The 69,615-nt window shown below is 50.8% G+C and overlaps 3 protein-coding genes across 5 annotated transcripts in view; all 3 read left to right on the forward strand.

Annotated features, from left to right (window-relative positions):
- Positions 1-824: 824 nt before the first annotated feature.
- Positions 825-23,392, forward strand: Polr1b (RNA polymerase I subunit B). The gene is made up of 15 exons (XM_048352358.1): positions 825-1,037; positions 2,040-2,207; positions 2,655-2,801; positions 3,884-4,016; positions 5,067-5,203; positions 6,397-6,620; positions 7,357-7,528; positions 10,848-11,019; positions 11,839-12,120; positions 14,070-14,203; positions 15,098-15,268; positions 15,804-15,960; positions 19,536-19,732; positions 20,132-20,385; positions 22,365-23,392. The coding sequence occupies exons 1-15, from the start codon at positions 861-863 to the stop codon at positions 23,245-23,247; spliced, it is 3,408 nt and encodes a 1,135-aa protein (XP_048208315.1). The 5' UTR covers positions 825-860; the 3' UTR covers positions 23,248-23,392.
- Positions 23,393-24,499: 1,107 nt separating this feature from the next.
- On the forward strand, positions 24,500-27,134 carry Chchd5 (coiled-coil-helix-coiled-coil-helix domain containing 5). Of its 2 annotated transcripts, none has more exons than XM_048352360.1 (4): positions 24,500-24,688; positions 25,335-25,475; positions 25,559-25,724; positions 26,806-27,134. In XM_048352360.1, coding segments are annotated over exons 1-4 (333 nt in total). In that variant the 5' UTR covers positions 24,500-24,686; the 3' UTR covers positions 26,830-27,134. The 2 variants fall into 2 exon arrangements, with proteins under 2 accessions (XP_048208317.1, XP_048208318.1); XM_048352361.1 differs by having other exon boundaries at positions 25,339-25,475.
- A 39,700-nt stretch (positions 27,135-66,834) lies between these two features.
- Slc20a1 (solute carrier family 20 member 1) overlaps positions 66,835-69,615 on the forward strand; it is a 15,301-nt gene continuing 12,520 nt past the window's right edge. Inside the window, exons 1-4 of one of the 2 annotated variants that reach the window (XM_048352363.1) lie at positions 66,927-67,061; positions 67,288-67,497; positions 67,664-67,804; positions 67,995-68,080. In XM_048352363.1, the coding sequence (XP_048208320.1) occupies positions 67,467-67,497; positions 67,664-67,804; positions 67,995-68,080 (258 nt within the window). In that variant the 5' untranslated portion in view covers positions 66,927-67,061; positions 67,288-67,466. Of the gene's footprint in view, positions 67,498-67,663; positions 67,805-67,994; positions 68,081-69,615 lie in introns of both variants that reach the window. The other variant, XM_048352362.1, reaches the window with a different exon arrangement.

Genomic DNA, 69,615 nt, shown 5'->3' on the forward strand with positions numbered 1-69,615 from the left:
AAACAGATTCTTAGAAATCTCACATACCTTAGACACTTAATCTCAGGATAGAAAGGGCTTCATTCATGGGAAACTGCTATTCACTAGAAACTTCTTGTGCTATGAGACTGCATGCTGTGAGCTCTTTTCCTGTCTATACCTGGTCCGCTTTTGGGGTTCTCCACCGAAACATTAGGAGTGGAGCTGTGGGGTAGTATAGCAATGGTCCTGAGTAAAAAAGTGCTCGGGGATACACCAGGCTCTGAGTTGAAGCCACGCTCGGGGAAGGAGAACAAGGTTTCTGGGCTCACCCTGGGGATTCTGGGCCCCTGGCATATATTAGGGTTACAGGGAGTTTGTGGGGTGGTGCAGGGGTAGGGGTGGGAGGCCAGGCCCCAGGGTTGTGTGGGAAGCTTCTGGTGAGAAGACTATCTGCAGAAGCATCGGCAGTTGGTTATCTTGAGTTCAGGCCACAGTTAGTGGGTCCCCATGGTTAGGGGCCTGCTGACCTGGGCCTGTTTGGAGTAATTTTTCCTGCACCACCAATAATAATAATAATGATGATGATGATGTTGATGGTAGTAACAGCAATTTCGGAGAGAAGATGGGGAGCAGGCTGGCCCGACCCCGCTGGCTCACTCCTTCACCACCCCTGAGAAGCCCAGGGAAGAAGCCCCGCCCCGTTCGGCTGTGTCAGCCGGCCCACTTCCGCCGCGGTTCCGGTTCCCAGCCGACCGGAGGACGCGGGAGCACGGGGGAGGGGCGGGGCCAAGCAAGAGGAAACTACAGTTCCCGGCAGGCCCCGGGGCCGGGGGACTCCCGCCGGCCGCCGCCGCTCGCGCGTGCCGGTGCCGCGGGGGCCGCGGGGCGCGCGGGCTGCCATGGACTCCGGAGGCCGGTGGGCGCACCTGCCCCGCGGGCCCAGCCTGAAGCACCTGACGGCGCCCTCTTACCGGGTCCCGCCGGAGCGGCAGAAGGCGGCGCTGCAGGACCTGACGCGCGCGCACGTGGACTCGTTCAACTACGCGGCGCTGGAGGGGCTCGGCCACGCGGTGCGGGTGAGCGCGCGGGGCGCGGGGCGCGGGGCGGGCGGGGGCGCGGGCCCCCCCACCCCCCGAGCCCCCCACCCCCACCCGAGGAAGACCGGGCGGGAATACGGCCTCCCCACGCGCGGTTCCCCCCGGGGTGGGTGTGCCCGGCACGCGCGCCTTGCTGCCGCCGAGTCCGTCCTTCCGGAAACGATCCCCACGTGGCCCGGCGGTGCGGTGCTCGCCTCGCACGCACGCGTGCGTGCATGCGTGCCTGCGGCCCCGGGTTCGAGTCCTCCGCGCCGCCGCCGGGAAAGCCGGAAGTGGCGCTGTGGCTCCAGAGGGTCCGGTGGACCCGCAGAAAAGGGAACAGAAACCAAGCAGCGCAGAGAGGGCTGGCTAGCGAGATCAGAGCCCCGAGTTCAGCCCCTACCACTGCCCCCCAATGTTTTATTTTTATTTTTTATTTATTATTATTATTTTTAAAACCAAGCCCTGGACCTGGGCATTGGTGGCTCACACCTAAATCCTAGCCACTCGCGAGGATGAGAGCTGAGAATCGAGGTCCAAGCCAGGAGTGAAAAAGCCAAACAAGAATACAAGACCTTGAGCTCAAGTCCACACACACACACACACACACACACACACACACGCATGCACACGCACACGCACGCACACGCGCGCGCTTTAGCCTGTTCCTAAGTCAGAAGGGAAGTTTCCCAGTCCTTTCTGTGGTAGCAGCAGTTCATTTGCTTTGCTCTGCAAAGGTCAGTACTTGGCCTAGAGATGCCACTTCTTTACAGCTTAACACAGACTCTGGCATGTAGAGCATGGTCAGATAGCCAGTACGTTTTAGTATTTAGGTGCTTGCTGAAGTTATGAGGGGACTGGGTGTCGCTTTAACTGTCCATTTTCGACGCACACACCACCAGCCCAGTGCCTAGTGCTGTATAACACGTGGGATTTGTTAGAGCCTTAGAAAAACAGTGCCTTGGCCACCCAAGCAGTTAGCTAATGGGAATTGCTTTGCAGGCGATCCCTCCCTTTGAATTTGCTTTCAAAGATGAACGGATCTCCCTCACTATTGTGGATGCTGTCATCACTCCACCCACCGTTCCAAAAGGTGCCATCTGCAAAGAGCTCAACATCTATCCAGCGGAGTGCCGAGGCCGGAGGAGCACCTACCGCGGGAAGCTGACCGTGAGTACCGGCGACGGTCCCTGGCTCTCTCTGCACACTTTGGACGCTAGGCCTCATAAGGTTTATAGGAGAATTCTGCTTTCTTCATGCTGTCATCTAAGAGATCCCACCTTTTACATTTCTGCTGTTCCTCATTTTAAAGTACTCACAGTCCTAGCTGTTTGGGAAGCAAGAGATCAGGAGGACTATGGTTTGAGGCCAGCCCAGGTCATCCATCCACAGCGTCTAGTCACCTCAGCTGGGTGTGGTGGCACATCCTGTCATCTCAGCTGTGCAGAAGGCTTAAATGGTGGTACCGCTCACGGGGTAGAGCACCTGCCTGGCAGCCCTGAATTCAAACCCCAGTAATGCCGACAGTCCGTCAACATTTAAAAATAAGTGAAATACTCATTTGTTCTTGCAGGTTCAGATGCTTCAAATAATTTTTGTCTTTTTCCTTTTATTTAGGCTGATATCAGCTGGGCGGTGAATGGAATCACAAAAGGAGTCATTAAGCAGTTTCTTGGCTACGTCCCCATCATGGTGAAGTCCAAGCTTTGCAACTTACACGGCCTTTCTCCGCAAGCCCTGATCGAGCATCACGAGGAGGCAGAGGTAAGGCAGAGGCGGGGGCCGAGGAACGGTCTTGGGGGCCTGGTGGGAACGAGAACGCAGAAGCGCTTCCGCCGTCTCTGCTGCTGTTTCTGCAGAGGTTCCATGGGGTTCACGTCTTGTCCGCACACCGCGTATGGATGAGGCAGCAAAACGGAAGAGTGGCTGTAGGTTTCTAGAGGATATTGTTTTTGAGAAAGAACTGGTAGAGTCTCCTCTTCGTTTCTTTCCTCCTCCTGGGGATTGAGGATGTTGAGAGTGACCATTTGACCGAGCTCCGCCCAAAGCTCTTAATTTTCCAAGTTGTAAAATAAAGAGACATAGGTCTAGGGGGGAAATAGTTTTGTGTGGGTTTTTTAAAACATCTTCAGAACTGTCGTGAGAGCGCATGTGTGGCGGGTGCACGAGGTGAGCGGCTTCCCTCCTTGCTGCTCTCAGCCTCGGGGGATTAGGAAGGTGGAGTTGAAGCAGCTTCGGCGGGGTGTTCCGCCTCGTGTGTCACAGGGAGACTGTGAGGCCTTGGGGAGAGGGTGTGGTGTTAGGAACGGACGGAGCCCCCGGCCTTCGAGCCTCAGCCTCCTCTGCTCAAAACAGGCCTCACTGGTGTCCTCATGCGTACAGGATTCTTACAAGGATTCGCTGCTGTGACAGGCAGTTAATAAGGAGTAACTCCTCTTATTAAAGAAATGTGACGGGCCAGAAACTGTGGGAAATGTTTTTCTTTAGTGAACCTAAAATTTCTGGTTTGCAAAGCTTTCATACAGTCCAGTGTTTTTGTTTTTTTTTAAACTTGTTTGAGAAACCATATAGGAATAACATGGTTATCATTTTCATCTTGGAGTAAGTCCTTCTTTTTGATGTCACTGGAAGTTGGGCATCACTTTGGTGGGGGGCAGGGACAGGCTAATCGGAGCCCTCTGGTAGGGGGAGGTGCCCTTCAGTGAGCGCTTCCCTCCCGCGACCTAGCTTTTGTGTTTGAGAAAGCTGCGGTTCACACACCTCTGTGCTCGTCACCCGGTGTGCAGCTACTCAAATGCCTTTGTGTAACGCAGGTGCGTGTAACGTGGTGTGCATCTCTTTGGCAGGAAATGGGAGGCTATTTCATTATCAATGGCATTGAGAAAGTCATCCGCATGCTGATCATGCCTCGGAGGAATTTCCCCATTGCCATGGTGAGACCGAAATGGAAAAGCCGAGGCCCGGGCTATACACACTTTGGTGAGTCTTGGTGACCATTGCAGCCTTCTTGTAGAAAAATTTACAGCCTTTGTTTTTCTTAAAGGAAATGGTATCTGTAGAGAATCTTTCACGTTTCTCTCTTAAATAATTTTTGTGTTCTATTAGCATTTTTGTTTATAAGATTTTGAGTAGAAGTAGGGGAAGAAATAAAGAGATGTTGGGAGCAGGATCCACATTTCCAGTTGCAGGATGAGTGTGTTCAGTGCTAGTGTACAGTGTTGTCACATTGGTAATAAAACTATTCTTTATTCAAACTGTATTAAGAGTAGATTTTAAAAGTGTCCTGACCTCACACGTGGACTTGCACAGGTTTTGCTCTACTAAACCCATAGTGAGTTGAAAGTACCTTATGTCGAAGATGCCTTAGAAGTTGGGAACATAGCTTATTGGCACAGTCCTTGCTTAGCGTGCACAAGCCGTGGGCTCAAGTCCTGGCACCACAGAACAAAACGCATGTAGGTACATCAGATCTACCAAATATCAAAGCCAGCCTGGCCCGGCCTACCCTACTCAGTCACTTGTGTCAAACTCAGTCACGTGCATTAGTCCACAGTTGGTTTGCTGAGGTCTGATTTATAACACAGCGTCTGTCATCTCGTGTGTGCACAGCTGGGATTTTTGTAGATAGGGTTGGATCCTCAAACAGAACCACTGGCAGCACCGTATGTTGTATGCTAGCAGTTGTTCACCTTGCTGACTGGGAGTGGTGTGGGTTTTGAACCATCACAACCTTAAAGAACCACGAGTTGACTCCTCATTAAGTTGCGCTCTGTGTGTGTGTGTGTGTGTGTGTGTGTGTGTGTGTAAAATTATCACTTCAATATTTGTAGTCTACCAATTAAATATTTTTTAGAGGAAATGGGGAAGCTTGGCTGAATTGATATTGTCAGTCGTTTTGTATTCGTTTGACGACGGGAGAAGGGGATTTGGTGTGATGCTGAGACTTTGGGTTGCCGCCGTGGCTGCCCCTACTGGTTTGCAGTGTGTTGAGGAGAGTGAACTGCTGGTCGTTTCTGTTGGTTTGGGCAGGAGTCTCCATGCACTGTGTGAGGGAGGAGCACTCTGCTGTCAATATGAACCTTCACTATGTGGAGAACGGCACCGTTACCTTGAACTTCATTTACCAGAAGGAACTGTTTTTTCTTCCTTTGGGATTTGCACTTAAGGTATGACTTGTGATTTTTTTTATGCTATGAAGAGATTGATTAATTGAAGGCAGTATCTCTGCAGATCGGATGGGTTCTCTTTGTTCTGGCCAGTCCTGGGGCTTGAACTCAGGGCCTGAACACTGTCCCTGGCTTCTTTTGCTCAAGGCTAGCACTCTATCACTTGAGCCACAGCTCTACTTCTAGCTCTTTCCATATATTTGGTGCTGAGGAATCGAACCCAAGGCTTCATGTATGCAAGGCAAGCACTCTACCACTAGGTCCTATTCCCAGCCACAGGTTCTCTTTCTTTAATGCATGCTGTGTAGCCTGTGGTACTCATTCCTGTAACTCCAGCTACTCAGGCTGAGGCTGGAGGATAGTGAATTTTGAGGCCAGCCTGGGTAATTGGTATAGAAATGACCTGGCTTGAATAAACAAATAATTGAAACTATCCATTCTAATTGCCTTGAAAGTCACTGGCTTAAAATACCGATGAACCTTGCTCACAGTTTCTGTGGGTGATTAATTGGGGAGTGACTTGACTTTAGACCTGTGGCGTGGGCTTTCAGAAGGTCACAGTGAGGACTGAAGACTTGACGAGAGGTCACCTGACTGGTGGGTGACTCCGTGCTGGGTTTTGGTAGGAGGTCTTTGTTCCTTTCAGCCATCTGTTGCCAGGAGTTGGCCAGCAATCAAGGTGGAAGCCACCGGGCCCTTGATCACACAGACTTGAGAATTTCACATTACCTTTTCCATTCTATTTTTGGGTCTCAGGCCATCCATAACTTAGTGTGAGAAAAGACTATCCAAATTGCCTATCAGGAGGGTGCTAGTGTCTGGCTGAATGCTTTTACTTTGGAGAGTTCAAGTCAGCAGTAGTGGAAGCTAATTGGTGGGGTTAAAAATCATTAGAGCAGAGGGGCTGGGAATGTGGCTTAGCGGTAGAGTGCTTGCCTAGCATGCATGAAGTCCTGGGTTCGATTCCTCAGCACCATATACACAGAAAAGGCCCGAAGTGGTGCTGAGGCTCAAGTGGCAGAGTGCTAGCCTTGAGCAAAGAGAAGCCAGGGACAGTGCTCAGGCCTGGAATTTAAGCCCCAGGACTCGGGGGAAAAATCATTAGAGGAGAGAATGGTAACTAAGTGAATGATATATTTATGATTATTTGCAGGCAATTTAACAGAAAGCTTTTTTTTCTCTCTCTCTCCTAGGCACTTGTCAACTTTTCTGACTATCAGATTTTCCAGGAGCTCATCAAAGGAAAAGAGGACGACTCTTTCTTTCGGAACTCTGTTTCCCAGATGTTGAGGATGGTGATGGAGGAGGGTTGTTCCACACAGAAGCAGGTCCTTAACTATCTGGGAGAATGCTTCCGAGTAAAACTCAACCTTCCCGACTGGTACCCTAATGAGCAAGCTGCCGAGTTTCTGTTTAAGTATGTGTGCGGGGCCTGCGGGTTGAGGGGTGTCCGCGGTCGTGCGGGTTGAGGGGTGTCCGCGGTCCTTTGCGTGGAGGGCAGTTGTGCTGAGAATCATCTAGAACTCAGAGTGCCTGGGATAGCGCCAGGAACTCTGCTGGCAGGGGCTGGGTTTTTTTTCTCTGTGGCTATCCTTACCCTTCTCATTATGCTGGTTCATTTCATTTTGCTTCTTTTATTTTGAAATAATTTTAGACTTCAGAACAACGTCCAAATAGGGGATTGAATTTAAGAGTCACTAATGTTCTCTCTTATTACATTTGCTTGATTCCTTTGTGTTGCTGGGTTCTTTCTGTATTGTTTGAAATGGCAGGCATCGTGTCACTTTATTTCCCTGAATCCAGGACTTTGCCATGCACAATCACTGTATAAAAAACGAGTGAAGGAGCCCTGCTGCAGAACAGCCCTGTCCAGCGTCCGGCTGTAGCCACGCGCTGGGCATTTGAGATACGGCCAGTGCGACCGAGAAACTCAGTTCCTCACTTTACTTCATTTTAGTAAGAAAGGGCTACCTACCGTGGCTACTTGCTTACCTATTCCAACACAGCTCTAGGCTTTGTGATGTTATTTTGGTAACACTGCCGGGAAAAATGAAAAGTGAACACGAATTTGAGACTCTGGTCATTAAGAAGACTCTGGGCTCGACGGCTCATCGACGGCTCCCGTTGTTTAAAGGTCTTTCTTGTGCTTGCAGCCAGTGCATCTGCATCCACTTGAACACCAGTACCGAAAAGTTTTACCAGCTCTGTTTCATGACCCGAAAGCTCTTTGCTTTAGCCAGAGGAGAGTGCATGGAGGACAATCCTGACAGTTTAGTGAATCAAGAAGTCCTCACGCCTGGCCAGCTCTTCCTCAGGTTTCTCAAGGTACGCTGCTTCGCTCTGGGCCTCCCTGTCACCCGGGCCGTGCGGTATTGTCCGAGTGGTAAATCATTTCTAGTTTGGGCAGTTTTCAGTCTTTCTCGTGTGATAAGGGGCTTACAAAGAAAAAAAATCTAGCTTAAAGGCTGGTGCCATTTGCTCGTGCCTGTCATCCTAGCTACTTAGGAGGCTGACATCTAAGAATCGTGGCTCGAAGCCAGTTCAGGCAGGAAAGTCCGTGAGACTCTTATCCTCAGTTAACTAGCAAAATTCACCGTGGAGCTGTGGCTCAGGTGGTAGAGTATTGGCATTGAATCAAAAGCTCTGAGGCCCCGAGTTCGAGCCCCAGGACTGGCACTCACACGTGTGCACACGCCCACATATGCACGCCCGCATGCCTGAACCAAGGTTCAGAATTTTCTTTTCAACAAGGTCTCCTGTAGCCCAGGCTCTCCTCCTACCTCAGCCTCCCATGTGCTGAGATTGCAGGCGAGTACCACCGAACCGTGCTTTGTTTTGCAGTCTCAGTCGTAACTTTTTTGTTGTTGGTCGTGGGGCTTGAACCCTGGGCCTGGGTGCTGTCCCTGAGCTCTTCAGCTCAAGCTAGTGCTCTAGCACTTAGGCCACAGCGCGTCTTCCTTGGTCATATCGTTGATGTGAAAGTGCACACAGCTTACATGTGGACCGCAGTGACTCCTCCCGGTATGTGTTCCGAGTTGCTCACTGGAGTCACCTGTGAGGCCGTCGTCAATCCCCAGTGCTTTCTCTGCTCACGGACGTGGCAGAGAGGCCTGTGTCCCCACGGAGGATGGGCAAGGCAACGCTCTACGACAGTGCCCGGGTTCTGAGTTCAAGCTCAACTGGCAAGGAAAAAAATAATTTAGAATTTCCATAATAAACGCCAAAACCTAGTAGGAGCTTGTTATCTGTAGCCTCTCAAGCCAAGGCTTTGCGTTTGAGCGCCCCGTCCCTGCGTCCTCGCCACGCACTGACGCGCGGCGCTCACCTGACTCCCTGTCCGCCGCGCGTCATCAGAGGCGCGCCGTGGCTGACGTCACCTGTGTCAGCACTGTGGGCAGTGAAGTGCAAATTGGATTGTTTTTTCAGATAATCTATTGTTTAAGAGATCTGGTTTCACCCGCTGTGTTTCGCCTTGTAAACCTGTGATTTTGAGACTTGAAAAGCCCTCGGGAAGGTACACGACAGAAACAGATGCGTCCTCGGAGCCTGCCCTGTGCCTGCTCAGCAGACAGCGAGGCTTTCCACGCGACTCGCGCGGTCCACGCTGCGGGACGGCTGGATGGGGCCGCCTGTCACCCCCGCTGCTCAGGAGGCAGAGGTGGACAGAATCTTGGTTTGAGGCCAGCCTGGACAAAAAAAATGAGTGCCACCCCCCTCTCAGCACCTGTGGTCTCATATGTGGGAAACAGTAGATGGAGGATCCAGGTCTGAGACCGGCGGTGGGCAAATTTGAAGATCTTGTCCGAAAAGTAAATAAAGCACCAGGCTCAAGTGGTAGAGTGCCTGCCTGCCTAGAAAGCATAAGGTCCTGAGTTCGAGCCCTGGTACTGCCAAGAAAAGGGGAAAGAGGAGACCGTGCGAGGCATTGACAAGCTACCCCTTCTGCCTTTCTGTGTAGACAAGGCAGGTGTGGCTTGTCGTTGCCCGTCTTGTCTGCCTTTTGTTCAAAGGCTGCTGTACACCACGGAAGGCATTTTAGAAGTTCCTGCTCTTGCTGCTTGTACTAAGGTGTGTGATCAGCACAAACAAGTCCCATTCCATATCTGCTATCCCAGCACCAGAAGAATCCTAGAACCCAAAAAAGCCAGTTGGCAGTAAAACCGGACCTGATCCTACAGGAGCATATAGCTCTCTTCCTTTTATTATTTGGCATTGTACTGTAGAAGTGTGTTTGATGACCCCTCAGTCTGTGCCTCTGTTAACAGCCCCGTGGCTGTTGGGTAATGTAAGCTCTCCCAACGGGAGGGCTCCGTGCAGATGTTTAAGTCTGTACCCAGTACCTGCGTTACCTAGGTAACTGGCACACCTGGAGGCAGTTACCTCCCCCTCTCTGAGGCCACGTCCAGCCCACCTGGCCACATCCCCCACCTTTCCCAGTATAATCCAGCACAACACAAGTCCCCTTGCTCTTTCCTTTCCTCTCTTACTCTCTCTTTCCTTTCCTCTTTTACTCTCTTTTTCTATCCTTTCCCTCTTTTTCTCTTCTTCGTTCTGCTCTGTCTCCCCATGCCTCCTCTTGTGTGGGCTGGCAGTTTGCTCTGTCCCGCAATAAATCATGTGGTGGGTTTCCTTTCTGGCGAACCTTACAGATAACTCATAGTTTATGCACTGTGCTTTCTTTCATCTTTTGGCTAGTCCTAAGGCTTGAACTCAGGGCCTGGGCACTGTCCCTGAGCTGCATTTGCTCAAAGCTAGCACCCTAGCACTTGAGCCACAGTGCCAGTTCCAGCTTTTTCTGTGTATGTGGTACTGAGGAATTGAACCCAGGGCTTCATGCATGTCAGGCAAGCACTCTACCACTAAGCCACATTTCCCAACCTCACTTTGTTGCTGTTGAAGGCCTGAAGAATTCTCAAACTGAAATATATTCATCCAAGACTGTGGTCCTGTCACACACTGCTTGTGGACTAGAGGTTGAGGAGAGGTTGAAGAAACATGGAGAGGGTCTGTTTCTAGTGTGTGCTCTGGGAATAGGTCCTTGTCTTAGCAAGTTAGCTAGAAAGAGAATGCTATTTACCTGGATCTGGTTATTGCACTGCATATTTGGGTAGAAACACTTGGTGTGCTCCAGAATTTGTACTTTTTTTTTTTTTTCCAGTCGTGGGGCTTGAACTCAGAGCCTGGGCACTTTCCCTGAGCTTCTTTTGCCCAAGGCTCGTGCCACTTCTGGCTTTTTCTGCTGGAAAATATATGTGGTATATATGTGCTCATGCTTGTAATCCTAACTACTTGGGAAGCTAAGATCTGAGGATCAGGGTTTGAAACTGGTTCAGGTAGGAAAGGCTCTTATTTCCAATTGACCTGCAAAAAGCCCGAAGTGGCTCAAGCGGTATGGAGGCAGTCTTGAGCAAAAAACTGAGAGACAGCATCCAGGTCCTGAGGGCAAGCCTCAACACTGACACATGTGCACATACATGCATACACGCTCACGCACATGTATGTATATACACACAGAGCTATTGCTTCAGGTTTGTGGTGGAAGTGTTTTCACATCATATGTATAAACTAGTGGCTTTATGTGTGAGTGAATGAAATTTGTGACAATTAAGACATACTGTTTCAAATTTAAATTTTTTTCTTTTAGGAAAAAATGGAAACTTGGTTAGTGTCTATTAAAATAGCTTTAGATAAAAGGGCTCAGAAAACCAACGTGTCCATAAACAGTGAAAATTTGATGAAGATTTTTAGCATGGGAGCAGACCTCACAAGACCATTTGAATATCTCCTTGCTACTGGGAATCTGCGTTCGAAAACAGGTGAAATTAAATTTTACTTTGTTTTTCATTTTACTTTTCTTTACTTTTACTTTCATTTTCATTTACTTTGTTTTTCAAATTATTCGCGTAATTTATGTATCGGATTTAAAAGCAAAGACAAATTTCATGTTCAGTGTCTGTCTTTTGAAGGGTTTTAGACAGAGTGTTTGTTCTCATACCTTGGAATCCAATTCTCATGTAAATAATGTTCCACTGACTTTGTAGAAAACTTAAAGACCATTGGGTTATGAAAGGAGACCCCCCCCCCTGCTTGGAAGCCTGTGAAATGTGAAAGTCCTTTCCCAAACAGCTTGTTTCAGAATGAATTGGGAATCTGACTCTGTGATTGAGGTCCAAAAACCTGTTTTGTTTATTTTTTTTAACTTAGTTGTTACTGATGCAGAATTTTTTGTTAGCATGTTAACAAGTGCATGTGCATCGATTTCTCTCAGATGAATTTATTTTTTTAGTTTTTGCCAGTGTTGTGGCTTGAACTCAGGGCCTGAACTGTCCCTGAGTGTTTTTTTGGGGTTTCTTTTTGCTAGAGTTCTACCACTTTGAGCCACAGCACTACTTCTGGCTTTTTCTATTTATGTAGTGCTGAGGAATTGAACCCAGGACTTCATGCATGCTAGGCAAGCGCTCTACCACTAAGCCACACTCCCACCCCTAAAAACACATTTTTTGTTTATTTGCACTCATCAGAACTAGTACAGAGCGCATTTCAGTAAAGTGGTCTGGGCTTTTGGCATCTCAAGTCGTTTTGTGTTTTGTGTTCTACGTTGGGCCTGTTTTTGAGTGAGTTTTTATTTCATTAAGGTCTTGGCTTCCTGCAAGATTCTGGCCTGTGCGTCGTGGCTGACAAGCTGAACTTCATACGCTATCTCTCCCATTTCCGCTGTGTGCACAGAGGAGCCGCTTTCGCCAAGATGAGGACCACCACCGTCCGCAGGCTGCTGCCCGAGTCCTGGGGCTTCCTTTGTCCTGTGCACACCCCGGACGGGGAGCCCTGCGGGCTGATGAACCACCTAACTGCCATATGCGAGGTCGTCACCCAGTCTGTGTACACAACGTCCATTCCCGCCTTGCTCTGCAGCCTGGGTACGTGCTCACAGCCTTCAGCCACCGCATTGGGGCCGACGGCTCGGAACCCGTGCAAGCCATTAAGTTACACATCTTTTGGTCATGCAGCCAGATGTCTTGAAAGGATTCTTCCTTACTCTTCCATGCAGGAGTTAGGCTACTTTCTTGGCTTCTCATCTGAAATAGGAGGAAATGTTGGCATTTCCTTCTCTTCCTTAAAACAAAAATGTTACAACATGAAGCAGACTAGCAGTTTGAATTTGTGTCTCTGTGGGAGTCTCTCTAGCAGCATGTGGTGGACCCCTGCAGTTCTAAGTAGGAGACAGTGTTGGTCTACAGGAAGAGTTAAGAACCAGCTTTTTCACTGTGCGCTCTGCTATCATCAGGGAAGTTAGTAGCCTTTGCTGCAGCTGGCCTCGAAGCTGCTGGCTCCGCTTAGCTAGAAGCTCTCCTCTCAGGCTTGATACTTGGTTCCATTTACCTTCCAGTTGAAGATATCGGCCTTTTCTAGTCCTGGTGGCGGGGCGGGGTGGGGGTGGGGTTCTGGTTGTCACTTAGAAAACCCTTGCCATGCCAGCATTCTGGTCCTGGGGGTTTTTAGTTGTCACTTGGAAACCAGAACTCTGTCTCTGGGGTCTGTGTGCGGGGTTTCCAGTTTGATTCGTGCTTGTACAGAAAACTTGCAGCTCCCAGGGATCGGATGGTAGCTGTTCTCAAGCAACCAGCGAGCCTGGGGTCAAGAAATTTCTGTGTAAGAAGCATTTCTGCAGTTAGAGTCATCTGTGAGAGGAGCGCCCAGACAAAATAATTAAGATAACAGTCAATATAGTTTTAGTCCATTCACTCTCTACAAGGAAAAGAATAATCTTGTTTTCTACCAGTGATTAAAAATGTCAGTCAGGCAAAGGCCCAAGTGGTAGAACACATGCCTATCAAGGCCAATGCCCTGAATTCAAACCCCAGTACTGGCAAAAATAAGTAAACAAATGTCAGAGTCTAGGAGAGGATAAAAGGGTAAAACACCGAAAGTGAAGACACAAAACAGATCCTGCTATAGGAGAACAGATGGGAAAGGTTATTTTCCTTGACGCTAGAGAGGAAGACAGAAAAGACTTAACTAGACCTGGCCATGTTAGGGTGACCCTGTGACACTCAGGAACACACTTGACTCTCTCCAGAAAGCAGCTGTGGTCCGTGAGAAAGTATGCTTCTTTCCTGACGCCTAGCCAGTTCTTGTTTCTTGCGGTCTCTGGATGGGTGGTTTGGGTTTGGGTTGGTTCAGGTTGGCTTTTTTCCTCACTCATGGCCTTCCACTTGCTCGGCTGATGGCCTACCAGCTGATTCCCTCCGCCAGCCCAGTGTTCCGTCCTCGCATTCTGTGCAGTCATCTCCAGTGCGGGATTCGTGAGCACCCAGCCTAGGGATGCCCTCACATTGAACTCCAGGCCAGCAGCACCCGTAGCTATAAACACACACACAAACTAGCATACGTATTTTCCCTGTGAGATACATTAGAGCTACCCTGTGCCTAGGAACACCAGACATCGCACTTGAGGGCCCTTGTAAACACGCTCTAAAAACCAAGAGGACACTTGTGTACCATGGGGGAGCCGAGGCCAGAGGCAGAGCGCGTGCCCTGGCCACTCATGTTCGTGACCTTGACGTGCCCGTGTGTTCAGTGTGTGGTTACACACGTAGCCGGTAGGCACGGTCGACTGCAATTTGAATTTTGTTCTGAAGCAGCCAACACATTTGTGTGGATCAGAAATCAGAAGGTGGGGCGGTCCCCGGCGCAGAGCCTCGCAGAGCCTCCCCGCGCCCCCGGCTAGCGTCCTAGCAGCCCTCGTACTTGGGCAGCAGTACAGAGCGCCAGTCGGGGGCCAGTGACGCGGCTGCTGAACTCACTGGAGGGGATTGGAAAGCTGGGTGAAACCTGATGTGATCGTGCCGTGTGTTCCCTTTGCCAGGAGTCACCCCAGTAGATGGAGCCCCCCACCGGCCCTACGGCGAGTGCTACCCTGTCCTGCTGGATGGTGTCTTGGTGGGATGGGTGGATAAGGACCTTGCCCCTGGCGTTGAAGGTTCTCTGCGGCATTTTAAGGTGATCGGGAGTCTTTGTGATTGGTTGTACCTCTGGCCTTTAGTTTTGAGTCTGTCTTTTTTGCCTTTTTTCTTTTTGCCAGTCCTGGGGCTCGGGCTCAGGGCCTGAGCACTGTCCCTGGCTTCTTCCCGCTCAAGGCTAGCACTCTGCCACTTGAGCCACGCGCCACTTCTGGCTTTTTCTATATATGTGGTGCTGGGGAATCGAACCCAGGGCTTCATGCATGCTAGGCAAGCGCTCTACCGCTAAGCCACATTCTCAACCCTAGTTCTGAGTCTTTTTCTAGTTAATGAGGTGGCCACAAGGATACCTGGAGTGAACTCCCTTCACCCAGAAATTGCTTTAGTTTCTGGGTGGAAAAGTCTTCTCCTGTGATACATTGCAAGTGAACTCTGGGGGTAGACTTGGCTCTCTTGTTCCCCAGTGTAGCGGCTTGGCTGAGAGTTGCGCTGACCCCCAAGTGCCATCTCAGAATGTGGGGTGAGATGGGCATGGATGCCCAGGGTTTTGGAGCACAGGCCTAATTTAGTTTCTTTATTTTGTCAGTCGTGGGGCTTGAACCCTGGGCCTGGGCACTGTCCCTAAGCTGTTCAGCTCAAGACTAGCGCTCTACCACTTGAGCCACAGGGCCACTTCTGGTTTTCTGGTGGCTCATTGGAGATAAGAATCTCATGGACTTTCCTGCCTGGGCTGGCTTTGAACCACACTCAGATCTCAGCCTCCTGAGTAGCTAGGATGACAGGCGTGAGCCACTGGCACCTGCTGTCTTGATTTCTTAAGATACTGCTTGGTCCCCTCGTTGAATCTGCCTTCTGGGGACTTGGGGGGCGGGGCGGGGGGCGGGGCGTGAAGCATACCGTGTATTCTTCATTGAGTTCTCTTTGTTGAAAACAGGTATTAAGAGAGAAAAAGATCCCTCCCTGGATGGAGGTGGTCCTTATTCCCATGACAGGAAAGCCGAGTCTGTACCCCGGGCTGTTTCTCTTCACCACCCCTTGCAGACTGGTGCGGCCTGTGCAGAACTTGGAGCTAGGCCGGGAAGAACTGATCGGAACCATGGAACAGGTACCTGGAGCGGGCGCTGCTTGGCTGTCGGGGCGTGGCCGCGTCTTTCAAGGCACTGAAGGGAAGGAAGCCAGTCGCGGCTCCCCGCTCTGACCGCACTGAGCACCGCTCGTGCCGTGCCTCACTCCGTGGGACCCGAGGGCGAGTTGGAGGTCTCACTGCCACCCTTCCCACTCCACCCAGCCCCCAGAACCCTTTGCTCCTGGCCCTGCCCCGTCTGCAGACAGACACTGTGAGACTCGCCCGTCTGTCTGTACCTGCATCCTCACACCTGTGAAAAGCTGTGGGCGCTGTGCTACCTGGGAAGCGGGGTGCTTGTTTCTGTTCCCCGCCCCCGCCCCCACCGCGCCCCGGGGCAGCCGGCTCTGGTGGGAGCGTCCCTGCGCTTCGCACCGGCTCTGCTTAGGGCTCGGGGTGCTGGGTGAGGAGAGTGTCCGTGCAGTCTGCAGTGCTGACGTGTGAGACACTGGAAGATTAAGATGGCGGCGGTCCGGTTACGTCATGCCTTGAACTGCGCCGTCTTCCTCTCCTGCAGCTCTTCATGAACGTTGCGATCTTTGAAGACGAGGTTCTTGCGGGCATTACCACGCACCAGGAGCTCTTCCCCCACAGCCTGCTGAGTGTGATAGCCAACTTCATCCCCTTCTCTGACCACAACCAGAGTCCCCGGAACATGTACCAGTGCCAGATGGGTGAGGCGGATGAAGGGGGCGATGGGGAGGCCAGGTGTCTTCACACCGGGCTGGGAATGGGGCTCCGTGGTGGAGTGCTTGCTGCCACACATGAAGCCCTGGGTTCGATTCCTCGGTGCCACATACACAGGAAAAGCCTCACGTGGTAGAGCACTAGCCTTGAGCACAAGAAGCTCAACCTGAGTTCAAGGCACAGGACTGGCGAACACACAAAAGCGAAGTGTTTTCAAACCTAGAGAAAAGCGAGCGTAGTGCTGAGAAAGAGTGCCGTGAGTGTGTCCTCCGCTCACGCCGGCTTCTCCATGGTCCTCCTTGCACGCTTAGCAGAGGCCTACACGGCCCAGCCAAGGGTCATTGTCAGAATCCCAACACTTCACACCAATATTCTAGTTTAGCTCTTACCCAAATGCGGACCAGTCCAGTTTATGAAGTGTTTTTTTCCTTGTCTTAGTCTTTTTTAATGTAGAATCACTGCCCAGCTTGTTTTTGGCTTTTTAAAGTTGACTTTTTTTTTTCTGCTCAAGGCTATCGCTCTACCATTTGAAACAGCTCTACTTCCTACTTTGTGATGGTTAATTGGAACTTGGTGTCTCACAGACTTGCGTGGCCAAGCTGGCTTTGAACTGTGATCCTCAGATCTCAGCCTACGTAGGAATGGAGCTAGGCTTCCATTGTGAGCCCCTGGCACCTGGCTCATGTTGCCAGTTTTACAGAAAAGGTCACTTCCCTTGTAGAGGGCACATAAATTGAGTTTCCCTGAGAGCCCGTTGGCTGGGTTTTTGGAGGACACAGCCATTAGGGTCACCCACATAATTACCATTTTAGTGTCCTTGTATCTGTCTGAAGATTAATGTTTTTGCCATGCACAAATTCCTTTACATTTGAAAAAAATTACTTTGACTATTTTTTGTGTGAGAGGGACAGGATCTCACTTTGTAGCTCAGGCTACCCTCGAACTCCTGCTTCCAACTCTGCCTCTGCCTCCCAGGTGGAGGTACCCCCCCCCCCCACTCGGCTCCCCTTGCCTTTCTTAGGCCGCTTGTTGACTAAACTCCTTTGCTTTCCATTTTTCTGAAATCTTCACAGCCTCTGCTGTGAAGATCTGATTGACAGCTCCCGTTCTCTGCACTATAAAGTTGCTGTGTTGTCTCTTCTTGACCTGTCATTTCCAGTTAGAAGGCAGTGGTTATATTAGGTTTCCTTGTGTACCGTGTGTCATTTTCCCTCTGGTGTTTGTTTGTTTGGAGATTGACTATGATACATGCAGATGTGATCTTCTTTGTGTTTGTCCCTGTCAGAGGAATCTGTAAGAAAGGCAAGTTGATCAACTGGAGAGTTCTCTGCCATTATTCCTGAAACTTATTTCTGCCTTTTCTTTTTCTTCCGATATCACTTATGGTAAGCCATTTGATAGTGTCCCATAAGCTATTGAGTATTTTCATTCCCTCCCTCCCTGTCCCTCCCTTCCATCTCTTCTCATTTTATTTCTGTTTTATGCTTCCCATCAGAGAGAAAGTGACAAGCATAAGACACCATGCCCAACTTCCAGTAAGAACAGGGTCTGAGGAACTCTGGTACTTGAGCTGGCCTTGAACCACAATCCTCCCTATCTTAGCCTCCCAAGCAACTATGACTAAAGGTATCAGGCACTGGTACCTGGCTGCAATTGAGTTTTTCTTTTTTTAAATTGTCATTATAAAGGTGATGCATAGAGGGGTTACAGTTACATAAGTCAGGTAATAAGTACATTTCTTTCTGAACAGTGTCCTGCCCCCTGCCCTTCTCTCCCAGTTTTTCCCTCCCATCCCCACCCCCAAGTTGTCTAGCTCATTTTCAACATAGTATCTAGTGAGTATCATACTGCATCTGTTCATCCTTTGTTGAAATTAAAAACAAGTGCACATCAGGGTTTGAACTCGGGCCTCCAGTTGACCAATCAGGCACACTTCCGCTTGGGCCAGGCCTGCAGCCCTTTTTGTTTCCGTTACTTTTCAGCTAGGATGCCTGCTTAGGTCAGTCCAGCCTGGACTTTGAGCTTCCTAATGATGCTTTCTGTGTAGCTGGGGTGGCCGGCACCTGCTCCCACCTTCAGCGTATTGAGATGGGGTCTCCTCAGCTCACCTCAAACCATGATCCTCTTTCTCTCCTCCCTGGTAGCTAGAATTACAGGTGTCAGCTCCCATACCTGGCTCGGATTTTTCCTTGCGTTTAGATCATGTGTTACTGTTTCGTGTGGCCAGTGATACTGTATCGTGGGCATTGTGAATATGTTCTTAAAACCACAGGCTGCATGATGGTTTTCTGAAGAGGACTGGCTGTTTACTTGTAATGGATTGTTCCCTTAGCTGAGCATGGCAGGCTGAGCAGCGCAGGTGTTGAGTCTCCGTGGGCACGTTGGCCCTGTCTCAGGCATACATAGTTCTGGAATCCACCAGAAGTTTGGACTCCCTTTATGTGAAGAATTTAAGGCTCATTGTAGCTCCCTTGGTTTTGAAATTGGTAGTTACTTCCCATTGCTGTCATGCTCTGAGCTCCTTCTTGGCTCTTCAAAGCAGGAAGGCTGTGAGTGTCTCAGTTACACTGATTGCACCAGGAGGCAAAAGAAAAAAAAAGAAAAGACAAAGTAACTGGAAAATAAAAACAAGTTCAGGGGCTGGGAATATATGGCCTAGTGGCAGAGTGCTTGCCTTGCATACATGAAACCTAGGTTCGATTCCTTAGCACCACATAGATAGAAAAAGCCAGAAGGGCACTGTGGTCAAGTGGCAGAGTGCTAGCCTTGAGCCCAAAGAAGCCAGGGACAGTGCTCAGGCTCTGAGTTCAAGCCCCAGGACTGGCAAAAAAAAACCAAAACAACCGCCTCCCCCCAAAAAACAAACAGGTTTGCTCAGGACAATTCCTTTTGTTCATATATAAATTCCTTTCATTTTCTGGCTACTCCCCAGTGGTTCAAGTAGGGAGTAAGTGTATATATGGTAGGCCTCGATTGCTGAAGTCCTGTTTCCTAACTTTTTCAAGCTCTATTAGGTGTATGTATGTACATACATATACATATATATATATATATGTTTTAGTTTCTAAAGTCGTTTTTTTCTGCAATGACTCTCTGTAAAGTAATACAAAGAAACTGACCCATACGCCTGTATTCTACTCCCCAAAATTTACACATTTGTAACGTTTTTCTATGTGTACTGAAGTAATTTGAGAAGTTGAGTAGTTGCTATCTTTCTCCCTTTCTCAGAAGTATCCTCTAGCTTGCGGATAGTCTTTATATATCCCTTCAATGTTTCTGTTCTTGTGCCCATAAATACCGAATTATTCGGAATCACAAATAATTGGTATCACAAATAGACATAATAGCATTAAAGATCATTTTGTGCTTCTTGTCAGTGGCATGGCTTCCAAGGTCAGAGCATGCCGATACAGGCAGATACTTCACAGTTAGTATCGATCTGTAGTAAGCATGATCACCTTCTATGATGAGGGTTGGTTGTTTCTGGTCTTGTGTGACACCTTTATAGTAGAGGACTAAACACCAGAAGTGTACAGATTTTTTCTTTTCATTTTCTCTGTAGGTAAACAGACTATGGGCTTTCCACTTCTCACTTACCAAGACCGATCTGATAATAAACTCTACCGTCTTCAGACTCCCCAGAGCCCTTTAGTGAGGCCATTCATGTACGACTATTATGACATGGATAACTATCCAATAGGGACCAACGCTATCGTCGCTGTGATTTCTTACACTGGCTATGACATGGAAGACGCCATGGTAAGTTTTACCAGGTGTGTGTGTGACCACTGAAAGCATATTTATTTATGTATTCCCAAGTACCGTGTATTGGGCACATAGTTGTTCCATTAACTAATTCCTGGACTAAATGGAAAGTGGTAGACTGAGGGAGATTCACTAAATAGGTGTGCATATCTCTTCCATGTTTAAGTACATATTATTAGCAAATGTTGAATGAGTATGGGCTTGGACAGATCTTTTACGCTTAGGTGTGATTAGTTATTAGATTTTAATAGTATTGGTAATTTGAAAAATACAGAGTTTTAAAATCAAGTACCATTTTTCCTAAATCAAATCAAATTCTAGTAGAAGCCTGATTTTTTCTTTTAAGATCCTTGTTTGTTTCTCCTCACTCTCTTCTGTTCTCTGCTCTCACAGATTGTGAACAAGGCTTCCTGGGAGCGTGGTTTTGCGCATGGAACTGTCTACAAGTCAGAGTTCATAGACCTCTCTGAAAAGATCAAACAAGGAGATGATAGCCTTGTGTTTGGGGTCAAACCTGGTGACGCACGGATTGTGCAGAAGTTGGACGACGATGGATTGCCATTCATAGGAGCAAAGCTGCAACACGGAGACCCCTATTACAGCTACCTAAACCTCAACACTGGGGAGAGCTTCGTGGTTTACTATAAGTAAGTTTGGAGGTCTGTGTTGGGATCTAGTTTCTTGATGGCCCTGGAGTTTGAACTAAGCTCCTGCTGCTTGCTAAGCAGGCACTCTACTTCTTGAGCCACTCCACCAGTCCTTTTTTATCGACTGTGCCGGGGCCAGTAGGATTGAGATCTCCCCACTGGTACTTCCACATGCTCCTGGAATGACGTGTGCCCCATCCTACCCAGCCATTGACGGACATGGGGCTTCGTGACTGGCCTCCAGTGTGATTCCCCAGTTTCTTGTCTCCCAAGTAGGTACGATTATAGGCTTGAGTCACCATGCCCAGTTCTGTGCTATTTCTTAGTGTAAAGGTATCGTTGGGCTGGGGTATAGCCTAGTGGCAAGAGTGCCTGCCTCGGATACACGAGGCCCTAGGTTCGATTCCCCAGCACCACATATACAGAAAACGGCCAGAAGCGGCGCTGTGGCTCAAGTGGCAGAGTGCTAGCCTTGAGCGGGAAGAAGCCAGGGACAGTGCTCAGGCCCTGAGTCCAAGGCCCAGGACTGGCAAAAAAAAAAAAAAAAAAACAAAAAACAAAGGTATCGTGTGTGTGTGTGCGCGTGCATGCGCACGCATGCTTGGGCCATAGTTGCATTTTTGGCTTTTTGATGGTTAATTGAAAAAAAGAGTCTCACAGACTTTCCTGCAGCCTCCTGAGTAGTTAGGATTACAAGCCTGAGTCACCAGCACCCAGCTTCATTATCTTTTAACCACAGAAGTTTTGAAAAAAATACAGGTAGTAATTCAATTGTTTTCTAAGCCTGTTACCATCACAGAATTAAGACTGAGTAATAGAAAACAAAGTTATTTCTCGCAGATCTGGAGGCTGGGAAGCCCAGGATCAAGGCCCTGGTGGGTTGGTTGCCCGATGAGGACTTCCTCCTCTTGGGGGCACTGCCTCACATGGTAGATGGTGGAAGGACACAGCTGAGTGGAGGTCTCCTCAAGCCTTTCTCCTCTGGTCACTGTGCTGCTGAGGGTCCTGTCCTTGTGATTTGGTTACCAGATAAAGCTTTGACTCTACCACCACAGTGGGGATTAGGTTTCCCATGAGCTTTGGAGGGACACAGACATTCGAATCATGGCATTTAGGCTCCAATCAGAGCTAAACTGGATTGCTTAAATGGTCTAACGTTCCATCTGCTTTTCTGGTCAGTCTGATATGTGGGACTTACTGGAACTCTCTGATCTCATAGTGATAAGGGTTTCTTTTTTTTTTTTTTTTGCCAGTCCTAGGGCTTGAACTCAGGGCCTGAGCACTGTTCCTGCCTTCTTTTTGCTCAAGGCTAGCACTACCACTTGAGCCACCACATCTGGCTTTTTTTCTCTATATATGGTGCTGAGGAATTGAATCCCGAGCTTCATGTATGCTAGGCAAGCACTCTGCCACTAAGCCACATTCCCAGCCGCAGTAGTTATTTCCTAGGGAAAAAAAATACTAGGTTCATTATGCCTCATTAAAATTTACTTGTTTTTTGTGCAGTCCTGGGGCTTGAACTCAGTCGGGGTGCTATGTCTGAGCCTTTTTGCTCAAGGCTAGCACTCTCTCACTTGAGCCACAGCACCACTTCCTGCTTTTTGTTTTTGAAGTTAATAGGTTTGAACCACAATCCTCAGATCGCAGCCTCCTGAATAGCTAGGATTGCAGGTGTGAGCTACCAGTGGGTGAAAGTAATTTTTTGGGGGGGGGGGCTTTTACAACATGAGATAATGAAAATGATCTTAGTAGGCTTTTATAACAAAGTTTCATCTTTGCTTTTGGTAATATTTCAGACAAATAATCGGTAGGACTTTTGGTTTAGAGGGGGTATCAACTCTATTCCTGTTGGTGGGCAGAACTGAGAATAAGTTTTATGAATACCCTTTTTGAGCCCTAATTATACTAATGAAACTGAAGACACAGCAGTTTTAAGCCAGTAGCATAATCGCTGCACGTTTGTTTTTGTTTCTCCCTAGGAGTAAAGAGAATTGCGTAGTGGATAACATCAAGGTGTGCAGCAACGACTCGGGGAACGGGAAGTTCAAGTGCATCTGCATTACCATGCGGGTCCCCCGGAACCCGACGATCGGAGATAAGTTTGCCAGTCGTCACGGGCAGAAGGGCATTTTGAGCAGACTGTGGCCCGCTGAGGACATGCCTTTCACTGAGAGTGGGATGGTGCCCGACATTCTCTTCAACCCTCACGGTTTCCCGTCGCGCATGACCATCGGCATGCTCATCGAGAGTATGGCCGGCAAGTCTGCCGCTCTGCATGGGCTCTGCCATGACGCCACTCCCTTCACCTTCTCGGAGGAGAACCCGGCCCTCCAGTGCTTCGGTGAGATGCTGAAGGCGGCCGGTTACAACTACCACGGCACTGAGAGGTTGTACAGTGGCATCAGTGGGGCAGAACTGGAAGCAGACATTTTCATAGGTGTAGTTTATTACCAACGCTTGCGCCACATGGTATCTGACAAATTTCAAGTTCGGACAACTGGAGCCAGGGACAAAGTCACCAACCAGCCAGTCGGGGGAAGAAATGTCCAGGGCGGAATCCGTTTTGGGGAGATGGAGCGGGATGCTCTCTTGGCTCATGGAACATCTTTTCTTCTTCACGACCGCCTCTTCAACTGCTCTGACCGCTCAGTCGCTCACGTGTGTGTCAAGTGCGGCAGTCTGCTCTCTCCACTGCTGGAGAAGCCACCCCCTTCTTGGTCTGCCATGCGGAACCGGAAGTACAACTGCACGCTGTGTAATCGCAGCGACACCATTGACACTGTTTCTGTGCCTTACGTTTTCCGGTATTTTGTAGCTGAACTGGCAGCAATGAACATCAAAGTGAAACTGGATGTCATGTAGCTTGATTAGGAGATCTGAAAAAGCCACTTGATGGTTCCTCACACCGGGAACCCTAGCTACTCAGGAGGCCGAGATCTCATGGTCACAATTTGAAGCCAGCTCAGGCAGCGAAGCCCATGAGACTCTTGTCTCCCATAAACTTAAGCGAAAGCCAGAAGTGGAGGTGTTGCTCAGGTATAGAGCAAAAAAAGCTCAAGCAAAGAACCCAGGCCCTGAGTTCAAGCCCTAGGGCCAGCCTACGTGTGTGCACACGAAATAATAAAATATAACTATTTCAGTGAGGATACTATTACTTGGTTACTAATTTTTCAAGGGTTTGCATACTTTAAATGAAAAACAGATAAGAATCGAAGGTTTCCGAGTCTCCGGTGTAAGTACTAAAGTCTTCGGTTGGAATGTTTGTTAAGAAAACAAATTCCATGTGTATTTCCTTTAACAAGTCTGGAGCCATTCCCCCCCCCCCCCCCCCCCGCCCCAGGTGCGTTCCAGGTGGTTGTTTTTTTTTTAATGAAAACGTGAAGGTGGCTAATTCACAACTGACAGTAAGGGTATTATGGACTGTTGTCGTCCTTCTCCCCTCCCCCCAAGACCACCGAGAAACACAGATGTTACGAAAGGCTCGAGTTTATAGCCACGATCCCAAGTTACAGGGGTTTACGACGGAAACCACCACGAGCTGCTCGCGTGGGAGCTGGCTGAGCACGCGCGTTCACACCGAGGAGGAGGAGGCGGCGGCGGCGTGTCCGCCCCGGTGGGAGCAGCTTGAGCGCGTCCTGCGGGCGGGCGGGCGCGCGAGGCTGGCCAGGGCCCCCGGCCCGGCCCGGCCTAGCTCGAGCCCTCCCCGCCGTGAGGGACTGCTCCCCCCCGCAGACGCCAGCGAGCGAGTGGGTGCGGCTGACAGTGCTCGGTGGGGAAGCTTTCCCGCGTGGGGGGGGCGGTGCGGGGGGAGCAGAGCAGGGGAGCCGGGGCGGGGGCGGGCCCGGGTCCCCGGTCCCCGGCCGCGCAGCCGCCCGCCGCCGCCCCGCACGGCCACCGTCCCGGCAGCGGAACCCAGCGCACGCAGCACTTCCGGCGCCCGGGGCCTCGCCGCGCAGGGCGGAAGCCAGCGCACACAGCACTTCCGGCGCCCGGGGCCTCGTCGCGCAGGGCGGAAGCCAGCGCACGCAGCACTTCCGGCGCCCGGGGCCTCGCCGCGCAGGGCGGAAGCCAGCGCACGCAGCACTTCCGGGGCCTCGCCGCGCAGGGCGGAAGGCGTGGCCGGAAGTGCGCTCACTGGGCGCCGCCACGACGCGTTGATCCCCCGTGGAAGGTGCTGCCGGTCTGCTCTGCGACCGGAAAGGCGCGGCGGGGCGGAGCGGGCTGGGCGCCGCCATGACGGCCGGAAGGGGCGGGCCGTTCCCCGCGGACTGACGGACCGCTCGCCGGCGCCGGGCCTGGAGATGTGAGTAGCGGGGCGCGCGCCCCGGTGTGCGGCCGTGCGGCCGCGGCCCCTCCGTTCCCCGGCGCCCGGGACGCGGGCCCGGCGGGCCTGGCCTCCCCGCGCGCGGCTCCCGCCCCTCCGGGCTGCGGGACGGCTGCCGCCCGCCGGCTCCCGACGCCGTTTGTCTGGTTGCGCGTGGTGGAGCTCCGGGCTCCGGACCCGGGGCCGCCGAGCCGTGACTCACAGATTGGTTCCTAGCCCCGGGCGCCCTCGCTCCGGGTCCCCCACACCTCACGACCTCCCCGGGAAGGCGCTGGGCATCTCCCGCAGAGGCTGGCGCCGTCCACCGCCTCCACACCGTGCTTCTGCGACCCCCACGTCGCTTCCCGGAGCCACCGAACCCATCCCAGAGCCCACGCTCTCCCCTCCAGGGCCCTTGCGTTTCCCTCCCACCTCAGACTCCCCGGCCGAGTAACCTGCAGAGGGGTCCACAGACCCTCCTCCTCTCGGGTCCCCCAAACATCACGAAGTTCGCCTGGGAATAACCAGACCTAGTGCCCTGCCCCAAGGATTCCCAAGGTCCCTAGATCCGCCCAGGACATCAGAACCTTTCTCTGCCTGCCTGCTGTCTGAAGTTATCCCCAGCCTGTCCTGTCCCGTCCCGTAGGCAGGCAGCCCTGGAGGTCACCGCTCGTTACTGCGGCCGCGAGCTCGATCAGTATGGCCAATGTGTGGCAGCCAAGCCAGAGTCATGGCAGAGGGACTGTCACCACCTTAAGATGAGCATGGCTCGGTGCACGTCTTCCCAGTGAGTATGGTCAAGTTCAGGGGAAGGGGCTGGACCGTGCGATCAGAGAGGGTCCTGGGGTCTGAAACGCCCTGTTCCCACAGCCCCATCATCCGGCAGATCCGCCAGGCCTGCGCTAAGCCTTTCGAGGCCTTTGAAGAGTGTCTTCGGCAGAATGAAGCCGCGGTTGGTAATTGTGCTGAACATATACAGCGCTTCCTGCAGTGTGCGGAGCAGGTGCAGCCGCCACCTTCCCCCACAACTGTAGAGGTAAAAGGAGGCTGGCCAGATCATCAGCCACAGTTTATCCCCTCATAACCGCGTTCATATTTCTAGTTGTTCATGGTAAAGACCTTCAAGTGCTCAGCCCCCCCCTACTCCAAACGTGCCTTCCCCTGCATCCAGAAACCACAACATGGTCACTTCTCCCCTACCTCCCCGCTCCTGCCTTAACCAACCTTCCTCGGCAGAGACTATCTGCCCTTTTATCCTCCCTACTTTATGTAAATCTCTCCTCTCTTACCCCCACACAGGGGTGTGTAATCTAGCCACATTACTCCAGTGGCTTTTCATTCACGTTGAAAATGAAATCCCAGGTCCTACCGGGTGTCCCGTGTTCTTCCCCAAGCTGACATCTTCCACCTTTTTTAATGCACAAGCAGGCAGCCGATCTGAGAGAATTAAAATTTTCTGGATGAGGCTGTTACTTATTGTCTTCTTGGAATGCAGTAGTGGAAAAAAGTGATAAATGGTCCTTTAGGTATTTCCTACCTTTCCCTATGGACCATCATCTCTAAAAGAAACTTAACGTCTTTAGCCAGCTCCCTGGAACATCTTTTCATGGGGCCCTCTCTGCCCCGGCAACCCTATTTCCTCATACCAGTAGACTAGCCTTTTCTTGGGCCTCCGTGTTCTGTCTGATCCTTGTTAGTCCTTTCTCTGATTGTGCCAGAATGATTAGAGTGAGTCTGGCATTCTACTTCTACTTAGAAATGTCTCCACAGCTGTCGGTTCTGCCAATCCAGCTCTCAAATTCAGCACAGCCTGGATCCCCAGCATCTCCGACCCCACCTCTCTCTCTGGGTTGCTCTGGTCTCTGTTCTGGCTCCCGTAAACATCCTGAAGTCTGTGTCTTTCCTGCTTCCGCCGGCTGGCTCCCCAGCGCCTGGAGCAATGTGGGCACCAGTGGGGCTCGTTCAGTAAACTGCATGTTGCTCTCCTGTTCCCCAAGGCCATTGCCAGATACCCTTTCCCTCCAGACGGGACTGTGCAAGGCCAGCACCCTCCCGCAGCCGTCTCAAGGCCACGCACAGAAGAGGCTCCAGCAGATACCGTTGTGCTTTCTCCACAGGCTCAGCCGCTCCCTGCCTCTTGAAGGGTGCTTGACTTCAGAGAAACTCAACAGCGGACTGCTCCGTGATGCCCCCACCCTCTGCAAGGTGGCCATGTGGAATCCCTGGGGGTGTGCCTGGCTTCCCTGGACAGCAGGAGTCCCAATAAATAAAGACCACTGGGCTTTGACTTCTGCCTTTAGCACCTGAGGGGCACGAGGAAAGCAGATTGGGCAGAAACCCTGCTCATCCATCCACTAACAGTTTCACCTGGCCTGCCAAGGAACGGTCCAGGAGGAGCCTGATGTTATAGCTGTTCACCTGGTCACAAATTAAAATTACCCTCCTCCCTGTTTTCTTTTTCTTTTGGTAGTCCTGGACATGAACTCAAGGCCTTATGTCATGCTAGACAGGCACTCCGCCAACGAGCCATGCCTCCATCCCCTCTCTGTGGTTATTTTCAGGGTACAGTCCTGCCTGGGCTGTGAGCCTCCTTGTGTTTCCCTGTGTTGCTGTGGATAGGCTCACTCCCACATCCAGCCATTTGTGTTTCCCCCATAACAAGCATGCCATCCTCCAGCCATTGGTTCAGATGGAGTCTCATGAACGCGTATGCCTGGGCTGGTCTCAAACTGTGATCCCCCAGTCTCTGCCTCTCAAGAAGCTGGGGTTACAGGTTTGAGCCTCCACAACAGACTTCCTCATCAACACTTCCAAAGGGTCTTTCCTTGCTCCTGTTGTAGATGGAAAAGGCCCTTTCTCAGTTTACCCTTCCAAATCTGTATGGAGTTTCCTTGCAGAGGATGTGATACTAAATAGCCTTGCTCAATTCAAAGCCATTTGACCAATAGAAACATGACTTGTGGCTGATGGAGAAGAAGATACTGGCCCTATCGAAAACAACTGCATGGAAGGATGTGGCTTAGAAGCCCACAGCTGTAATCCTAGCTAATCAGGAGCCAGCCTGAGCAAACAGATCCAAGAGACCCATCCAATCAGCCAGCAAAAATCCACAATTGGTGGTGTGGGTCAGGTGGTAGAGTGCCAGCCTTGAGCCAGAAAACTGGGCAAGAGCATTAGCCCACAAGTTCAAGCCTCAGCACACACACACACTGTACTGTACTGTCTAGGTTTTCATCCCCTCAGAAAACCAATTCTGACAATTGGGTTGCAGATAATCTGTAATTTGAACCCAGAAGTATTCCCAAAGGAGACAGAAGACAGCCAATGGCAAGTGCATTATCAAGTTCCTTTTAGGAGAAATGGGCTCAGTTCCACTGGGGACCTCTGGGACACTGCATAGAATTCTCACTGCTTAGGGACAAAGAAATTGGGGTGCTTATCCACCAATTGCACATCTGTTACTGGAACACTTGCCCTGGTCACTGGCCTTCTGCCATTTCTGGCCAGTTTGGGCCCGAGTGCTACCAGCAGCAGAAGAGGGCTAAATTAGTTTTAGGATCAGACAAGTGGCCTTTAGCATACAGGAGAGATGCCAATGGCAGCTGACCAGTTCTGCCTTAATCTTTCTCCTAAGAACCACAGGTTTTTTCAGACCTAGCTCACTGGGTACAGGTGACAGTGCAGAACACAGAAAACTATGTAGGAGAGACCCCAGAACAATGAGTTGAATATGCAGATAAAAAGAGTCCACAGTGTCACCAAGTGCTGGTGGCTCACACCTGTAATCCTGACTACACAGGAGGCTGAGATCTGAGGATGGTGGTTCAAAGCTAGCCTGGCAAGGAAGTCTATGAGACACCTTCATTTTTTATTTTATTTTTTGGCCAGTTCTGGGCCTTGGACTCAGCGCCTGAGCACTGTCCCAGGCTTCTTTTTGCTCAAGGCTAGCACTCTGCCACTTGAGCCACAGCGCCACTTCCGGCTTTTTCTGTTTATGTGGTGCTAAGGAATTGAAACCAAGGCTTCATGCATGCCAGGCAAGCGCTCTACCACTAAGCCACATTCCCAGCCGACTTTTTAGATTTTTTTCAACACCAGCCAACAATTCTCTTTATGGACTGCCCTATTCCCCCATGCTTTCTAACTGTATAGCAACACGAGCGACAGTGCTTTCCTTCCCAAACACAACAACTTCTAACTCTGACATTTCCTAACTGCTGCTTAGTCGTGTTGCTGGTCTTTGCAGGAGCTTTGTCCCAGTACCTGATGCTTTCTTTTTCCCACTACTATTGCTAGTGATTCAATAGACCCCTTTATTTCAGAAATTCCTTAGCCCTTTTAGGTGACTCCAGACCTCTAGAAATTACATGAGGAGCCATTTAAAAATCTAAGACTTGGACTGGGGATATAGCCTAGTGGCAAGAGTGCCTGCTTCGGATACACGAGGCCCTAGGTTCGATTCCCCAGCACCACATATACAGAAAACGGCCAGAAGCGGCGCTGTGGCTCAAGTGGCAGAGTGCTAGCCTTGAGCGGGAAGAAGCCAGGGACAGTGCTCAGGCCCTGAATCCAAGGCCCAGGACTGGCCAAAAAAAAAAAAAATCTAAGACTTGAGCTGGGGAGTCTGGCTCACGTGGTAGAGCTCTAGCTTAGCAAACTCAGCAAATTCTGAGTTCAAACCTTAGTACAACCAAATTAATGTAACAAAGGGGAAGAGAAAACACCTCTAAACGTGTTCTGCTTGGAAAAAAATGATCCTGGTTCTTGAGAGCCTTTCCTAGGGATTAGTCTCTAAGACAAAAGCAGTGGTCTGTTGGTCTAGAAGCCAGTTAAGTTAAGCCAGACAGAGGCTATGTGGTTGAGACAGGAGAGCGCTGTGGTCACTCTCGGTGGTGTACAAAGGGCTGCCTTGCTTCCCTGCCTTTCTCCTACCTGCTTGTTTTCCTGGGTTAGGCAGTAAAGCCCTCTGATTGGGGAGGATGTTTGCTTGACTGAGCTTGAATGCAAATAGAAGTGTGAAAGGAAAAGACAAAACGGTGATCCAGCCTACATCTGAGAACAACTCTTTCTGGCCTCTCTTTCAATAAGCTAGAATGGCCTCCTTATCAAAGGTGGTTTCTGTGGCCCAAGAGTGAAAATGGAAACCTGGAAGATCACTTTTCCCACATTCTACTGGTGCAAGCAGCCGCGAGCCACACATTGCCAGGGTGGAGAGCACTGCTGGCTGGCATTGGGCTGCAGAGAATTTATGCCCACGTGTAAACTAACACAACAAATGCATAGGTTTTCTATTCGTGTCTGTTTTGGTAAGTTGTGCTTTTCTTAAGAGTTTTTCATATTACTGATGGTTTAGAATAGCCACAAATTTAAATAATTCATAATATTCACATTAAAGTTTACTGAATTTGTGTGTATGTGAGGGAGAGAGAGAGAGAATGAGAATTGGGGCTTGAACCCAGGGCCTGTGCTCTTGCTTGACGATTTTGGCCAAGGCTAGCCTACTACCATTTGAGCTACTGGATTTTTGGTTAACTGTAGACAGCAGTCTTGTGGATTCTCCTGCCCAGGCTAGCTTTTGAACTACACCCCCAGATCTCAGCCTCTTAAAGTGCAAGTGTGAGCCACTGGTGTGTGGTAAATTTACTCTTCTGATATTCCAAAGCAGGAATTGTCATCTTAGTTTTGCTGTAGGGTTTATTTATTTATTTGGTGTCAGTGCTGGGGCTTGAACTCTGGGCCTGGGCGCTTTCCCTAAGCTTCTTTTGCTTCAGGTGAGCACTCTACCACTTGAGCCACAGCGCCGCTCCCCGCTCTTTTGCGCACCATCCTCTTGGCCTGGTGCAGGGGTGGAAGGCATCTACCATCATAACAGGCTTTCTTCTTCTTCTGATTTTAGTGTTCTCTTCTTTGCTTCATTAAACTGAATATTTGCCTTATTGTTTTTCAGTCTTCCTTCTTTTCTGATCTATGTATTACATTTTTCATGAAACAGGGCTTTATATTTTTATTTCTTCATTGATATCAGATGGTTTTGAAGTTTAGAATTAGATTTCTTTATTTCGTCGCATACGGGAATTTTCCTGGTTACCTCGTCCAATTGAAAGCAGCTTGGCAGCATCTTTTATGTGACTTCAATCTGTTGGAATTGCTGAGGCTTTCTGGCGTGGCACTTGCTGGGGTTTTGTCAATGATGTGCTTTTCTAGCTTGGGACCCTAAACTGAGGCCCCGGGAGGGCGGCGGAAAGTGAGACGGGGCAGCAACGCCGTTCACCAGCTTTCCATCAAGTAGATGACCATGGTGGGCAACAGCTTGCATCCCTGGGGAACTCTGAAAAGCAGTGGACACAGATGCCCCTCGAGGGGCGATTGCCCTCACCCCATCAGGCATTTGTCCCCGGATTGACTGGAGGCCGGATGCCCACCCCGCCCCACCCCCAGACAGGGGCCGCTTGCTACAGACGGGCAGCGCGGGCTGCGGTGGGGAGAAGCTGCCCGGGCGGCACTGGCCACCGGCCTCGCTCCACCAGCACTGCCGCAGTGGGCACTGCCCCAGCGTGGCCCCCGTGGAGGCTGCCATCCTCTTAACCAGCTCTCCTGGATGTCACTCTCGTCACCGCCCCCCGGCTCTGTCAGCGGCCTGTCCTCCCGACACCACCACCGGGCGACGCGTTGATGGAACAAGGCGCTGTTCCCGATGGGCTCCAGGGACAGGCAAGTGGGGGCCTTCTCCCCACTTTGTCTTTCTTGTTCTGATTTCTGTTCTCCGCCGTGCATCGGGGTGTTCGCACGCACGTCTGTGGAGGGCGGCGGGGCGGCCACCCCGAGGAAGAAGGGGTGGAAAGTGCAGGGTGGCGTGCCCCGGGGGGAACGGTGCAGCCCGCGTGGAGGTGGGGGGAGGGGGGCGGGTGACTGTGTACGGAAGGAACCGCACCCAGTGCCTGGCGCGTGGACGTGTAGCCCACTGTTCGTCACGTCTAGAATGGCAATAAAGGAAGTCTTTAAAAACAGAAAGTGTCCCACGCGCCACCAGGCGGCGGCCCACGGGCGGCCGGGGCGAGCGGGTGAGCGGGTGAGCGGGTGAGCCCACGGTGCCCAGGCCTGGGCGGTCGGCGCCAGGTGGGTGTGAGGGTGCGGGCGGGGTGTTCTTCCCAGGGCCATCGCGTCACTGGCGATGACCCTCGAGCTGCCGTGGGGGAATCTGCCACGGGATCCCCGTCTCTGCTGAACAACATGATCACGACACTCATGATGACATCTCAGCTGATCCTGACTGTGTGGGGGTCAGCACCTGCATCGTGCCGTCGGAAACAACTAGGGGGGACGACCCTTTGGGGCCTCTTTCTGGATAGAGCCAAGTGAGAACATAATGGCCCGAGTTCAAGACATACACAACAGAGAGAGAGAGAGAGAGAGAGAGAGAGAGAGAGAGAGAGAGAGAGAGAGAGAGAGGAAACTATGAGGACTAGTTGTGAAGAGTAGGAGACACAGAAGAGGAGTAAGGGGGTGACAACAGAGGATAGGGTAATGGGGAAAAGGGGGGATCACGTGACATTATGAACATGTATGAGGATGTCTGAAGGAGTGAAGCTGCATTGACTGATATTAACCGCACATTCTGCTTCTGTGAACCTGCCTGCTGCTTGCTGTCCCCTCGCCCCCCCCCCCCCTTTTCCCTAGAAGCAAATAATACGGTTCCCACAGCTGGGTGACAAAGACCATAGAAACCCTTCCAGAAAGAGCCTCCGGCCGAGTCTGCAGTTTCGAGAACAGCAATGAAACGTTCCGAGAACTACCCCACCTCGGGGGAACGTTCCGGAATGCCGTCAGGTCGCCTTAATCCTAAGGTGACTGGTAGTTAGGAAAAAACCAGATGCCGGCAAACATAGATGCGAGTCAAGATATGGAACCAAGAGACCCCTAGACTTCCTAACCAATCAATTTTAGATGCGCCGGTCCCTTGATCTGAGCAGTGACCCTTTCCAGATTCCTTCCCGCCACCAAATGCGCCAAACACGCCTCAGAATTATTTTATAATTTCCCCGCGGTGTGTAATGATTTGCTAAAAAGATGCTGTGATGTATGCTAAGTCCCTGCCTGCCCCGAAAAGTATAAATCAGCTAGAAGCCCGAGGCTCAGGGCCGCTGAGCGCGGAGGACGAGCTAGCCCGAAATAAACGCCCTTTCTGCTGCTTGCATTGGTCTTGGTCTCTGGTGGTCTCTCGGGGGATCCGAACTCGAGCATTTCATGTCATAATGAAACCCATTACTTGGTACAACTAATCTATACTAATAAAACATTTTAATCTCTTATTTGAGACCTATACGTTGTAATTTTTCAACAAGTATTTTAAAATCAGTGGCAGCAAAGACTGAGAACCACCACTCTGGTGGGGTTTTTAAGTTTTGATAGGCAGTGTTTTTTATAATATTAACTTGTTTGGAAGTAAGGTCTTCAAGGCTGTTAAATCTATTTTGAAGTCTTTGGAGCCATGGAATTCGGGGCTGGGGACTGGGCTCGCCTTGTCTCAAGGAAAGCACAAGGTCCTAAACTTGTTCTCCAGCACTGCCCAAGACAGAGTTTCCCAGTGTCCAGCGACAGTCAGAATGCTTTGGGGGGGGGGGGGCGGGGAGTCTAATTCAGTAAGAATTTCTCAGTGCAGCTGAGTGCCGACGGGGAGCACCTGAAGTCTTAGCTGCTCAGGAGCTGAGCTCTGAGGGCCAGAAGCCAGCCAGGCAGGAACGCCCACGAGGCTCTTAGCTCCAGTCTCAAGAGGTAGAGCACCTTTAAGCCTTGAGCATAAAAGCTCAGGGGCAGTGCCCAGGCCCTGAGTTCCTGCCCACTGCGTTGTCATGCACACAGACAGACAGACAGACAGGATTTACCAGTGAAGTGGCGGTATATGAGAAAAATAAATCAAAACAAGCAAAATAAACGAATGACCAAACAAATCAAAACCAAATCTCTTCTGTTCTGATGGATTAAAATTACTGGCCGCATGCTAGATCTAAAGAAAAACCCTGAACAGTAGTCACTAACAACAAACATGGCAAGGACATGGGCAAGCAGTCCGGCCTCCTACTGCCGGGGAAGATGCTATAATCCATGGCTGTGGTTCCACAGTGAAGGGCGCTGACGAAGACGAGAAGAAGAAGAAACACTCCCCAGGAATCTGTGCCCCCGTGAGCTCGAGTCTAAGGACCTAGGGAAGAATATATATATTCATAATGACACATACAGAATATCAATATACATAGTAATTTATATATAGAGAGATTTATATACTATATAGTGATAACGTGTGTGTGTGTGTGTGTGTGTGTGTGTGTGTGTGTGTGTGTGTAAGGGTCTCATGGACTTTCCTGTTCAGGCTGTCTTTGAAGCACAGTCCTCAGATCTCAGACTCCTGAGTAGCTAGGATTAGAGACATGGCCCGTTGCCTTGCAACAAGAATCTATATTCCTTTTTTTTTTGTCAATCCTGGGGCCTGGGCACTGTCCCCGGCTTCTTTTGCTCAAGGCTAGCACTCTACCACTTGAGCCACTGTGCCCCTTTTGGCTTTTTCTGTGTATGTGGTACTGAGGAATCGAACCCAGGGCTTCATGCATGCTAGGCAAGCACTCTACCACGAAGCCACATTCCTGGCCCCAAGAATGTAAATGCTTGAGATACATAAATGAGGTACATAAATGCAAGGCTTTTAAGAGGAATGTAAATACAACAGTACTAAGTAAGCTGGATATTATCTTTAATTTTTAAAAAAGCAACAGTGTGGGCTGGGGATATAGCCTAGTGGCAAGAGTGCCTGCCTCGGATACACGAGGCCCTAGGTTCGATTCCCCAGCACCACATATACAGAAAACGGCCAGAAGCGGCGCTGTGGCTCAAGTGGCAGAGTGCTAGCCTTGAGCAGGAAGAAGCCAGGGACAGTGCTCAGGCCCTGAGTCCAAGGCCCAGGACTGGCAAAAAAAAAAAGCAACAGTGTTATAATTCTTTCTGCCCTATGATACAGAATAATTTTATTTTGTTTTTCTGTTTTCTTGCTCAGTAATACTTCTCTAAACTACCTGAAGTTTTAAAGGAATACTTTCTTTTCTATTGTAGTAGGAAACCCAGAAACCCTAAGTGTTAACCTCATGCGATTCGGTCTCCACGCGTGCACGCATCGGCCCCTTTCACTCGCCGACCCTCGGCTCTTTCCTACAGAGTGTGCAGTGTGAACTGCGTTGGATAGTTTCCACTTCATGTCTGTGAGCCCTTCCTTTTGTTATTAAAGCAACATAATCACTTAGTCTTTGTTTTCAATGATGTCTGGGTCATTTTGACATTGGTCTTGTTAACATTTTCATTGCCACGATGGAAGCTCTTAGAAAACACGGTCAAGAGATTCACAATGTTAAAACACTAAACTGGCAGTGTCTCAAAACAAAGCACAACAGTGAGCCCTCAGAGGTGACCGTGAACACAGGGCGACCATGCACCCAGCAGCGACGTAGGGAAGGTGGTCAGCTCTGAGACCTCGTGGCTGCTCAGCGTCCGAGATCCACCCCGCACCTGCGGGTCAGCCATCCACCAACACTTCTGTGCTGGGTACTTCCTGCTGTTATTAAATACAATTTGATTCACAATTATGGGAGAAGGATAACATGGGATTTACTTTCGTTTTCTTTTTTAATTTTAAATAATTGTTATAGAGGGGATGTGGAGGGGTTACCGCTACGGAAGTCAGGTAAGGAGTAGAATGGACAATGTGGCCCCTTCCTTCCCTCTCGCTCTCCCAGGTTTTTCTTCCCATCCCACCCACAAATTGTATCCTTCATTTTCAGCATGGCGTCCAGTGAGTATCATCCCGGTCCTCATTCGCCCTGTGTCCCTCCATTTCCGTGTCCCCCTACCTTCCCAAAGACACATAAATGAACATGCAGAACAAAAAAGGAAGGAAAACAAAAATAAGAAAAAAGAAAAAACAACTCTTTTCATTTTTTTTTTTTTTTGCCATTCCTGGGCCTTGAACTCAGGGCCTGAGCACTGTCCCTGGCTTCTTTTTGCTCAAGGCTAGCACGCTACCACTTGAGCCACAGCGCCACTTCTGGCCATTTTCTATATATGTGGTGCTGAGGAATTGAACCCAGGGCCTCATGTATACGACGCAAGCGCTCTTGCCACTAGGCCATATTCCCAGCCCCCTCCTCTTTTCATTTTCTGGAGTTCATTTTGATAAAGATTATTTTGTATTATCAGGTGCACATATATACTTTCTATGTTATATACATTACCTCCCCTTCTTGGTGTGTCTACGTATGCACATATGCACAAATAATTTTAAGACATACACATGTAAATACACAGGACTTACACACATAATTATGGAAAATTTATAGTAGTGGGCTTTACAATTTAAATTTTTACTTTCAGTTTTCTCTGTGTGTGGGGTGTGTGTGTGTGGTGGGGGGGTGTTTGCCAGTCCTGGGGCTTGAATTCAGGGCCTGGGCATTGTCCCAACCTTTATTATTTGAGGTTAGTGCTCTACCACTGAAGCCTCGGCTCTACTTCTGGCTTTTCCATGGTTAATTGGGGCTAAAAGCCTCATGTACCTTTCTGCCTGGGCTGGTTTCAAACCATGATCCTTGGATCTCAGCTTCCTGAGTAGCTGACGTCATAGATGTGAGTCACCAGCACCTGACTGGGTGTTGGTTTATAAGCTTAAAAGTAAATACTACTTTCACATGGTATGATGTTTTAAAAGGTCGAAAGTCTATGCATTGGAAAGCTAGCCTTTCACCCTGCTCTGGGTCTAAGTTCTTCTTTTTGTAGACAACCAATATTACAAGTTTTTGGAAACACTTTATGCAAATTCAGCAAATGCATAACTATTCAGGCATGCTTCCACATGTATATATGCATATTTTTGTCCCCTGATTTATTTTCATAAAAATGCGAACTTACTATACATATCATTCCCCCCCTTCCTTTCTTCACCTAAAAAATTTAACTTGGCAATCGTCCCCTATTCCACATAAATAGCCCTTTCATCCTTTTACGGCTACATGAATATACAGAAGGAATTGTACCTCACTTGAAGTATTTTTCAAATCTATATATAGGACAGCAGCGAAGGCTGCGAGCAACCTCCATGGAGCTGCACCATTCAGTTCTCTTCTCCGTGGCTCTGGAGGCACGGCCCGTGGCAAAGACTGACTGGCCAAACTTCAGTTAGCTCCTCGGAGCCCTTTTCTTGACTAGACTCTACTGGCCTGCCCCGGCGAAGCAGAGACTCTTGTCAAGTCCGTTCAGTGAGAATCTCCTGACCATTGATTCCTCATGGCGTTCCTCTTCCTCTCCCTCGAATGCCTATGCGCTTGACTTGCCTTGTTAGCTGGATTTAGCGAGGACTTTCCTACCTAGAGTAACTTCTCAGCACTCAACACATTGGCTAGAAATCCCAACTTCTCCTTATATTTGGAGCTGAGCCTGGTCTTTCCCTTTGTAATATCCCCACAGCAGTCTTCCTGAATGAAAGTCTCCATACCATTTGATGGTTTTCTTTGTTTCTAAGACCAGGACTCCAACGAGGCTCTGACCCTTTCTCTCACCGGCTGGCGAGTCCTGCCCTGCCTCCGGCCCTCTCTTTAGCATTTGAACAACTATGAGCATATTTTTTCTTTAACCTCCTTTCTTGTTTCCTGGAACTGTCCTGCCCTTGTGTTTCTTAGCATACACTCTTCAGCTTCCTCCTATCCATCCACCTGTTTCTCCACGGCCTCCCACTCAGGCGTTACGTAAGGAGGTTCTTTGAGGGTGAAGCCAGGACTTTGTTCTCTGTTCTGTGCACTGATCTCACTCACAGCACATGTGGAACAAGTGATTGACCCACAGATGGTTACTCCAACTTAGGCCTCTGACCTGGGCGTCGCTTGCCTAGATGAGTCATTACTTAGATTTCTCCAAGGGAAAGTCCTCTGACTTAAGATGTCCAAAGAGAAGGCTGCTCATCTCCCCTGCTTATCATTTCTGTTGGCCACTACAGTATCTTAGCCTGGAATGCTGCGCCTCTCTACAGCCCAGGGTGTTTAGGGAGCCCCTGGAGATCAGACAGGTCCTTGGACAGCCTTGCCCGTGGCCCCCCTCCTCCGAGGGCTGGCTGCCGCGCCAGTGAGAAACATTACCTTCAAACGAAGAGAGTCAATCCATGGCGAGCCTGGGTTCTTCAATACTGTCCGTGTCTCGAGGGACAGAAAGAGCCGGGAAATGGTACCCAAGTAAAAGGGACTAAGAAGTGTGCTCGCTGGGCCGGCGCTGAGACCCACTCCTGCCGCTTGTGGGGAGGGTGGAAGGCGGGTTGTGTATCAGGCAGTGGTAACGCACGGTGCTGAATGTCTTGAGTTTGATAATGCTATTAAGGGAATAGAAAGCAATGTGTTTGCTGTTGGGAGATCCACACTGAGGTATCCAGAGGTAATCTCACAACCAATGTACCTTATTCTTGAATAGCTCGTGAAAGAAAGATGGGTGTGTAGATGAGGCATCTAACCTCAAGCTTCACATCCTCGCCTGCCTAGGGCGATAGGCACGTGCTAGCGGTTCTCCGCTCTCCTTTGGGTTTTTAACGTCCTACACGTTACCATTCCATCTACGATGTCCTGCAGCTTTGTGAAGCTTTGCGTTGAAGGGATTCCCTCCCACCTCCCAGGTCTTGCGGCCCTGGAGACCTTCGCTGCAGCAATGTAGGAGAGAACTCAGGCACGACAAAAAGAGGACACAAATGCCAAGGATTTGTACCCACTAAATTAAATGTTTCCATTTCCCCCCTTTCTCATCGAATTCTTTTCTTCTATTCAATTACAAGCATCCACATTTTATGGCTCTCCATTTTCAAAACAACTTCCTTGAGAAACTGGGAATGAAAGCATGTTGTTGGTTTCTATTAAGATCCTCTAAGTCTAGAATTTGGACTACAGTGTCCTCACTTATCTCAGAACGATTGATGAAGTCACACAGGAGAATGAAGATCATGCGAATGTCCTTCCGGGCAGGGAGAGGCTGTTCCCAGAGCTCCCTGCACACCGCCTCATGCGCATAATTCTGTAGGCATTAAGGCCACGTCAGATTGGAGAGAAAGCATCAAGAATACGTGTTTTCATTCTCCTTGTCTCCAGTTGCTCAGAGTCCCTGAGAGAATCTGGGGTCACAGAAGAGATCCTTTATAACCTGTGTTTGTGGAGGGGTAGGACACCCAATGGCATCACCTTGAGGTGGTGTGCGCACCGCCCCCCCCCCCCACGCAGTGATAACCCCAGTTTCCCTCATGGTCTCCCCAGTGTGATGTAATACATACCTCCCAACTTAGCTGTCTGACCACGACACCTTCCCACAGGCATTTTAGACATGAGATTTTGTGTGTGTTCGTGCCAGTCCTGGAGCTTGAACTCGGGGCCTGGACTCGCTCTCCCTGGGCTTTTGTGCATAAGGCTGGTGTTCTACTACTTGAGCCACACTCCACTTCTGGCTTTTTGGTGGCTGATTGGAGGTAGGAGTCTTGCGGACAATCCTGCTCAGGTTGACTTTGAACTGCAATCCTGAGATCTCGGCCTTCGGAGTGAATTTTATATGAAAGAAAAATAAACACAGACAAGAGCTATCTGTGCTAAAAATAAGCTTAACAAGCTGTGAAGCTAAATATGTGCTATCCTCCTCCCAAGATAAATATAACTTTACATGAACAATATAAAGCCATGGCTTTTATAAGAGAAAGGTTGGCAACATAATAAGAATGACTGCCTTCACTGCTCATGTTTTTGAGGTTTGTGATTGTTAGCTGGATAATAAAACTAAACTCATTCTTGGATGTCCTGCTGAAACAAGAAGCTCTTTCCGAGAATGTGCTCATTTAGCATCGATGTCGTTTGTCTTAAGTGTGTACTCTGTCAGAGTTTGAGGTTTGGTTGTCTGTGCTTCAGAATTTTAAATTTCTCCTTTAACCATCGGTTCCTTCTTCCAGTGGCAGCTACCACCTGTGGGTAGTAAGGACCTGAGTTGCCCCATTACAAGCCAGGGCAGTGGCCCCTGCTGGCTCTAAATATAGACCCACTAATGATGTGCTGTAACGAAACTCAGTCACGAGAAACGGAGAAGCCACCACTTAAAAGGCCAAATTGTGAGTCCTTATTGGAGAGCCGAGGACTCCTGGTGGACTCCCGTCTCAAGGAGCAGCAGCCCCGAATGCAGCTAGCACAAAGCTTCTATAGGCCGAAACCACGAAGGTGTGTGGAGTCAAATCTAACAACAGCGTTATACGTAAGCAAAGCAGGCCAGACGAGGACACTTAGACCTAATAGAGAAGCCAGCCAGCCAGGGAAACGATCAGGGGAAATGAAGGGCCAGTTATCTACAGGAAGCCTAGACCCAGTCTCCCCACTTCAGGCGTAAATTGCTAGGCCTATCTGGGAAGGCATCTACTGTGTATTCCCAAGAGGAGGGAAATATAGGCGATAATGTAGTCCTACTTTCCAGGGATGAATAGAATCTAGTGCTTCAGATTGAGTTTCCTTTGCCAGTCTATTAGTAGGTACATTTTACCGGGGGTGCTTTTGCTTTGTTTTGAACCTCCCTTGGAACGTCCCAGCTTGTGCAATGGGATGCCCAGAGGTTCCTATCTAATGGCACAGGCTTGATCAGTAGGCTGTTTATTGGTTTCTGTGCTGGTCCTGAGGCTTGAACTGTCCTTGAGTTTTTTTCCTTAAGGCTATCCCTTTATCATTTAAGCCACACCTGGATTTTTGGAGGCTAATTGGATAGAAGGGCCTTACACACTTTCTTGCTTGGGCTGGATTCACACCATATTCTCAGATCTCAGCCTTCTGAATGGTTAGGATTACCGGTATGAGCCCCCAGCGCCTGGCTGTTTTCGAGAGGAGGTTTTGCTGTGTGTTCCAGGTTGGCCTGGAACATGTGATCTTCCAGCCTTAGCCTCCCAGTTATTAGGATTGCAGGTGTGCACCACCAAGACCAGCTCACTCATGCTTTTTTTTTTTTTTTGCCTGTCCTGGGGCCTGAACTCAGGGCCTGGGCACTGTTGCTGAGCCTCTTTGTGATCAAGACTAGCGCTCTACTACTTGAGCCATAGCACTACTTCTGGCTTTTTCTGAGTCATTTATTGGAGATGAGAGCCTCACCTGCCCTGGCTGGCTTTGAACTGCGATCCTCAGCTCTCTGCCTCCCGAGTAGCTAGGATTACAGGTGTGAGCCACTGGTGCCCAGCTCCTGCTTATTTTTAAGGACATCCACATCAGATACAAATGGAGGCCATGAGTTCTGTGACATCTAGTGTCATAATGTTCGCCACCATAGGACTTGTCTCTTCATCATACGCTTGTCTAGCACCCACGAGTAGACACGGCAGTCTATCAGGGAACGCGCACCAAGGTGGGTTTTGGAATGATTTTTCAACACAAGATCCACAGTCCTAAACTCTGTCCAGTGGGAAGTCTGTCTATATTTCTCTCTCTCTCTCTCTCTTCCTTCCTTTCTCTCTTTCTTTCTTCTTTCCTTTCTCTTTTGTTTCATCTTTCTCTCTTCCTTCCCTTTCCTTCCTTCCTTCCTTCCTTCCTCCCTCCCTTCCTCCCTCCCTTCCTCCCTTCCTTCCCCCCCTCTCTGCACCTCCCTCTCCCCTCTGCGCGCATGTTGAGCAGTTTTTCTGTAGCTGTATATCTGCAGGGGCCGAATGCACCCCATCACTGTTTAACCTAGCTGGGTCGGTGTGTGAACTAAGCTCCAGCACTCTTAGGGGCCACGCTGTGTCGCTGGCCCCATAAAACTGGAATTGCTAGCGATCTGGAGACACGGCGGCTGCCTTTTACGGAGCAGCGTCCTCTACTACAGGGTGGGTGACTTGGTTGTGCCTGGGAGCTTCACAGTAGGGTCACCTGCCCTGAGGGGGGAAGGACGGTCCTCACAGTTTGCTGGACGGCGCCCCTGGGCACGCCTGTCCTAGCTGCTTTGGCCTGTGAGCCACTAGCAGTCAGAGCCCCAGAAGCTCAAGGGACGACTGGTTTTTGGTCCTGGTGGTAGATTCTGGATGGTTCTCTAGGGACACCACACACCCTACAGATGGAGGTGTCAAGTCAATGATGCCACCCTAATGGCGTCTATGAACCTGCCCGCTGATAGACTGGCATGGAGGAACGCCAGGGCACGCCCGGCCTCCATCCGTGCCCAGTGTCGTTTGTTATTGTACGATCCATCAGAGAATATTCCTAGGATAGCATTGCTATGGAGGAAGCGCTTGAAGACCTGTGAAGTGATGCTAGCGAAAGCCAACACCTGCTCACGACAGGCAGATGTTAATCTCCCTTTTCTCCCCACCTCCCACTGGGCTTTTGACTCACCAAATAGGTGCAGTGCATACGAACATGAAAGACATCACTGTTGTGCCAAGTCGCGAAACCACCACCAAGAAGGCCACCGAGACTCACACATTCCGAAATGCAAAAGCAAGGCAAGGCTTTATTCAAGCGAGCTGCAACTCGGGCCACGTCCTACCACTGACACAGCGGAGGTTAGGAGCCAGCCCCGAGCTGCGATTACACAGGGCCTATAAAGGCAAAAGACAAAGTTACAGCAATCAGGTGTTCAAGCAAGCAAGATTAGGACACAGGTACAAATCTGATTGGCTCAGACCTCGAGGCATTCTGGGGGCAGTTAGAGTTAAGCATTCCCAGAGGTTAGAGTTCTAGACCAACTGGGCCCTAATAAGCTTGCCCTGGGTTTGCTCAGACAACAAAACGGGGGCTGCCTGAAAGTGGGGTTCACCCTAACTCTTCATTCCCCCCTTCAATCACAACCCTGCTTCTAAATTTTTTATTTGCTCTTATAAAGGTGACGAACGAAGGGGTTGCAGGGACGTCAGCCAGGTAAAGAGCACATTTCTTTCGGGACAGTGTCCCCCTTCCCTGGCTCGCTCCCGTGTTTCCTTCCCTTCTGCGCCCACAAGTTTCATGCAGTAGTTCATTTGCACTATCGTGTCTAGTGAGCGCCATGGCTGCATTTGCTCGCCCTTCCTCCCTCCATTTCCGTGCCCTCCCCACCTTATCCTTCCAAAGACAGATCAGTGAACTAGCCTGGATTCTTTCTACCTCTGCAGGGTCCTCGGAGGCACAGAATTGCTTTACCATTCTGGTTTTGGTTTACTAGCCTGGCATCTTTCAAAATGTTACAACATGTATTACTTTTTCTCCTCTCTTTCCCTCCCTGCTTTTCTTTCTGCTAATCCTGGGGCTTGAACCCAAGCCCTTGGGCTCTGCCTTGGCTTTTTTGCTCAAGGGTGGCACTCTACCACTTGAGCCACAGCTCTACTTCTGTGCTTTTGTTGGTTAACTGGATAGAAGAATCTCATGGCCTTTTCTGCCTGGTCTGGCTTCAAATTGGAATCCTCAGATCTCACTCCCTGAGTAGATAGGATTGTAGGTGTGAGCCGTCACAACTTTGCCAGAGCCACAGAATTGAATTAAGGTTTTTGTCTGGGCTATAGGTGGTCCTTTCAAGGACACTAATTAGCTGTTCGTGCTACGATCATTCCCATCCCCCTGGTAATGAAAGTGAGACCAGCAGAGCAGCCATACCTGCATATGGGAGCTGCTTTGGTCCACTGAGAGATAGATTCTGTCCAAGGCTTATTTACCTACAGAATTTTCAAAATCTCTCTGTCTAGGGGACCACAGACATTACAGGGATTAGGCTCAAATAAGTTCCTTTATCTACAAATGTGGTTTCCAGTAAAATGAGCCACAGCTTGAGATTAAAGACCAGGATCCCCTTTCCTCTCTGTTGTTAGGTGCATATCAGACAAGATCCTTAAGCTCCCTGATTTGCTTTGCTTATCTGCAAGTTGGAGCCAAATACATTTTTCTGATAGTTGCTTGTGTTGCAGCAATAAGACCACACATGTCAAGTGACCATCGGTGTCCTTACCAAGTATAAAGAGGATGGAAATGATTTATTATTTTAAGAATGATAATAATAAATAACATTTCTTATGGTTAAGAATTCGTATTTGATGCTTTCTTGTGGTAGTGGAGTTTGAACTCAGTGCCTTGCCCTTAATAGCAGGTGATCCACCACCGCCTGAGCTGAACTTATTTCTCACATGCTAGATGTGCTTCCTAGTGCCCTGCCACATCCCCACCTTTGTTTGAAAAATAGTAGAACTTATAAGTAAGTCATCCTACACTGGATTAGATAGAGAGTAAGAACCAATCAAGCCGGGTGGGCACTATTGGCTCACACCTGTCATCCTAGCTACTCAGGAGGCTGAGATCTGAGGAGCGTGGTTCAAAGGCAGCCCTGGCAGGAAAGTCTGTGAGACTCTTATCTCCAATTAACACCAGAAAATGGGAAGTAGAGCTGTGGCTCAAAGTGGTAGAGCTTTAGTCTTGAGCAAAGTAGTTCAGAGACAGCGCCCAGGCCCTGAGTTCAAGCTCCACGACTCCAAAAGAAAAAAGAAAAAGGAAGAAAGAACGAACCATTGAACTGCTTTGATTCTTAGTTTCAAATAACTGAGCTAAGGGGCTGGGGATATAGCCTAGTGGCAAGAGTGCCTGCCTCGGATACACGAGGCCCTAGGTTCGATTCCCCAGCACCACATATACAGAAAACGGCCAGAAGCGGCGCTGTGGCTCAAGTGGCAGAGTGCTAGCCTTGAGCGGGAAGAAGCCAGGGACAGTGCTCAGGCCCTGAGTCCAAGGCTCAGGACTGGCCAAAAAAAAAAAATAATAATAACAGCTAAAAATGGATTCTTCTTTGTTATTATTATTGTTATTTTCACCAGTCCTGGGGCTTGAACTCAGGGCCTGAGCACTGTCTCTGAGCTTCTTTTTGCTCATGGCTAGCACTCTACCAGTTGAGCCACAGCGCCACTTCTGGCTTTTTCTGTGTATGTGGTGCTGAGGAATCAAACCCAGGGCTTCATGTGTGTGAGGCAAGCAGTCTACTGCTAAGCCACATTCCCAGCCCCTGTTGTTACTATTTCTGAGACAGGGTTTTGCTTGCATAGCCCAGGCTGGCCTCCAGTCTGAGATCGTCCCACCTTGGACTTTCACAATGGCAGCTTTAAGATTACTTTTCACTCATTAGCACATCATGTATAGCGCTAGGTTATAGTTTCTGTCAAGGACTGGTTCAATTTGGAAATATTTTCACTATGGTGCGGTTGTAGGGCCCTAGTGAGTAGCGTGTGACTTGATCGCGCACTTGTGCAGCGTAGAGGATCTCAGCCTTGAGCGGGCCTCGCGCCCTGCGCGGCTTTCAGCTCCAGCAGGAGAGGACGGGGGGGGGGGGGGAGGGGGCTGGCAGCGCGCAGTCCCCGCAGGCCCCCGGGGAGAGCTGTCCCCCGCGCTGCCATCCGCGGCTGCACCTGGAGAGCGATTGACGCACAACAGTCTGGCGTCCTCCGCTCAAAGCAGCACAGCCTCTGCAGCGCACACTGAATCAGGAGAGAAGTTCAAGATGGCAGCCATGACACCTGCCGGGAGAGTCTCCGGCCAGCACTTGGGGTGGTCACCCCCTAACTGGTCGCTGTCCTCCAGCAACCAGAAGCGGAGTGAGGGGCGTCCACCAGGGCTGCCAGGAGGCCGGGACGGAGAGCCAACTGACCTGAGGCCGAGGTACCCCTTGGTCCCCCAACTTCTTCTTAGAAGACAAGTCCCCTAGAGCCAGGGCCGCTCTAGGCTTTGGGCAGGACGGTCGACAGCACCCCAGAAGCCCTGTCTGGATGCAGGGCTACACATAGGTAGATTTATTCCCAGCACGATTTTCAGAAGGATTCACGATAAAAATGGCAGCAGACATCTGGGGGCAGGGAAAACAGGGCACGAGTGGGAGGCTGAATACATGGGGGGGGGGTTAGTGATGAGGACTGCACCCAGGATCTCACGCGTGCTGGGCCAGTGCCCCACCACTGGCCGAGCTGCCCCCCGAGCCGGCCCGCACGGTGCACCAGCGCAGACCGCAGCGCTTCGGACATGGCCACCTGTGAGTTGAACTTGGGTCCTTCCAACAGCGATTAAGGAAGCGCGTTACAAGAGTGATCAGAAAGGCACCCGTGCCCCGAGAACGGCGAGATGGTTGGGGGGCGGCTGTCGGAGACACTGAGACAGGCTTGAAGAAAGTCCGGGTGTTGACTGAACCCCGCACTGCGTGGCCCGCGGGGGGGGGCGCGTCCCGCAGCCCCACGTCAGCTTCTGACGCCACACGGAGAGGCCCGAGAAGGCGACAGGAAAACAGAAGCCCCCTCCATGGTCCATCCCCCCCCCCAATCCCCCCCCACGCCCGAAGTGGAAAACCCAGGAGCTGGAGGTCTCGGTTCCCCTTTGCGCTGCAGTGCTCGCGCTTGCCCAGCAGAGGGCAGCCGGAGCTTGGACACCATTGCCCAGCCGCTTGCTCAGGAAACAGGGCGGATGCGCTCCTGGCCCCCTCGCGGCCCACTGAAGGTTGGGCACGCGCCCACTTGGTGGCGGCAGCTCTAGAGAAGCAGGACGCCCCGGGAGGCTGCGGGAGAGGCTGCTGGGAGCCCCTCCTGCGCTGTGCCAGCTCTGCCTGGCAGATGCTCAGCGCTGGCCCCCGCCACACGGCCCTCTCCAGCGTCCTGGGATGAAGGATGCCCTCCTCCTCCTCCTCCCTCTCCAGCGTCCTGGGATGAAGGGTGCCCTCCTCCTCCTCCTCCCTCTCCAGCGTCCTGGGATGAAGGGTGCTCCCCTCCTCCTCCTCCCTCTCCAGCGTCCTGGGATGAAGGATGCCCTCCTCCTCCTCCTCCCTCTCCAGCGTCCTGGGATGAAGGGTGCCCTCCTCCTCCTCCTCCCTCTCCAGCGTCCTGGGATGAAGGATGCCCTCCTCCTCCTCCTCCTCCTCCCTCTCCAGCGTCCTAGGATGAAGGATGCCCTCCTCCTCCTCCTCCCTCTCCAGCGTCCTGGGATGAAGGATGCCCTCCTCCTCCTCCTCCTCCTCCCTCTCCAGCGTCCTGGGATGAAGGGTGCCCTCCTCCTCCTCCTCCCTCTCCAGCGTCCTGGGATGAAGGGTGCCCTCCTCCTCCTCCTCCCTCTCCAGCGTCCTGGGATGAAGGGTGCCCTCCTCCTCCTCCTCCCTCTGCGGCTGCGCCTGTTTCCAGGCGGCGCGGGCTCTTAGCACCCCAGAGCTGGAAGGGACGACGTGTCATGCTGATTCAGGAATTGACCCCCCATCAGCAGCCTACCCCTGCGAGGGTGGCTTAGCGCAAGACGGCAGGACATGGCCGCGGGCATGCTGGATCAGAGAGACGGGCCTGGGATACAACGCCCCCCGTTCCGTTGTTTTCCTGACGTGGAGGGAAAGGGAAATGTGCTCGTGAGCGGAGCTGAGGCCCTGGCTGCCGCTTCCCTCCTTGTTCAGCCTGCCACTTCCTGGGTCTTTGTCCTTTCGTCCCCGTTGTCACCTGTACTGGGGTCCCTTAGCCTTTTTTGAGGAAGGCTGGCTGTCACTTCGCCATGGGAGCCACGGCCCCACTGTGGCACACTGGTAGTTCATTGGAGCGAAGAGTCTCCTGGATTTTCCTGCCCAGGCTGGTTTCCAACTGGAATCCTCCAGTCTCATCGCTAGGGTTATAGGCGTCAGCCACTGGAGCCCAGCTTTACTCTATTTAAACTTTATTGTAAAGGTGATAGAAGAGGGGTGGTGGTTACTCAAGACAGGTAAGGAGTACATCTCCTTTTGAACGAGGTCACCCCTCCCTCATCTTCTCCCACTCCCCCCCCCCCCCGCGGAGTTGTAAAGTTCATCTCCAACAGTGTCTGGTGAGTAGCACTGTTGAACTGGTTGCCTTTTGTCCCACTGTTTCTGTGATTTCCCCTTCCCTTCCTCAATTCAGAAATAAAAAAAAACCAGTAACAGCAGGGAATAATCCAAAGGAAAAAAAGAAAAAGAAGAAAGAATCTACCACTTCTTGTAGGTGAAGAAACCAAGGTCCAGAGAGAGTAAACAACTTGCCCAGGAGAAGGGACACCTGACCGCCTTCCTCACCAGCAGAGGCTCCTGAGTGCAGCTCATACCTTGGGGACGCGGGCCAATATTAAGCAGCGGTAATTAGACACGGCTTGAGCATTTAGAGCTGCTTGTCCTGTGGCTGCTAATTGCTCTTGGGCTGCGCAATTTCCTCCCCAGACCATCCATCTCCTGTTTGGAGAAAGCGGCCTCCCCCAGGATGCCCGGCACTCCATTTCCTCCCAGTGAGTCACAGCCTCCAAGCTGGCCGCGGACGCCTTGACTCCAGCCCCCAAATAGACTCGGTTTACAGTCCGTCCCTCCCACTGCTCCTTCCAGTGAACAACACCTCCCGCTCTGCTCGCTGCTTCCTCCGGCCACCTCCCGAAGGCTGGAACCTTCTATTTACTCAGATTTTAACCTTCCCGAAATGAATTCTTACAGAGAAGGACCCAGAAACCTTTCAGTAGTGTGTGTGTGTGTGTGTGTGTGTGTGTGTGTGTGTGTGTGCCAGTACTAGGACTTGAACTCAGGACCTGGGTGTTCTCCCTGAGCTGGGGCTACAGCTGTGAACCAATGGCACATGGCTAGCCTTTTTTTTTTTTTTTTGTCAGTTGTGGGGCTTGAACTTGGGGTGGTTAACCTTTTAAGTTTTGATTCTTCAGATTTCTAAAGGAAGGCCGATGAGGCACATTAAGTACTGTTTCGTGCAATGTGTACTTAGACGTGGGGTAGGTGCCTGCGCTGGTTTCGCAGGTGGCTTTTCAGACGCTCAGTCTTCTCGTGTCATCGCGGGGAACCCAGCAAGCCCTGGTGACCTGGGTATAGATGCTTCATTAGGGCATGAAACTTTGGTCCTAGCTTCCTGAGTAGTAGGACCTGGGTTGCGGCCCAATTACTGATCACAGGGGCGCTTTGGGGGCTAGGGCACTTGTATTTCTGATGGAGCTGACATTAGGAAGAACCCCAGCTCGGCCGGATGGTGGTGGATTCCATTCGTAATCCTAGTTACTTGGGAGGCTGAGGTCTGGAGGACCACCATTTGAGGCCAGCCTTTTGCAGAAAACTCTACAAGACTCCATCTCCAAAATAATCAGCAAAAAGTAAGACTGGAAGTGTAGTGCAAGTGCAGAACACAAGACAAGTAAACCTGAAAGACCTGAATTCAAACCCCCATCCACAAACATTTCCACCTTCCCTCTGACTCGCCAGGTGCATAGCTAAGCCCTTCGTCAGGTGCTCTCGCAACAGGGGCACGGGCCTGAAGAACTGGTCCGGAAGGAACGTTCTCTCCAGAATACCTTTGAGAGGAAGAAGTCAGAACATGTACCTATTTGTTCAAGGAGAAATAAACAGAGAGAGGTGGGGGGAAAAACCAAAAAACCCTAAACAAGGTTTCTGCAGGGCGCTCGGGGGCTGGACGGAACAGGCCAAGGGAAGAAAGGGAGTGGCCTTCTCTGACTATTACATTTTCTTCTAATCTGACTTTTGGAATCATTTTACTATTTTTTTATATAAAAATAAAGTTAAATAAAATGCAGAAGTACAGGGAGAATCCTGAACTTCAATACAAGAAGAAATAAATAAATGGAAAGAATGGCTTTTGATGAACGAGTAAGAAGTGTGATATGATATATCTATATCTACATGTGAATTCATGCAGCCATCAGGAAAAATGAAATTCTGTTATTTGCAGGGAGATGAATGGATCTGAAACACATATTCAGTGAGGCAAGCCAGGCCGGGGAAAACAAAGGGTCCTTATTCTCTTTCATAGCTAGATCTTAGACCCCAAACACAACCTTCCACGTAATCACACATGGAGGATGCGCTTGTGTGTATGAATCTCCATGGAGCAAACCTTTCGAAGTGTTAACAGTTTAACAAAATAAATGTCAAGGGCTGGGAATGTGGCTTAGTGGTAGAGCACTTGCCTTGCTTGCATGAAGTCCTGGGTTCGATTCCTCAGCACCACGTAAACAGAAAATGCCGAAGTGGCGCTGTGGCTCAAGTGGCAGAGTGCTAGCCTTGAGCAAGAACAAGCCAGGGACAGTGCTCAGGCCCTGAGTTCAAGCCCCAGGACTGACAACAAAAACAAACAAACAGATGAATGTCAAGAAGCTGAAATGAGATTGTAAGGGGGAGGGGAAAGGGGAGAAGGTGGACAAATAGAAAAAGAACAGCGAGGTCAACTGTACAACTTGGGGGGCTTGGGAGCAGGGAAAGTGGGAGAAAAACGAGGGAGGAACACGTTTGACAAGAAATGTACTCACTGACTTAGGTATGTCCATCACCTTGACCATTCAATTCAGTTAAAAAAAGAACAGGGAGCACTGAACACTTCTACAATCTGTTTGGTTTTATTTCACTCGGCCCCGCTGCCCGATGGCCTGGGCGGCCTGTCACCCTGGAGGTGAGCAAGCACAGGTGTCACCGGGAAACACTTCCCCAGAGCTGGGGCCGGGCAGGGCTCAGAGGGAACCGGGAGGAGAAGCCTCTGTGTGGAGAAGGCCTCGGAGCCGCGTGCGGGCCAGACAGCACCGCTGGATCTCGCTGCATAGCGAGAGGAAACAAGAGGAAATGCCAAACGCGGGTTCTTCCTCTCAGGCGAGGGGCTGAAGGTCTCCTACCTTTCAATCGGGACTGTTGCTCAGATCCAGCTGAAGAATCCTTGACGCAGTGACAAAAGCAACAGCTGGCCTTCAAGTTGCCGTTTTCTGCTGTCCCCATTTGAAAACGAGCTCGCATCCTCCGGAGGAGAAAGCCAGTATCTGGTCCCTGCTGTTCTTTCCATCCCCGCCTGTGCCCACTGCCCGATCTCACCAAGCAGCCCCTTCCCTGGCCGGCCAGCCGGGGAGGTCCCCGAGCCGGCCGCTTGCTCCGGTGGGACGGGCTCCCCCTCTTTCCCAGCCAGAGCTCCCGGAGCTGCTCCTCCTCGGGCCTCCTCCACTTACCATGCTCTGGGGTTCTGTCCTGGTGGGATGTCTGTCTTTTCATCCTTGGCTTCAGAACCTCCCAAGTGCACGAGTCAAGTCTTTCTGGTTTTCTTTTCAGGTAGAGTCTAGAGCAAGCTACAAGACACTGATCGGATTTGTGTAATATTTGAGATGGGTATTTTCCCTTTCTTTCTCTCCTTCTCTCCGTCCATCCCTCCCTTCCTTCCTTTCCTCCTTCTTTCCTTCCCCCACCCCCTCATTTTTTACTGGGGCTTGAACTCAAGGCCTTGCATTCTCCTTTAGCTTTTCATTCAAGGCTGGTACTCTACCATTTGAGCCACAGCTCTACTTCTGGCTTTTTGCTGATTAAATAGAGATAAGAGTCTCACAAACTTTTCTGCCTGGGCTGACTTTGAACCAAGATTCAGCCTCCTGAGTACCAAGGATTTTAGGAATGAACCGCTAGCAACCAGCTGGGTGTTTTCTTTTAAAGCAATGCTTCTTAAGCTTAACAAAAAACAAAACACACCAAACTCTATCCACAGTAAGAAAACCATTCACATTACCACCTACTTTATACACATACACATATACTCCTGTAAAAAAAAAAAAGGTTCATAAAAGAAAGAATACTGTTTTGTATGTACTCTGGTGTTTTCTCTTTGTTTGTTCTGTTTTGTTTTCCAGTCCTAGGGCTTGAACTCAGGGTCTGAACACTGTCCCTGGTTTCTTTTTGCTCAAGGCTAGCACTCTGCCACTTGAGTCACAGCACCACTTCCGGCTTTTTCTATCCATGTGGTGCTGAGGAATCGAACCCAGGGCTTCATATATTCTAGGGGAGCACTCTACCACCAGGCCATATTCCCAGCCCTGGTGTTTTCTCTTTTATTTCATTTTCTAAGGCTTGTTGGGGTAGAGGAGATATGTGTTCATGGTATTCGGTAACAACAACAAGGTACTCAACAACAACAAGGTACTCAACAACAACAACAAGGTGCTCTCAGGACTTGCGTGTGGAAAACTGTCCTTGTTAAAGTGAGAAAAGCTTTGCTTCCCAAACAAATCAGATTAGGATTAAGCTGCAGACAAAGGAGAGCTCTGGCCAGCTCTGCTTTGTAGATTATGAACATGGGGCCTCATTAGGATTTGGGGGGCTGGCGGGGGGCGGTTACTGATAGAGATGTTGAGCTCCATTTTCTGGGTGGTAACTGGTCAGTGAAGTTGCTGCGTCTGCAGCTCTCCTGTTCAGCGCCCTATCTTTGCCCTACTCCTTTCACACTGTCTCTTCCACCTCCATCCACGTATCCGCCCTGAACATCAGGAGCCAGGCTATGATCGAGACACCTGCACCTCCGCGCTCACTGCCGCCCTCTTCACAATAGCCAGGATACGGAAACGGCCCAGATGCCCCACAGTCGATGAGTGGATCCGAGAAATGGGGCACCTCTACACAAGGGAACTTCACACAGCCATTAGAAAGGATGAAATAATATCACCTTCGTGGAAATGGATGGAACTAGAACGAATCATGTTACGCGAGGTAAGCCAAGCTCACAGAGACAAACGACACATATTCTCTCTGATATGTGGGAATTACATCTAAAATACACTGGGATATGATAAGTTATACAGGAATCTAGATACTCATGGTGAGACTAAAGGATGCTCTTAGGAGAGAAACACAAAGGCACAATGCTATGTGCTTCTTCACTATATATATATTATATAGAGAGAATATAAATATACATACATATATGTGTGTATGTATGAACTTCAAAAATGGGAACAAGAGATTTTTTTTCATTTAAATTTTTAAAAAATCTAATTTTATTTTGCTGTAAAAGTGATGTGCAGAGGGGTTACAGTTACATAAGGTAATGAGTCCATTTTTTGTAGAACATTGTTACTCCCTCCCTGGTTTTCTCCCATTTTCTCTCCTCCCCCACAAGTTGTAAAGTTCATTTCCAACACAGTGTCTTGTGGATATCGCTGTTGCCTTGGTTCACCCTTTGTCCTTGGTGTCATAATCTTTATTTTTGAGTATGCTGTCTTCCTTTCTTTATGTATGGCATATTCGAGCATCTATCTTTGGGAGAGCCTGGAGGAAGGTGCAGAACTCAGGGAGAAAAGGTGGCAAAGTGCACCTGGTTGGCGGAAACGGAAGGGAGGGGCCGGGAGGGAGGGAACCGAAGACACGAAGGGAAAGGTACTCATTACTGAATCATGGAATTGTAATCCCTCTGTACATCATCTTTATAATAACAATAAAGTAAATTATTATTTTTTTTTGCCAGTCCTGGGGCTTGAACTCAGGGCCTGAGCACTGTCCCTGGCTTCCTTTTGCTCAAGGCTAGCACTCTGCCACTTGGGCCACAGCGCCACCTCTGGCCATTTTCTGTATATGTGGTGCTGGGGAATCGAACCCAGGGCTTCATGCATGCAAGGCAAGCACTCCACCACTAAGCCACATTCCCAGCCCCAGTAAATTATTATTATTATTTTTTTAAAAGAACCCCTCCCGCTCTGCCTGGCGCCCTGCCGTGCGGCCCCGGTGCAGGTGGATGGCGTTCACCTGGAGGAAGCCTGGCCTGGGAAAGCCGGCCATCCGCACTCGCCGGTAAGGGCCCGACATGGCGGCCCGTGCCTGGAACCTCAGCTACTGGGGAGGTGGCCATCGGGAGGACCTCGATTCAAGGCTAGCCTGTACTCATCGCTGGTGAAATCTCACCTCAGTCAACAAACAAGCTGCAGGCCCAGCTTTGCGGGACTCGGTGGGAGAAGGGCTGGTGTCAAAGACTTGCCCTGGGGAAAACAGTTTGAGACTGTCAGGAAAACTGGGGGGGGGGGTGGGAGGGAAGGACTGGGTATGTGTGGCTCTAGCGGCAGAGCCTAACTACGCTCAGGGCCTTGAGTTCAAACCTCAGTCCTGCCCAGATAAATAAATACATACATAAATAAAATGTGTGGATGAATGAGAGACGAGGGACTGTCAGGGTCTACAAGTACCCAATGGTCGCCTCTGTTGTCGCCTGGGTAGAGGGTGGCAACTGGCTCTGGGCTGTTGAGGAAGAGGCCGGGTTGCGCACACTTGCACTGACTGTGGGTTTACAAGACTCCGTTATCCCTGCAGTCTCCAGAGAAACCTCACGGTTTAAGAAACCCGGTCCTTGTGCACGCGTGCATGGGCGTGCTGGCCAGTTCACCTGGGGCCACCAGAGGACGCACACGGCAGAGGGGTACAGGGATGGGAGGGAGACAGCACCACGTCCCCACCCAACCTAACAGCAGAATCCCAGACGTAAGCGGTCGGATATCACGTATATTCTGAACTGTAATGAGTACCTATATCGTGAGGTTACCCTGGGAAGTGTAAGTTAGGATTCTTTTGCTCACTGATTGTATAACCACACCTCTTTCCTAAAGAAAGAAGTAACAGCCCCCAATGCTGGAAGCGCACGCCCATCAGCCTAATTGTTCAGGAGGCCGAGATGCAGAAGATTTGAGAAACATTATCTCCAAAATAACTAATAAAAAGCCAGGGTGGAGTTGTTGCTCAGGTAGTAGAGCACCAACTGAGCAAGACAGCCCAGCCAGTGTACGGCCTTGAGTTCAAGCCCAGGTACGAGGACAGAAGGAGGGGAGGAAGGAAGGAAGGAAGGAAGGAAGGCAGGCAGCCAGGCAGGCAGGCAAGAATTCAAATGTTGTGTAGAAAACGACCACAGCAAGCCGATTCCAGGCAGGTTCTGCTGGATCTTTGTCCTCTCAACCTTATCAAATGCCTTCTGAAAGAACACGGTTGTACCATCTGCCAAGGAGCAGCTGTTCTCATTTTTAAATTGTTTTGAAGGGACGGAAGGGGTTGTAGCTCACTGATGGAGTGCCTATCTAGGATGCACAAGGCCTTGAGTTCGGTTCTCAAACACCACAAACAAGCCAGAGTTTGAGCAATCCTATGAAGTCTATTTTAAAAAGAATGCTCCTTTGAACTATTTACCCGGTGTTGCTTTGCTAGCTGTGCAGTTAACATAGTTGCCGTTGTAACCCATCTGCAATACACTGGATGTTTGGTTTATCGGCATTCGCCTGTTGACATCTCAATGTTGATGTGGAGGTATGAGCGGGTAGGGCCTTTGGGAGATGATTAGAGCATGACGGTGACCCTTCAGGAATGGAATTCCTGTCTGTGTAAAGCACTCCTAGAGAAACTCGCTTGCCCTTTCTGCTATGTGAGGATCCAGCGAGAAGATGGATGTCTAAGAACCAGGATGCAAATCTTCACTAGCTACAGGTCCGTGTGCACTTTGATCGTGGAGTTCCCAGCTTCCAGACCTGGGAACAACCCGTTTCCGTTGCTCCTTGACCACACGTCTACGGCATTCTGGCATAGCACCCTGAACGGACTAGGCTACCACTGCGCATGGCAGTTGTCAAGCAGTAAAAGTAGTCTGTGTTCTCGGGCAAGCATTCCTCGTAAGACCTTGGCCTGCAGAGGAAAAGAGGAGTGCAAAGACTGCGGCTCTCACACATGGCTCTGGGGGCTGGGAAGGGAACCAGGCTCTTCTGAGCCCCAGCTTCTCCTTTGTGGAATCCAGACTGGCTACGAGGAGGGGAAGAGGGCATACGCACAGGAGAGACGAATGTTCTGGAGTAAGTTAACTTTCTGATCTTCCAAATGATGATAAACAGTGAGCACTTCCTGAAGGAAATCTGAATTCAGGTCCTCAGGGGTGATCTTTCTCTAAGGCTAAGCCACGTGCTTCGGTGTGCAAAGGGCGGTGTTGGAAGTGATGAGCTAGTCTTGCTGGGCTGAGGAGAGTTTTCCTCTGTGAAGCTCTGGAAAATAAAGCTGATGGCCGGAGGAGGATTTTTGTCATGGAAAGCCCCGGCCGGCCCGTCTGGAACGTCTGCTAGGCAGTGGGGAAGGCTTGGTGAAGGAATGGCTTGGCCGTCTGCTCTGGCCGCCTGGTTGGCTGACCACCCTGGTGTGGGGCGAGCGATCGGGGAACAGCCAAAAGCATGAAGATCCAGAAGGCTGTTGCAGTAAGGGGCAGAGCAAAGACAGGCCAAACTGGGAGCCCAGAGTCCACATGCCCTTCCCTCCCCCTCCCTCCCTCCGTCTTTCTGTCTCTCTCCCTTTCCTCCAGCCCCCACAGCCCCTATCAGCCGGGGGTGCTTCTACCGCCCAAGTCGGCGTGTGGACAGGAGTTGGGTGAGAGCGGCGGCCGGCGCTCCCGGGTGACCCGCATCTGGCTGGCTGTGGCCGGGTCGGCCCTGGCTTTCTTTAGCTCCTGAGTGAGAAGGCCGGCGGCTCGGCTCGCAGGAAGCAGGAGCACGTGGCAGCACCTGACACCGGAGCGGCACAGCCGGCTGGGCTGGGTGAGAAGAGGGGCTGACACCTCCAGGCTGGCTGAGGGCCGAGAAAGCAGGTCAGGGTGTGCCCTGGGGGATGCTGGGAGACAGGCCTCTGGAGAAAGAGCCAGAAGGAAATATTTGTAGGCAGGACACCCGGGGGCTCATGGCTCATCCCACCCACAGGTGGGCTTGGGGTGAGCAATCTAGGCTCGTCCTTCCTTTTTGTTTTCTCTTTTCCCTCTCTCTCTCTCTCTCTCGTGTGTGTGTGTGTGTGTGTGTGTGTGTGTGTGTGTGTGTGTGTTTAACGATACCGGGACTTGAACTCAGGGCTTCACATTCTTGCTTAGCTATGTTGTTCAAGACTGGCGCTCTACCACTTGGCCAGTTTTCCATTTCCAGCTTTTTTTTGTGATTAATTGGGCTGAGTCTATGTTTCTGTCTGGCTGGCTTTGAACCTTGCTCCTCAGCCTCCTAAGTAGCTAGGATTACAGGCATGAGCCACTCGCACCTGGGTCGGCCCTTCCTTATACTGCCTACCTTTCTTTTTTTTGGCCAGTCCTGGGCTTGGACTCAGGGCCTGAGCACTGTCCCTGGCTTCTTTTTGCTCAAGGCTAGCACTCTGCCACTTGAGCCACAGCGCCACTTCTGGCCGTTTTCTGTATATGTGGTGCTGGGGAATTGAACCCAGGGCCTCATGTATACGAGGCAAGCACTCTTGCCACTAGGCCATATCCCCAGCCCCCTGCCTACCTTTCTTCATCTCATGTGTTTGTCTTCCTAATTTTGTCCATAGATAATGAATTTGACAATCCCGCCCTAATAAGGCACAGAGAACTCACCCTCCATGCTGCTGGAGCTTGAGGCGTGTTTGGAATAGCAAAGCAAGCACAGTAATGACCCAGACCCAAGGCGAAGACAGACACCAGTAGTTGGAATTGAACAAGAGCTATCACACAAGGACCCTGATAAAGGAACCTGGGGGGGGGGGTGTGAGGAGCAGAGAGACCTTGAAGGAATCCGCTGTGAGGTAGCTGAGAGGGAGGGAGTTCCACGGTGGAGAAGGGCAGAGGAACCAGGCTGGAGAGAGCCTGCCTTCCTGGGCTTCATGCCCCATGCAGGGACCGGGAGCGGATGGCAGCAGCACGTGGGGGTACACAGGGGGGCTGTCTAGGACACAAAGAGTCCGGGAAAGGGGGCCGGGGAGGGAGTGGAAGGAGGCAGAGACCTGGGAGAATCCGGGGATGTAGACTGGTGCATGGCGTAGTTGAAAGACTCATAGGACGTCAGGCTTGAGGCTTCTGAGTATCCCAGAGCTCCGATGAGTGAAACTTGGGGTGGTGAAGGAGCAGCTGCGTGAGGTGTGGGTCAGAGGATGCAATCCTTGGGCGTTCCTGTGATGCATTTGATAGAAAACCTACACAGCTGTCATTCAGAACTGGGCAAGGCGGCAGAGATTTGGGGGGAGAGGTGCAGGGAGGGGGTAATGGAGTGGGGGTGAGTAAAGCAAGCCTCTCAAAGGAGATGTGAGGAGAGAGAGATGGGGGGGTGGAGGGGGGGAGGGAGGGAGCCGGGAGAGGAAGGAGATAGCTGCTGAGAAGCCCACGCTGAAAGAAGACTTCCATCAACATTGCCAATAGCTAGACATGGAGGATCCGGAGCTAGGAGGAGGCGTGCATTTCATCAGGCGTGGAGAAGGCAGGGGCATGGAGAGAGGTCAGAGCCCAACTATCTCCAGGAGCCTGAAGCAGATGGAAGTGGTTGTCATTCTGCTGAGGACACGGAGGGGGAGAGAGTGAAAGGAACCAGGTGAGGCAAGGGGGTGGTGGAGATGCCGATCTTGGACTTGAGAGCAGGCGGGGTCCCCTCCTCCCCCGGCAACCTCCGTCCAGGCACCGGCAGGCAGCAGGGGGAAGGAAGCCAGGCAGCCGGAGGGCCCAGGCCTTCTCTGTGTTCTCAGCTCAGGGCTGGGGTTCTGGACACCACTGATGAGTCCTTCCGTCTACACCCAATCTTCTCTCCTTTTCCATCTCAGGCCCCATCCGAGCTGGTGGCTGGGAGTCACGCAGGGTTGTCAGGTCAGTGAAGTGCTGTGTCGGGCGCCCGGCAAGAAGCGAGGGGGGAGACTCGCAGGGAGACAGAGCAAAGGCTCCTGGCGGCAAGCGGGTGCCAGCCTTTCCCAAAGCAAGCACACTTAGTGCAGTTAGCACTCAAGCTCTGTGTGCGCGCGCGCTTAATAGGAAAGACTATCATCTCGTTTAAAAGGAAAACCAGAAACACTGTGACTCTGGCTAGGGGCGTTTTTATGCGAGGGGAGCGGATGTGGAATTTGGCACGCACGGGGAGACGCGGGCGTGGCGGGTGTTGATGGCAGGCTGGGGAAGTGGAGAGGGCTTCAATCACCCGCCGCTGCCCCCGCCGGCCCGGTGGCGTCTGGCAGTCCTCTGGTGACATTCTCTTGTCGTCTGTGATGCCTGTGCTCCTCGGTGGCCCCGGGAGTGGTCACGGGGGTCTTGTGGGCTTCTGCTGCTTCTCACGCAGGGAGAGGGCGGCAGGTGGTACCTGGGTGCTGGTGACAGTGCCCCGGGAAGGCCGCAGGACTGCATGCGCAGCCTGACTAGGGACGGCCACGCCGCCCTCCCCGGCAGAGCCTCTGCACATGAAGATGCCGGGGCCCAGGTCCTGGCCTCGCCTCCAATGCACTTACAAGAAACTTGTGGGCGCCATTGGCTATGCGCTGGTCCCGGGAGCCAAACACCCCCTTACAGGGCCCACTTGGTGACCGAGGGGCAAGGGGACAACTCTGGCTTGCGGATCAGCACGACCATCTCAACAGTGTCTGCGTGCTAACTCCAGCTCTGGTCCTAGTGGAACTCACTGTGACCTCGGGCTTGCTGGCGGGCGAGTTCTCGTCCAACCCGTCCCCGGTCTCCACGCCAGGCAGTGCCGTCCTTCAGAACTGCCGTCCTTCCTTGCCACTCCCAAGCTCCAGCACGAGGCACCCTCTTGGGGCTGGCGTTCTGGGTGGAGGTCCAGCTGCTGTGGTGGCTGCTGGGGACACTCTGGATGCCCGGTGGAGGAGACACAGGGCGTAGATGCCCTCGCCCGCCCCCTCCACGAGGCTGTCGGCAGAGCACAGCCAGATGCGGAAGCTGCGTCTGTCCAGGATTTGGTTACACACTTGGAGCCGACCGACCGCAGAGCCGGGCACCGTGGCTCTGTGGGGGTGGAAACATCAACAAGTGGGGGGGGGGAGGTGGGGGGGTGGGTGGAGGGGAGGATGACTGCACTGAGAAAGAAAACACACAGCCCACGCGTCTGCGACAGGCCTGGAAGAGAGTCCCGTGGAGGAAGGAAAAGAGAACTCAGTGTACATAGGCAAAGGAGAGAGAACCTTGCTCAGGAATTGCAAGTCCAGAGTAGAAAAAAGCTACACTGCTGTGGGAGAGAGCCAAAAGATTATGCTAGGCGCTAAGGAGAGGCTAAGGGGATGGAGACAGGCCGCTGTGTCTGTCACTGGTCCTCTAAGATCTACAGGAAATGTTTCCCAACACTGAGCCTAGCATTTGCTCTTATCTGCCCGGGGCGGGGGGGGGGGCATCTAATAGGATGCAATATCATATAAAATGATATATTCACAAAGCTGATAATGTGCACAGATAATGTGCACAAGGACAGACATACACACTTTATAGTAGATTATTATGAATTTAGTGAGAACACAGTTATAGAGATCTATCTACACACAATGGCGTGTAGAGACAACTAAGACAATGTTGAATGAAAAGAACCAAAAAAGTTGCATAACTCCATGGTATTATTTCATTAAACAAGAAAAATAGTGTAGAGAAAAATATGAATATCTACCCTCGAGCAAAAAAGGCGCAGGAACAGCATACCCAGGCCCAGACTTCAGCCCCCAGACCAGCACAAACAAAAACAGTTCCTTGCAATGCTTGTGCCTGTTTTAGCTTTCGGAGTGCTGGGAGTATAGGTGTGTGCTCCACTATATTCTCTCTGAAACTCCTTTATGGGCTCTCCAAACACTGGAATTTTGAGCCAGCAAAGTTGAAGGGTTCGAGTAGAAAGCTGAGATGCTAGGGACATAGGCACTTTTAACTGGATATCCTAGCCGGGCACTGATGGCTCATACCTGTAATCCTAGCTACTCAGGAGGCTGAGATCTGAGGATTGAGGTTCAAAGCCAGCCCAGGCAGGAGACTTTGAGACTTTTATGTCCAGTTAACTACCAGAAATACTGGAAGTGGAGCTGTGGCTTAAAGTGAAAGAGCACTAGCCTTGAGCAGAAAAGCTCAGAACAGTGCCTAGGCCCTGAGTTCTAAGACTCATCGCAGACAATAACAATTTGATAATCCATCTTTGTGATATTATATTTACATGAGCATGTATTATTTTATGGTAATTTGAAAGATCTGGAGATTCTTTTGCTCTAAATAATTTTAATTATGAGGGCTTGCTAGCCATATTTTGTGGCCTGAAAGTTCCACCCTCGTTTCTGTAAATGGCTCCTCTGATTTAAATCAAGAAGCAACGCAAGGTGGTGGGAAGGACAGTGAACTGATTATCACGCATTTAGAGCCCACTGTGCTGAGATTCCAGACTCCCACTTTTTTTTCCACTACTGTCTTACTCTGGGACTCTCATTTCCTTGTAAAGCAGGGTACAGATACTCGCCCTGCCTACACTGCACAGCTGTGAAGGTGAAATGACACAAATGCTTTTGAAGGGTCCTGGAATCAGGAGGGTGAGCCCTATAGGTATTCTCAAGGCTTTTATAAATTGTTATCATTAAAAAGGTGAAGGCATTATTCAAGTTGACAGTTAAAAAGTTCAATTCTCTGTAGATGGTGGGTGTTGGTGAAATAAATTTAATCCTGAAATGGATCTTCCCCCCCCTCTGAAGCAGGGTCTCACTGTGTGACGCAGGCTGTCATCACCCTTGCAATCCTCCTGCTTCTCTCTCCTGAGTAGTAGGATCACAGGCATGTACCTCCTTCCCTGGCTTGAACAGTTAAGTTGCCCCCAAGAATAAAATTGGGAAAATAAAACTGAGCAGAATCTGAGTACAGTGGATGAGACCATCAACCACAGAAGCAATTCATCCTAGCATCTGGAGACCCTGAAATACAACTAGAACCCGAAAAAGGGCTTGCTAATTGCCCAGCATTGTGCCAAGTACGTTACTCATATAACTCTTGTAACAACCCTATTATCTCCACCTTACAGAGTAGGAATGGAGGCACAGAGAGGTTAGGCAACTTGCCCACACTCATAGCAGGTAGATGGTAAAGCCAGGAGTCTAATATCAGAGCCATGTGCTGATTACTCTTAACTAAAATGATGAGTGCTTGCTTGGGACAATTAGGTAATATAGGAAAAAAGTGGTTGATTTTCAACATTTGACTGAAAAAATAAGCCTAAACTTAATTGTTTCTAAACTTACCAAGTAACAGGAATCATTGTTCTTGTAATTGCTTCCCAAGCTGTAATGTGGATAGGAATCACAAGGGGACTGTGTTAAAATGCAGATTCTGCTAGAGGGGGGTTGGGTAGGGAGCTTAGCTCAGCCCCGGAGCCAAGGCCCTAGGGCTGATCCCCAGTGTCCTCCTTTTCCTCCCCCAAAGGCAGATTCTGCCTTTGCAGGCCCAGGACCAATCACACTTGCAGGAGCAAAGTTCAAACAGAGACAGCAAGCGGGTCTGTCAGCCTGGAAAGAAATTCCCCCGATGTAAAGGAGATTGGGTTTTGCTTACAACCCCAGTGTTCCATGAGGCTGATGACTTTTACCTTTTTCCTCTACATTCTTTCCTCACTTCCTCCTCCCCTCCCTCCCCCACCCCCACCTCTGCTGTGGGGGGGGGGCGGGGGCATCCAGGGGCCTCCTTCATGTTAGGCCTTCGGGAAGAGGTGTGGAATGAAAGTGGACTGACTCCTGGTGAGGTTGTGTCTGCGGCTAGCATTGACTGTGCCAGGGAGAACGAGGTGTTTGTGTTGTCGAGGGCAAGGCTGCTCAAGCTTGTTGGCCCAGATGCCCAGCAGGCTATTTTGTGGAGTGACTGAAGAGCCGGGGTGGCCACAGAGACACCCAGGCCACCCCTCTCCTGCCGATCCGCGTCCTGCTGTCCGCTCTTTCTCCGCCCCCTCCTCCCCGGCAGCCACAGGACCTTCATTAAACATAGCTCCCGAGTTTTCCACAATACCTTTCATTCCTGTTGGAAGGTGAGCTTTGGAGAAAACCAAACATTCACAGAGGTCTAGGAGCAAGCGCGGATTAAGCGCTGTGCTGCGGGTGGGGCTGGTTCAAGAGAGACCCGTGAACCCCTAGGCCAATTCTGGCTGCCCCTCTTCCTGCTGTCTGGGTTTTCCGCCACATCAGCCTATGTGAAGGAGAAACCAAAGCAGCCAGACCAGACCGGAGCTGTCGGGGAGGAGGCACATGAGTCTAGAGTGGGTAGGCCTAGTTCTGTGTTGGAAGAGAAATGGATTACCGGTGTGCCTGGAAAAAAGCCAAATCCAGCTCCTTTTTGCTGAGACACCAGCCTCAGCCTGTGTATCTACAATCAGAGCTCGGCTGTCTGGGTGCTTAGGAGCACCCCAGACTCCGTCGCTATCGCCAACTCAGATTTCAAGCAGTCCCTGGGCCTTGTGAGGGGTTAGAGCCATGGCCTCTAGACGCCCGGTCCTGTTCAATGCAGACTAAGGCTATGGCCATGTCTGGAGACAGAGGCTGGCAGCCTCTAAAGCCGGTGGGGAGGTGACGGGGGTGTGAAGTCCCTCCTTGAAATGTGACTTTGAACCTGTTTCCTGCAGTTGACTGCTGGTTGGTTTTGCCTGGACTTAAATTCAGTGCCTGGGGGCTCTCCCTTGGCTTTTTGTTGCTCAAGGCTGGTGCTTTACCACTTGAGTCACAGTTCCTCGTCTGGCTTTTTGTTGGTTAAATGGAGATACTCTTGACTAGGCTGGCTTCAAACTGTGATCTTAGGCTCCAGAGTAGCTAGGATTATAGGCTTAAGCTCAGCTTGTTTCTCTCTTTCTTAAAAGACTGAAGAAAACAGAGTTTCCAGTAACTCTAAGATTGGGTCAGGCTACAACTTTATTTTTGGAGAGACCAAGTGCACTGGCTCTCTGCCTCTTGAAGACATGTCTCCTAGATATCCCCTCCCCCCCTCCCCCGGTGAAATGAGTAGGCTTAAAATACAGGCTGTCAATGCAACAGTTAATAAAAATACGGAAGAAAGAAGGGGAAAGTAAATGTGTTAGCTTAAGTGTAAATAAGAGTTAACACCTAGGGCTCACATCTTAGCTCTGGATTTACTGGCATCCGGGGGAATTGCACTGAGCACTGATTCAACCAGGCCTTCAGTCTCCATGCTTTGGTTACTTTGTCTATAAAATAAAGCGAAAGGATCTCCTTCGAGGTTGAGAGTGTCACAGGAGATAAGCGCAGAGGACCCAAAATAGTGCCTGGTGCTCGCTATCTTGCTATTATCCTTTCTTTTTTCTCGGGATGGTCTTCACTAGATGGCTCCTAGCTTCCCTCCTCTGGTTGTTCTCTCTGGCTCTCATCCAAGTCCTAATATGGCTTCTGGAACTGTCCATGCTCCTGGTTAGGGCATACAATGTTCCCCTGCCCATCTGAAGGTCCCTTCTTCCCAGCAGGCCTTTTCCAGGATGCTTACTTCACGCGCACTGCACGGGGACCTCAGATGTATCTCCTTGACTGCAAACCTCTCGGCGCTCCACTACACATGGCATTCTTTCCTCTTTTTGTCTGCATTCCTGCAGGTCAGATTTCTCAGTAGCTCATGGAAGTAACTACACACACACACACACACACACACACACACACACACACACAACCCAGCTTCACAGAGCCCAGCGGCTTAGTGTTCTGTAGCTCATGACGTGCTGTCTTATTTTGTCCTCTGAGGGTAAGGGTGGATGAGGGGCCTTGGGTTCAAGGGCTTAGTGGCAGTGACTTACCGAAGATACTGTAACCACTCAGGACCTGGGCCTGCCAGTGGGTCTGTTCACTGACCATGGACCACATTGCCCCTGCCACCCTGACTTGCATAGGAGCAACCTGATTTTGCACAGCTTCTTATTCTCTTGGTATTGGGAGAAGTCTGAGAGAACTTGGTCAAGATGGATAGGGAAGCAGGGTGACGTATGGTCACCTGACACCTAGCTCACTTTAGACTTGGGTTCTGCAGTCAATGTTTAGCTAGCGACTGAGTAAAGTGCTTACATGCGCCAGATGCCCTTTCGGATGGCCTGGTAGATTCAATTCATGTTGTCCTTCCCCAAACCCTATAAAGTAGGGACTCTCCATCTTTACAGATGAGGAAAACAAGGCAGAGAATGTATCTGTCCCTGGTCATAACTACTGAGTAGTAGAGCAAGGAGTTTGGTTTCATAATCTGACATGTTTAACCACTCTCTACATCCATTGGACTCCAAGATCCTGGAGCATGTGTGTAGCAATGCCTTGATTCCATGGAAAAAGGATTAAATGACTGTTAGGCCCTCTGACCTCTTTCCCCAGCACTCAGATAAGGCTAGAATCAATGTCATTGGGTATGAGCTGGCAGAACTGTGTGTCTTCATACCCCGTCTTCCTTTCCCATTTCTCCCAAGTTCTTTCTAGCTGTAGAGCTCTACTCTCTTCCCCTAACTCCAGCAAGCCCAGGTCTCTGAGCACCTTACCAATCCAGGATCCTGGACTGTGTTCTTACATCTGGACAGATACTATTCATCATAACTGCCCCACCCTGGCTGTCCAGTGTTTGCCAACTTTAAGAGCTACGATTACACTACTGACAACATACTGTAAACAGCAGATCATGGGAAAAGTTCTGGTCAATTGCCTTAGAGTGTGCTCAGGCCCTTTACCTCAGTAGTCCTTTTATTCATTCAATGTTTTTATAACCGTGAAACGAAATAAAAGTGGAGGGGGAGTATTACTTTTGAAGGTGCCAGAACCCGCACTCCAGTCAGTTGCTTGGGGACACGAACTTTTTCAGACATGACCTTGGGACCTAGTCTTGTATAACACAACTGTGCTAGATGTTCTGGGTGAGTCGGAGCACCCTGAGACGAAGTTTAAGCCAGTGGTGGTTACTCAGGTATAGTAGTAATTTACGGTGTGTTGGTCTCTACTCCTCAGTGCCTCTCAGTGTACTCGAGATGGTAAAAATGTGAGGGTTCCCAAGCATCCCGAGCCTGGTAGGTATTTCTGGATGGAATATTTTTAATCTCAGCTGAAAGCCTAACAAGAGGCAACGACCTAAACCTTGCACAGCATGACTGAACTTAGGCCACGCGATGGAAAACCCCCGAGAAGTGTCTTCTTGGTGTCCAAACTATGCTCCAGAGATGTGTTTGTTACACACGGGAGGGGTGGGGGGGTGGGGGTGGGGTAGGAATCTTTACCAGAAAAAGATAGGAAACCCTCCAGGAGGGCCAAGGAAATGCCCTCTCCCGCCCAGTGTGGCCCCCCATGCAGGCAGGCCAGGAGCTAGGTGCCATTCGGCACTCCCTGCAGACTTACTGTCCGTCTGTCTGTCTGTCAACATCCACACTCCGCTCCTCGTGACGGCTCAAGGTGACTGACACACTGCGGCGAGCCGGTCAGGCCCGGACTCCGCAGCCGCGGCCCCGCACGCAACGCCCGGCCCGCGTGACTCAGCCTTGCGGCTTCCACCCGGGTGCGTGACGGGGTGGAGAGAGACCACGTGAGGAGACGGGGCCCGGGCGCGCCCCCCCCCCCGCCCCGAGGGAGGCACGCCGCCGGACCCGGCCGGCAGCGCGGCACGGCACGACCCCGGCCGTGGCCTTTGTGCCGCCCTCCGTGGGCCCGACGAGAGTCTCCCCGCGGTGGCGGGGCGGGCCGCCGGGCGAGGCGACCCGCCGGGGACTCGCGCGCGCGCGGGCGAGGCGGCGGCCGCGGCCCCACGTGGACCCGCTCCGCGCCGGAGGGGGCGTGGCCCCCCGGCGCCGCTGGACCAATGAGCGCGAGCGGCGGGCGGGGCGGGCGGGGCGCGGCGGGCCCGGGGGGGCGGGGCTTCGGGCCGGCGCGAGGCGCGGCGGGTCACGCGGGTCGCGGCGCCGGCTATAAGGACGGGCCGGCGGCGTGCTTCGCCAGAGTGATGGCTGCCGGCGCGCGCGGCGCGTTCTCCCACTCCGGCCGCTGAGCTGCCCGCCGCCGTCTTCTCCCGAGTGGGACGCGGGGGATCCCCGCGAAGCCTGCCCGGGGCCGCTGTCCCGACCTCGCTGCCCGCTGCCCGGCCGGCCGCAGGTGCGTGCGCGCGCCCGCCCGCCCTTCGCGTCGCCGCCCGGAGCTCGTCGTCTCCGCTGAGCCGCTCGGTTCCTCCCGGTGAGTGGTGGCGCCGCCCTGAGCGCGGCTCTTTCTTCTCCCCGGGGCCGGGCGGGCCGCGGAGGAGGAGGGGGAGGAGGAGGAGGCGGCGGCGGCGGCGGCGGCGGCGGCGGGGGGCCCCGGTCCGCGCCGAGCCGCGCGCGGTCCGCCTACCCCCCGTCCTCCCCCCGCCCGCCCGCCGCTGGCCTTTTTGGCGGCCCCGGGGCGGCGCGCGCGCGCGGGAAGGGCCTTTTTCCGCGCCGAGGGCGCGCGCGCGCGCTGGCGATCGCGGCTGGGCCGGGCGCGCGCGCGCGGGGCACCGGGAGGGCGCGGGGAAGCGGGCGGGCGCCACGTGCCCCGCCCGGCGCCTGCGGCGGCGGATAGCGGATCGCCCGAGCCCGGAGCCCCCCGGGAGGAGGGCACCGGCGGGGGTCCCGGCCCGCGCCCTCCCGGTTCCCCCCCCCCCTCCCCGCGGGCCCGGCCTCGGGGCGGCCCGGGCGGGCTCTCCCCACCCCTCAAGGACACCGCCGTGCTATTGTTACTTTCTCCTCCCTCGCTTCCTCAGGATGAACTTAGGTCCTTTTTGTGAGACGCCATGGAATCCGCCTCCGTGCTTTTAGCCCTCCAGAACCAAAGACACCCCAGACAACAGACGCCCTGCAGCCTCGTATAGCAGTGACTCCCCAGCTCGGTTTCTGTGCCGTAGTTTACAGTATTTAATCTTATATCCTTATATTATTTATTAGTAGCATTTTCCGATACCTCATATTCTGTTTACACATCCTAAAAGCCGCCCAGTGATTCTCTTCTTCGTTGGAAAAGGAATAAAACCACTATTCTAGAGAGAATGACAGCAGACGCGGCCTTGGGTACTGCCGATTACCAATGGATGCTCATCCTGGGCTTCATCATTGCGTTTATCTTGGCGTTCTCCGTGGGAGCCAATGATGTGGCAAATTCGTTTGGTACAGCGGTGGGCTCAGGTGTCGTGACCCTGAAACAAGCCTGCATCCTAGCCAGCATCTTTGAAACCGTGGGCTCAGTCTTGCTTGGGGCCAAAGTGAGTGAAACCATCCGGAAGGGCTTGATTGATGTGGAGAGGTACAACTCTACCACGATGATGGCCGGCTCAGTCAGCGCTATGTTTGGTAAGTTCTTAACTCTTTAGGCATTGTGCTCTTAGTGGCGGGTGAGCTAATATATCATGAAGTGGTGGTTACAGTTTTTGTGTTGAACCTTTCTGATCATTTGTTTCGGAGTGTACCGCTTACATAAGAGTCTGACTGTATACTTAATAACATTTGACTGTTTCAGGTTCTGCGGTCTGGCAACTAGTGGCTTCGTTTTTGAAGCTCCCCATTTCTGGGACACATTGTATTGTCGGTGCGACCATTGGTTTCTCCCTTGTGGCCGTGGGACAAGAAGGAATCAGGTGGTCTGAACTGATAAAAATTGGTATGTTTAATTCTTAATGGCTTGACTTCTTTTCTTGTCAATATGCTACTGTGGTAATAATGTGTGAGAGTATATGGTACCAAATGGACAGATTTAAGGGTTTTGCAAGTAGGAGCATCCAACATTTGAAGAGCATTTGCTTCCTAGGTTTCATTAGTTGACATCTTTTTCTTAATGTGTTCTATTCCAGTGCTGTCTTGGTTCGTCTCTCCACTGCTGTCTGGTATTATGTCTGGAATTTTATTCTTCCTTGTTCGTGTATTCATCCTCCGCAAGGTAACCTTTCTCCCTCCTTACTATGAGTCTCACTCAATTCAAACTAAACAACATTCTTACAATTGTGACTGGTATATGGCATTGGAAAGTTAAAAAGTTACTTGTTTGGAATACCTCTTGCATTTTGTGAAGTTGTCTGAAAGAAGCAAATTCTAAACACATATGGAGGACATTCAGGAAGGAAACATTATAAGATGTTGAGAGGCTGAGAATATAAAATAAGGAAATTTATTTGTTTGCTTTATCTAGTTGTGTTTACTTCTTTATCAAAACCACCACTATAGTCTGGCCATTTGGAATTGTAAGCTTGAGACTCAAGTCACAATTTCCCCCGTGGCTCTTTCTAAGCGGTCAGATAAATGAGTTTTTACAGGGCCGATTATCATAACCAGTTTATAAGCTTCTGGATGAGATCCTTATTCCCTACAATGGGTTCAGTTTCTCAGAACAGGTAAAAAGAGCCACTAAAGAATCAAGAATACAAGTTGCCATTTAATTTCCTATCTATTTGAAAATCCCTTTTGAGAGACCCAGTAGCACTTCTTTTATCAGGAAGTCTAATGCTGGCTCCAAAATAGATGTAGACAACAAGGGATTATGTTGGCATTGGACTGAGTTACAGTAAGAATAAATGCATTTTTTTCCCCCAGGGAACAAAGTTGTCTTTTTTCTAAGGTGAATAGCTCTTAACTGTGCATTGTTAAGTTCTTTAAAAAAAGAATGCCCCTAAACTGTAGAAATTTGAGTGAAGAGAGATAGATAGGTGCCTTAGTCTCAGAGGTAAGAGTGTATTCAGACCCTACTTGTCTGGTCCACTTCTAAGCTCCTCTGGGGAAGGATTTATGTCTCTTCTCTATAGAAATCCTTCGGCTGATTCACTTATACACAGCCTGAGTCTGGCAGAACAAAGCGGTGAAACATCTATAGCTTGGCATAGTGCGATCAACAGACAGTTCACTGTGATACTCTGTTAGGTTTGATACTGCTTCACTCAGCAAGCGTCTGCCCTCCCACCCCACAGCTATGGTATATGGCAGTATGTTTAAATGTGGGCTCAGGGATAGTCAGGGTCCTCAGTGTCTGCTAAGAATGCCGTATCCTACTGTATACCAGAAAATCACAAGACTTGATGGGAATCTTTGTTATGGTCTCCTACTTTGAAAAGGTGTTTAGCTTTTTTGATGATTGGAAAGTAGATCATTCTGGTTTCGGAGAGGCTTGATGCTTGATGTGTCTGGTCTCCAAGTGGGCTTGTCTTCTTCCCTGGGGTGGAAAATGGTGGTGCCCTAAGATGGAAGGTGAGTTTTTTAGGTGTCCAGAACTTGTTGTTTGAGGAATGCAGGCTAAGTATCTATCCCAGAGAGCTTAATGTAGATACTTGGGTGTTTTTTTACAAGTGTAGGAATGGGTATGATCAAGAGTGGTTACAATAGTGCTTCAGATGTATCTCACTGAGGATCTTTACCCACAAACTCATGCCCGCATGCCACTCTCAGATGAGTTTTTACTTGATGAGTGAAGATTTGTGGTTATTA

Source organism: Perognathus longimembris, chromosome 8 (assembly GCF_023159225.1).
Source record: "Perognathus longimembris pacificus isolate PPM17 chromosome 8, ASM2315922v1, whole genome shotgun sequence".
In the NCBI taxonomy this organism is placed as follows: Eukaryota; Metazoa; Chordata; class Mammalia; order Rodentia; family Heteromyidae; genus Perognathus; species Perognathus longimembris.

What these genes read in the sequence shown, in the direction of transcription:
- Chchd5 (XM_048352360.1), top strand. An exon ending in GCTCGGTGCACGTCTTCCCA is followed by an intron (nt 25,476 to 25,558) that starts GTGAGTATGGTC and finishes CTGTTCCCACAG; the next exon opens with CCCCATCATCCGGCAGATCC. An exon ending in CTTCCCCCACAACTGTAGAG is followed by an intron (nt 25,725 to 26,805) that starts GTAAAAGGAGGC and finishes CTTTCTCCACAG; the next exon opens with GCTCAGCCGCTCCCTGCCTC.
- Polr1b (XM_048352358.1), top strand. Translation starts at nt 861, where the DNA reads ATGGACTCCGGAGGCCGGTGGGCGCACCTGCCCCGCGGGCCCAGCCTG. An exon ending in CTTTGGGATTTGCACTTAAG is followed by an intron (nt 5,204 to 6,396) that starts GTATGACTTGTG and finishes TCTCTCTCCTAG; the next exon opens with GCACTTGTCAACTTTTCTGA. An exon ending in AGCTTCGTGGTTTACTATAA is followed by an intron (nt 20,386 to 22,364) that starts GTAAGTTTGGAG and finishes GTTTCTCCCTAG; the next exon opens with GAGTAAAGAGAATTGCGTAG.